Consider the following 72,089-nt stretch of genomic DNA (forward strand, 5'->3'; position numbering starts at 1 on the left):
CTGCCCTGGGCCTCCAAGGAGGGTTCAGCTATCAGAGAAGAGGGTCATTTTTAAAAGGGTCAGAGCACAGGACCCTCCAAGATTGATGGGCTATGAATTATGGATGTCGCATCTGTCAGTCCCGGTGCTCCAGAGCCAGAGAGGGTGTCCCTGCCTTCCGTCCCTGAGTTGGCCTCTTCTCTCCAGCATCCCCGTAGCATGTGCTCACTAAGTGTGTTTCGGTATTGCTTTTTTACGTTTGTCGTCTTTTTGATGATCTTTATTTCTATGCACACACATACACGCTCAAGCACATCCCATCTGGTTGGGAGCTCTCTGAACCCTCCTCCATCACACTGTGCCCTGCTAGAGGGCAAGGACTGAAATGCCCCAGGGGAAGTGTTTGATACACAGGTGTGACTATAACAAAACAAAACACAACAAACACACACACACAACGATTTTTACCCTTTTTTTTTTTTTGAGACCAAGTCTTGCTCTCTCACCCAGGCTGGAGTGCAGTGGTGTGATCTCAGCTCACTGCAACCTCTGCCTCCCAGGTTCAAGTGATTCTCCTGCCTCAGCCTCCTGAGTAGCTGGGACTACAGGTGTGCGCCACCTCGCCCAGCTAACTTTTGTATTTTAGTAGAGATGGGGTTTCACCATGTTTCCCAGGCTGGTCTCAAACTCCTGACCTCAAGTGATCACCCACCTCGGCCTCCCAAAGTGCTGGGATTACAGGTGTGAGCCACCATGCCTGATTGATTTTTACCCATTTTTAAAGTTGTAAGTGCTTTTGTACGCAATACTTTGGAGCAATCTCAGGAGTTGTTTATGTTGATTTGCTAGAAAGAGATACAGAATGCCAGGCTAGATTCAAAACTCCTGAGGATCTCAAGCAATAATAAGTGCACTTACAGAAATTAAAAAGAAATACCGCTGGAAACTCAAGGGCTTTTCTGGTGATCACAAAGATACTGGCAGATTTTTGTTGATAGGTAGGCCAAACTTAATCAGCTAGGGAAAAGAAAGAGGTACTAAAAGTTAATCACCAAAGCCAAAAAGATTAAACTTGTAAAGACTCAACAAGCAAGTAAACACATTAAATTTTCTGAATATGACTGAAAACAAATTATAGTTAACCTCTTAATACTTCACTGGGTATTTGAGCTGTTCTTAGGGATCCACTTTCATTTTGGTAGTACTGTATAATAAATGTTTCCCTAAAACCTACAGTTAATTTAAAAAATATCTTTGTTCCTCAACTTGTAATGACATAAGTACGTTGCATACCACAATTTTCCATTGAACATTTTATTTGTTGAAATTATCTTATATAAGTCAACTTCAGGTGATTTAGAAAATAAATGTGTTTCGAACATTTTTTAAAAATCAATAGCTTTTTTGTTTGTTTGTTTGTTTTTTGAGACAGAGTCTTACTCTGTCGTCCAGGCTGGAGTGCAGTGGTGCAATCTCAGCTCACTGGAACCTCCGCTTCCCGGGTTCATGCAATTCTCTTGTCTCAGCCTCCCAAATAGCTGAGATTACAGGCATGCACCACCACGCCTGGCTAATTTTTGTATTTTTTGGTAGAGATGGGGTTTCAGCATGTTGGCCAGGCCGGTCTTGAACTCCTGACCTCAGGTGATCCACCCACCTCGGCATCCCAAAGTGCTGGGATTACAGGCATGAGCCACCACGCCTGGCCCCAGTTAGTAGCATTTTTATACACAAATAATGACCTAGCTGAAAAAGAAATAACAAACACAATCTTATTTGTGATATCATCAAAAATAAAATAAAATAAAATAGAATAAAATAAAATACTTGGGAGAAATAATCAAGGAGATGAAAGATCTGTACATTGAAAACTATAAAGCATCAATAAAAAAACTAAAAAAGATATAAACAAATGGAAAGATATTCTGTGCTCATGGATCAGAAGAATTAATATTGTTAAAATGTCCCTATTATCCAAAGCAATATACAGACTTGACACAATTCTTATCAAAATCCCAATGACATTCTTCACAGAAATAGAAAAAAAAAATTCCTACAATTCATACAGAACCACAAAAGACCCCAAATAGCCAAAACAATTCTAAGAAAGAAATACAAATAGAAATCTTCCATTTATTATTCAGGGCTGGATTTGTATCTGGTCCTATAGGCACATTTAGGAAAAGAAACTTCTTCCAGTAACTCCTTAATGTGTGCTTCCAAACTACTTTTTGTGTTAAATTCTTACAGTTTCTGAAAGAAAACTGTTAATGATTAGCCATTCTGAAGGCATTCTGAAGCATTACATTTCTTGATTTAACAATTACTTTAAAATATAGTAAAAGTTAAAAATTTAAAAATATAGTGAAAAATTACTATATATTTCAAAACCATAGTAAACAAAACAGTATGGTACTGGCAGAAAAACAGACATATAAGCCAACGGAACAGAAGAGACAGCCTAGAAATAATTTCAAACATATATGGTCAACTCATTTTTGTCAAGGGCTCCAAGAGGACAAAATGGGGCAAGGATGGTCTTCTCAATAAATGATGCCAGGAAAACTGGATTTCCACATGCAAAAGAATGACACTAGACCCTTATCTGACACCATACACAAAAATCAACTCAAAATAGATTTTTTTAAAAAAAACCTAAATGCAAGATCTGAAACTATAAAACTCCTAGAAGAAAACATGGAGGAAAAGCTCCTGGACAGTGGCCTTGGCAATGATTTTTTTCGTTTTCTTTTTTCTTTTTGGTAGAGACAGCGTCTCCTTATGTTGCCCAGGCTGGTCTCGAACCTCTGGACACAAGTGATCCTCCCACCTCACATCCCAAAGTGCTGGGATTATAAGTGTGAGCCACCACATCCAACTGGCAATAATTTTTTGGAGATCACAGCAAAAGCTCACGCTACAAAAGCAAAAATAAATAAATGGGGCTACATCAAATTAAAAAGATTCTGCACAACAAAGGAAACAATCAACAAAACAAAATAGCAACTTATGGACTGGGAAAAAATTTTTGCAAACCATATATCCGATAAGGGGTTAATATCCAAAATTTATAAAGTACACATACAAATCAATTATAGAAAAACAAATAACCTAATTTTAAAATGGGAAAAGGACCTGAATAGACATTTCTCCGAAGAAGACATAAAAATGGCCAACAGATATATGAAAAGGTCCTTGACATCATTAATCATCAGGAAAATGTGAATCAAAACCACTATGAGATATTTTAGACCCTATAGGATGGCTATTATCAAAAAGTCATAGGGGTGTGGGGAAAAGGGAACACTTGTACACTGTTGGTGGGAATGTAGATTTGGTGCAGCCATCGTGGAAAACAGTATGGAGGTTTCTAAAGAAATTAAAAACAGAACTACCAGAAGACCCAGCAATCTCTGTTCTGTGACTATATCCCCCAAAAATGAAATAACCACCTTTTTAAAATACCTGCACTTCTATTTTTACTGCAGCATTCTTCACAATAGTCAAGATATGGAACCACCCAAGTGTCGATGGAGGAATGGATTTAAAAAACTGTGGCATCTGTATACAATGGAATATTATTCAGCCTTTAAAAAGAAGGTCCTGTCGTTTGGCACAACATGGATTAACCTGGAAGACACTATGCTGAGTGAAATGCGTCAGACAGGAAAAAAAAAATAGTGCATGATGTCACTTACATGTGGAATCTAAAAACAAAATCAAATGTGCAGACGCAGATAATAAAACAGCAGTTACTGGGGTGGAAGCAGGCTGGGGAGGAATGGGAGGAAGAAATGGGAAGATGTAGGTCAGAGGATACAATGTAACAGGTGTGTGGAGAGATCTAATGTACACCATGATGGTTGTAGGTCATAAAATTGCACTGTACTTGGGATTCCTACTAAATGACTAGATTGTAGCTGCTCTTGCCACAAAAGCAACAAAAACGGGTAACTGTGGGGAGACGACAGAGATGTTCATTTGCTTTGCTATAGTAAATATTTTACTATCTATGTGTATCCTATAACAGCATGTTGTATACCTTAAATATACACAATAAATTTTAAAATAAATAAATAGGATTGAGCTGGGAAGGAGGAGAAGTTTTTCTGAGAGAAGAACCAGGAGGCTGTAAGGGAGAAGATGTCCTCAACCCAACCCACGGCGCTCTGATGCCCTTTATCCAGCAAACTGCAGGAACTTACTCTTGAGGAGGTTAGTCCTCCTAATTGTCCGATTCAATAGATATTTTTCAGTGCTTACCAGTTTGGACCCCTCTGATGCATTGGACCCTGTTGGTCCCTCTTCTCTGCTGCTGTTGTTGTTGCTTAAAAATAATCTCATTATATAGCTGATGGCAGTAGTTCTCGGTGATGCTGTCATGGTACATTTTAGCAGAGGTGGGCGGTGAGGTAAAAATAGACAATCAGTAAGTAACATGGCTGGCAAGTGGTTATAAATGTTTAAAGGCAAATAAAGCAAGGAAAGGTGATAGAATGTTTTTGGTAATGTGACATTTGAACACAGACCCAAATGAAGTTAGGGAGAAACCCATGGGCACCGCCTAGGGAAGAGTGCCCCAGAGAAAGGGGACGTGCAAATGAACGAGGAAGTGTGCAAGAAGTTCAGGGTGGCGAAATCAGAGTCCTGGGAGGGGTGGAGATTAGGAGATGAAGTCAGAGAATTAGTAGAAGTAACTAATCATGAGTGACCTTTCCAGCCACATCTGGCATCCAATCAAACCTTAACAGGCATACAAAGAGGCAGGAAAATACGACCCAGGGCCGGGCGCAGTGGCTTACACCTGTAGTCCCAACACTTTGAGGGGCCAAAGCGGGCGAACTGCTTGAGCTCAGGAATTCGAGACAAGCCTGGGCAACATGGCAAAACCCCGTCTCTACAAAAAAATACAAAAATTAGCCGGGCGTGGCGGTGCGCACCTGTAGTCCCAGCTACTCGGGACGCTGAGGTGGGAGAATCGCTTGAACCCGGGAGACGGAGGTTTCAGTGAGCCGAGATCGTGCCACTGCACTCCAACCTGGGCGACAGAGCGAGGCCCTGTCTGAAAACAAAACAAAACAAAACAAAAAGAAAATATGACCCAGAATAAGAAGAAAAATAAATTGACTGAAACAGAAATGATACAGATGCTAGAATTATGCGGAGCAGAATATTAAAAAGTGATAATATACTCCATGTGTTCACAAAGGTAGAAGAATGTATGAGCATGTTAAGGAGAGATATGGAGAACATAAAAAAAGACTGAATTAAATTCTACAGATGAAAAAATACTGGCCGAGATGAACAGCATCTTAGACACTCCAGAAGAAAAGCTTAGTAAACTTCAAGATACACCAGTAGAAACAATTCAAAATGCAGCGCCGAGAAGTCTGGAAAAAAGAAACCAACATCAGATTGCCTAATATACGTGCCATCAGAGTCCAGAAGAGGGAGCAGAAAAAATATTTAAAGAAAGAATGACTAAAACTTTTCTGAATGTGACAAAATGATAAACCTGCAGATCTAAGAAGCTCAATGAACCCCCAAGCAGGAAAAAAAAACATGAAGAAAACTATATCAAGGCACATCATAATTGAATTTTAAGAACTAGTGTTAAAGAGAATGTCCAAAAGCAATGAGAGAAAATCAACAGCAGAATTTTAAGAAGCGTTAAAGGAAGGTTTTTTTGCACAAAAGGAAAATGATGCCAAATGGACATTTGGATTTATACCAAAAAAGAAAAGAAATTTCTGGAAATGGTAAATATGTAGATAAATATAAAAAAGGTTAAATTGAAATATCTAAAAGGGATAATTTATTGTTTAAAGCAAAAATAATAGTAATACATTGTGAGGTTTACAACATATATAGAAACAAAATGTAGGGCAACAATAGCATAAAATCTGGGAGAGCAGAAATAGAAATATACTGTTGTAAGGGGCTTATATTTTACACGCAGTGGTAAAATATTACTTGAAAGTAGACTGTATAAATTAAAGGTGTGTACTATAAACTCTAAAGCAACAAACGAAAAAAATGAAACAAGGAGGTATTGCTAATATGCTAATAAAGAAGATAAAGTAGAATCATAGAAATGATTAACCAATAAGAAGACACAAAAAAGGAAAAAGGGAATTAAGAAAAGATGGAACAAACAGGAAACAATTAACAGGATAATAGATTTAAGCCCAACTGTATTAATAATCACATAAAATGTAGTTAGTATTAACACTCTAATCAAAAGGCACAGATTGTCAGATTGGACTTTTTTTTTTTTTTGAGATGGAGTCTCCCTCTGTCTCCCAGGCTGGAGTGCAGTGGTGAGAGCTCAGCCCACTGCAACCTCCGCCTCCCAGGTTCCAGCAATCCTCCCTTCTCAGCCTCCCGAGTAGCTGGGATTACAGGTGTGTGCCACCATATCCGGCTAATTTTTTGTATTTTTAGTAGAGATGGGGTTTCACCATGTTGGTCAGGCTGGTCTTCAACTCCTGACCTCAAGTGATCTGCCCGCCCTGGACTCCCAAAGTGTTAGGATTACAGGCATGAGTCACCACACCTAGCCGACGGGACTTTTTTTTAAAAAAGCAAGACCCAATTATTTTCTCTCTCTAAGATACCCAAGTTACATATAAAGGCAAAGACAAAACTAGGTACAGTGGCTCGAGCCTGCAGTCTCTGCTACTCAGGAGGCTGAGGCAGGAGGATCCCTTAAGCCCAGGAGTTCAAGGCCAGTCTGAGCAACATAGTGAGATCTTCAACTCCTAAATAAATAAAATAAAAGCAAAGGCAGATTAAAAATAAAAGGATAGAAATGATATATCATGCTAATACTAATCAAAGGAAAATTGTAATGACTATGCTAATATCAGACAAAGTAGATTTCAGAACAAGAGATATCACTAGGAATAATGAGCATCATTTCATGACAATAAAGGTGTCAATTCTTCAAGATAATGTAATAATCCAAAAATATTTATGCACCTAATACCATAGCTTCAAAATACATGAAGGAAAATCTGATATAAATATAAGAAAAAATAGACAAATCCACAGTTACCGTTGGAGATTTCATCATTTCTATTTCAATAATTGATAAAACTAATAGACAGAAAATAGCAAGGATATTGTACACTTGAGCAATCCTACTAACCTATTGGACCTGACTGACATTTTGAGAACACTCTTCCATATAGCAACAGGATGCATATTTTTTTCTAGTGCTCATGGAACATTTACCAAGATAGACAATCTGGGCCATAAAGTGAGTCACAATAAATTTTAAATGATTCAAATTACACAAAATATATTCTCTGGTCACAAGAGAATTTAATTAGATAATCATAGAAAGATACCTGAAAACTTCCCAACTATTTGGAAACTAAGCAACACACTTTTTTTTTTAAATTATATTTTAAGTTTTAGGGTACATGTGCACAATGTGCAGGTTAGTTACATACGTATACATGTGACATGCTGGTGCGCTGCACCCACCAACTCATCATCTAGCATTAGGTATATCTCCCAATGCTATCCCTCCCCCCTCCCCCCACCCCACAACAGTCCCCAGAGTGTGATGTTCCCCCTCCTGTGTCCGTGTGTTCCCATTGTTTAATTCTCACTTGTGAGTGAGAATATGCGATGTTTGGTTTTTTGTTCTTGCGATAGTTTACTGAGAATGATGATTTCCAATTTCATCCATGTCCCTACAAAGGACATGAACTCATCATTTTTTATGGCTGCATAGCATTTCATGATGTATATGTGCCACATTTTCTTAATCCAGTCTGTCATTGTTGGACATTTGGGTTGGTTCCAAGTCTTTACTATTGTGAATAGTGCTGCAATAAACATATGTGTGCATGTGTCTTTATAGCAGCATGATTTATAGTCCTTTGGATATATACCCAGTAATGGGATGGCTGGATCAAATGGTATTTCTAGTTCTAGATCCCTGAGGAATCGCCACACTGACTTCCACAATGGTTGAACTAGTTTACAGTCCCACCAACAGTGTAAAAGTGTTCCTATTTCTCCACATCCTCTCCAGCACCTGTTGTTTCCTGACTTTTTAATGATTGCCATTCTAACTGGTGTGAGATGATATCTCATTGTGGTTTTGATTTGCATTTCTCTGATGGCCAGTGATGGTGAGCATTTTTTCATGTGTTTTTTGGCTGCATAAATGTCTTCTTTTGAGAAGTGTCTGTTCATGTCCTTCGCCCACTGTTTGATGGGGTTGTTTGTTTTTTTCTTGTAAATTTCTTTGAGTTCATTGTAGATTCTGGATATTAGCCCTTTGTCAGATGAGTAGGTTGCGAAAATTTTCTCCCATTTTATGGGTTGCCTGTTCACTCTGATGATGGTTTCTTTTGCTTTGCAGAAGCTCTTTAGTTTAATTAGATCCCATTTGTCAATTTTGGCTTTTGTTGCCATTGCTTTTGGTGTTTTAGACATGAAGTCCTTGCCCATGCCTATGTCCTGAATGGTAATGCCTAGGTTTTCTTCTAGGGTTTTTATGGTTTTAGGTCTAACATTTAAGTCTTTAATCCATCTTGAATTGATTTTTGTATAAGGTGTAAGGAAGGGATCCAGTTTCAGCTTTCTGCATATGGGTAGCCAGTTTTCCCAGCACCATTTATTAAATAGGGAATCCTTTCCCCATTGCTTGTTTTTCTCAGGTTTGTCAAAGATCAGATAGTTGTAGATATGCGGCGTTATTTCTGAGGGCTCTGTTCTGTTCCATTGATCTATATCTCTGTTTTGGTACCAGTACCATGCTGTTTTGGTTACTGTAGCCTTGTAGTATAGTTTGAAGCAACACACTTTCAAAAAAGCCATATGTCAAAGAAAAACTCACAGGGGAAATTAGAAAATACTTTAATCTAAACTAAACATGACATATACAATTACATGGGGTGTAGCTAGAGTAGCATCTAGAGGAAAATTTGTAGCATTAAACATTACTATTAGAGAGGTAATATCAGATTTATTTTCAGTGACCTCAGCTTCTACCTTGGAGAATTAGGAAAAAGCACAAATTAAAGCCAAAGAAAGGAAATAAAGATAAGAGCACAAAATAATTAAACTTTTAAAAATAGAAAAAAATTAATGGACCCAAAAGCTAATTCCTGGAGAAAATGAATAAAATAGTTGAATCTCTAGCCAGATTAATTAGGGAAAAAAATAGAGAAGACACAAATGATCAACATCAAGAGTGAGGAAGAAGAAGGCAGCATCATAGAACCTACAGACCTTAAAATGGCAATAAGGGAATATTATGACAACTTTATGGTGATAAATTCAGCAATTTGGTCTTAGCCAATGCAATAAGACTAGAAAAACAAAGAGAGGCATACAAATTGGAAAGAAGGTAGTGGTAGTAAAACTCTCTGTATTTTCAGATTATGTAGAAAATCCTAGGGAATCTACAAAAAAGACTACTAGAACTTTTGTGTGAGTTTAACAAGATTACTTGATAGAAGGTCAAATCAAGTGTATTTGTATATACTAGCAATAAACAACTGGACATTGAAATGTTTTAAGTACCATTTTAACAGCATCAAAAATAGAAAATAGATTAAATTTGACAAAACATGTGCAAGACTTTTACACTGAAAAGTATAAAACATTGCTGAGAGAGCTCAAAGAAGGCCTAAACAAATGGAGAAATATTTCATGTTCCTGGATCCAAAGAGTCAATATTGTTAAGATATCATTTCTTCCCATATTGACCTACGATATTACACAATCCCAATCAAAATCCCAGCAGTCTTTTTGTAGATATTTGTATGTAAAGGGAAAAGACCTAGACTAGTCAAAATAGGAAAAATAAGAACAAAGAAGACTTATACTACCTAATTTCAAGATTAATTATAAAGCTACAATAAGCAAGACAGTGTGGTATTTGCATAAAGATAGGCATATAAATCAATGGAACAGAACCCAGAAATAGAGCCATATATACAGTCAATTGATTTTCAAAAAAGGCACCTAATGACTGAATGAGGAAAAGGAATCTTTTCAACAAATGGTGCTGGACCCATTGGATAACTAAATGCAAAAAGAAAAATTACTTCATATCATATACAGAATTAACTCAAAGTGGGTCATAGACCTAAATATAATAGCTAATATATAAACTTGTAGAAGAAAACAAAGGAGAAAAGCTTAGTGACCTTAGCTTAAGCAAGCAGAAGCAGCACAAACTATAAAGAGGAAAACTTGGGTCGGGCATGGTGGCTCACACCTGTAATCTCAGCATTTTGGGAAACCAAAGTGGGAGAATTGCTTGAGACTACGAGTTCAAGCCTATCCTAGGCAACATGTTGAGACCCCATCTCTACACACACACACACACACACACACACACACACACACACAATTAGCCAGGTGTGATGGTCACACCTATAGTCCTTGTACTTAGGAGGCTGAGGTGGGAGAATCTCTTGAGCCCAGGAGTTTGAGGTCACAGTGAGCTATGATCACACCACTGCACTCCAGCCTGGGTGACAGAGCGAGAACTTGTCTCTAAAAAATAAACGAATAAACATTTAAAAAATTAATTTAAAGATCAATATATTGGACATCATTGAAATTGTATTAGTCGCCTATTGATGTCACAAATTATATAAACGTAGTGGCTTTTAAAAACCTCATAAATCTATTATCTTACAAGTCTGTAGGTCAGAAGTCTGACATATATCTCCTTGGACTAAAAGTCAAGGTGTTAGCAGGGCCAAATTCCTTTCTGGAGGCTGTAGGGGAGAATCTATGTCCTTGCCTTTTCCGGTTTCTATAGGCTTCTTACATTCCTTGGCTGTGACCCTCTTCCTTCCTCTTGAAAGCCAACAATGGCTAGTTGAGCCCTTCTCATATTGCATCATTCTGACCTCCTCTTCCTCCTTCTTCTTTTGTTTTTCAGGACATTTGTGACTACTTTCGGCCCACCCAGATCATCCAGGATAATCTCTCTATTTTAAGGTCAGCAGATTAACAATCTTAATTCCATCTGCAACCTTAATTCCTCTTTGCCATGAAAGGTAATATATTCACAGATCCCAGAGATTAGGTTGTAGAAATCTTTGAGGGTGGGGCATTATTCTGTTAAGAGGAAAATTTAAAACTTCTGCTCTTGGAATGATATTGTAACAAAAATAAAAAGCAAGCTGTAGACTGGGAGAAAAGATTTGCAAAACATATATTAAACAAAAGACTTGTATCTAGAAAGTATAAAGAGCCTTAAAACTCAATAAGAAGACAAACAACTCAATTAAAAGATGGGAAAAGATTTGAAGAGACAGTTCACCAAAGAAGATATATGGATGGCAAATAAGCACATGAGAAGATGCTCAGTATCATCAGCCAATAGGCGAATGCATTTAAAATCACAAAGAGATACTATCACACACCCTAGAACCAGAAATACCATTTGACCCAGCCATCCCATTACTGGCTATATACCCAAAAGATTATAAATCATTCTACTGTAAAGACACATGCACACGTATGTTTATTGCAGCACTATTTACAACAGCAAAGACTTGGAACCAACCCAAATGCCCATCAGTGATAGACTGGAAAAAGAAAACATGGCACATATACACCATGGAATACTATGCAGCCATAAAAAGGATGAGTTCATGTCCTTTGCAGGGACATGGATGAAGCTGGAAGCCATCATTCTCAGCAAACTAACACAGGAACAGAAAACCAAGCACCGCATGTTCTCATTCATAAGTGGGAGTGGAACAATGAGAACACATGGATACAGGGAGGGGAACAACACACACTGGGGCCTGTCGGGGGGTGGGGGCCAAGGGGAGGGAAAGCATTAGGACAAATACCTAATGCATGTCAGCTTAAAACCTAGATGATGGGTTGATGGGTGCAGCAAACCACCATGGCACATGTATACCTATGTAACAAACCTGCACATTCTGCACATGTATCTGGAACGTAAAGTAAAATTAATTTTTTTTAAAAAGTAAATACTGTTTGAGTCCATTTATGTAAAATTCCAGATGATTAAATTATAGTAGCAGAAAACAGACAAGTAGTTGCCTGGAGATGGAGTTGGGGAGGAAAAGGTGTGGTGGATTACAAAGAGGCATAATAAAACTTTTGGGAATAATGGATATTGTACTAGTTTTTTATTGCTGCATAACAGATTACTGCAAATTTGTTTAAAACAACACACAATTGTCATCTCACAATTACTAGGGGTCAGCAATCTAGGCGTGGCTTAGCTGGGTGCTCTCCTCTAGGGTTCCTCACAAGGCTGCAGACCCATCTCAGCGCTTTCCTGGGGAAGGATCTGCTTCTAAGGTCACATGATGATTGGCAGGGTGCAGTTCCTTATGGGTTATTGGACTGAGAGCCTCAGTTTCTCACTGGCTATTGGCCAGGGGCCACGCTCACTTCTTTGCCATGTGGGCATCCCCATAGGGCAGCTCACAGCATGCAGCTTGCTTCATCAAAGGCAGCAAGGGAGAGAGTCTACTGGCAAGATGGAAATTGCACTCTTACATAAAACAATCACAGCAGTGATTTATTCTTTTGGTTAGAAAAAAGCTGTGGGTTCTGCCCACACAATGGGGTTCACAGGGCATGGATACCAGGTGGAGGGGGGACAACTGGGGGCCCTTTTATAGTCTGTCTGCCAGAGGTATGGTCATTTACATGATTGTGCTTATGATTTTATAGATATATATTAATGTCAAAACTTATCAAATTGTGCATGTTAAAATGTGCAGTTTTTGTCCATCAATTATACTTCAACACAGTTGTAAGAAGCTAAGAAACAGGACGGGCGTGTTGGCTCACACCTGTAATCCCAGCACTTTGGGAGGCCCGAGGTGGTTGGATCACTTGAGATCACGAGTTCGAGACCAGCCTGGCGAACATATAGTGAAACTCCATCTCTACTAAAAAATACAAAAATTAGCTGGGCATGGTGGCAGATGCCTGTAGCCCCAGCTACTTGGGAAACTGAAGCAGGAGAATCACGTGAACCAGGGAGGTAGAGGTTGCAGTGAGCTGAGATTGCACCATTGCACTCCAGCCTGGATGACAGCGAGACTCCTAAGAAACAAAAAGCTTGACAAGCTGATTATAGAATAATATGGAAATGCAAACAGCCAAAGCCAGCTATGCCAGAGGGAGGGAGTTTTGCCCTATCAAATATGAAGACTTGTTATAAAACCATTGTAGTTAAGAGTGTGGTATTCATACAGGGATAGACAAACAATCAAGCAGAACAGATTAGAGAACCCAGAAACAGAGCCACACATACATGGAAACCTGATAAACAACAGAGATGGCATTCTTAAACCAACGGGGAAAGGATGGACTTCTAAATAAATGAGGCAGCGACAATTGGGTATCCATATGGAAAAAAATAAAATTAGATATCTACCTCATAACATTCACAAAAATAAATTTCAGGTGGAGTAGACACCTAAATGTTTCAAAAGCAAAACTTTAAAACTTTTAGAAGAAAATATAGATTTATCTTTATGCCTTTTGTGTAGGGAATAAATTTTTAAAAAATATTGAAAATGTAAGCTACAAAAGAGCAATCAATTTGATTGACTTAAAATTATAATCTTCTGTACAACAAATTACCATCTACTAAATGAAAAGACAAGCCACATAAGAGGGAAAATTATTTACAACTGAATAAAAGATTTGTACTCATATTATATAAAATACTATTCAGAATCGGCCAGGCGCGGTGGCTCACACCTGTAATCCCAGCACTTTGGGAGGCTGAGGCAGGCGGATCACGAAGTCAGGAGATCGAGATCATCCTGGCTAACACGGTGAAACCCCATCTCTACTAAAAATACAAAAAAATTAGCTGGGCGTGGTGGCACCTGCCTGTAGTCCCAGCTATTCGGGAGGCTGAGGCAGGAGAATGGCATGAACCCGGGAGGTGGAGGTTGCAGTGAGCCAAGATCATGCCACTGCACTCCAGCCTGGGAAACAGAGCGAGATTCTATCTCAGAAAAAAAAAAAAAAACCTATTCAGAATCAGTAAGAAAAGCATAGACCCAGTAAACAAACTGACAAATTGTATAAACAAGTAATTCACAAAAGAGAAAACCCCAAATCCTGTATATTTGCAAAAAGATTCTTGACTTTACTATTAATCAGGGGCATGTAACTCAGAAAATTAATGAGTATACCCATCATACTGAAAAATTTTAAAAGTCTGACAGTACTGGACACTGGGAAGAAAGTGAAAAAATATGAACTCTTTCACTCCTGGTTGGAATGTAAACTGGTAAAATCATTTTGGAAGAGAAATTTGGCTCTATCTAATAAAGTTGAAGATGCACATAACTTATTCTTCTGTTAGATACATATTTTAAAGAAAATCATACAGTTGCATAAAGAGACAAAAAAAGTTTATTTCAAATGCTTTTAATAGTGAAAAATTGTAAAACTAAAAGTTCACCAATAAGAATATAATTACATTGAGGTATAGTCATACAATATTATACTGTACAGCAATATAAAAGAATAAACTAAAGCTATACATTGAAATATGGACAAAGCTCAAAAAGAATCCATCATGAGTGGTTCCATCACTCATGAACTGTGTGACCTTGGACAAGTCACTAAACTTCTCTGTGCCTCAATTTCCACACCTATGAATAGAGATTATAATTATACAACTTCCTACAGAGGCTGTGAAGATTACACAAGCTCAGTTTAAAGTGTCTACAATGCCTAGTACCTAGTAAGCACCAAGAGCATTAGCAATTATTATTCCTTTAAAAAAATCTGAGTAACTATTTCAAAATATAATTTTTTTTTTTTTGAGATGGAGTCTCGCTCTGTCACCCAGGCTGGAGGGCATTGACGCGATCTTGGCTCACTGCAACCTCCGCCTGCTGGGTTCATGCCATTCTCCTGCCTCAGCCTCCCGAGTAGCTGGGACTACAGGCAGACGCCACCATGCCCAGCTAATTTTTTGTATTTTTAGTAGAGACGGGGTTTCACCATGCTGGCCAGGCTGGTCTCGAACTCCTGACCTCGTGATCTGCCCACCTCGGCCTCCCAGAGTGCTGAGATTACAGGCATGAGCCACCACACCCAGCTAAATTATAAAGATTTTTAAAAGTAGCCTTTCCCTGGCTGGGCGCGGTGGCTCACGCCTGTAATTCCAACACTTTGGGGGGCCGAGGCGGGTGGGTCACAAGGTCAGGAGATCGAGACCATCCTGGCTAACACGGTGAAACCCCGTCTCTACTAAAAATACAAAAAAAAAAATTAGCTGGGTTTGGTGATGGGCACCTGTAGTCCCAGCTACTCGGGAGGCTGAGGCAGGAGAATCGCTTGAACTCAGGAGGCGGAGGTTGCAGTGAGCCAAGATTGCACCACTGCATTCCAGCCTGGGTGACAGAGCTAGACTCTGCCTCAAAAAAAAAAAAAAAAAAGGTAGCCTTCCCCTTCCCGAAGCCATTAGGTAAGGTAGAGGAAAGTTGGCATCCACAGAGAGGGATGGCTTGTGATGGGGAGTCAGAGCCTGAGCAGGGCAGGGCCATTCACACAGGGGAGAGTAGATTGTCATGGGGTGTGAGATGCTGAGGCATCTACATGGATGGAAAAGGGTGGCTTGCACCTTTTACAGAGCCTGCACAGGGAGACAAGATGTCTACATACAAGGGTGGCCCACTGGAGGATATCAGAGCCCAAGCCAGATGAGGGGGCCATCAACATGGCACAGGGGCAGCAACAGGGATGGGAAATTGGTTACTTACAGGGGGAATAGATTGAAGAAGAAAGCATTTTGTCTTTTCTTTTCTTTTTTCTTTCTTTCTTTTTTTTTTTTGAAATGGAGTTTCACCCTTGTTGCCCAGGTTGGAGTGCAATGGCACGATCTCAGCTCACTGCAACCTCTGCCTCCCAGGTTCAAGCAATTCTCCTGCCTCAGCCTCCCAAGTAGCTGGGATTACAGGTGTGCACCAACACTCCTGGCTAATTCCCTTTTTTTTTTTTTTTTTTTGAGATAGTGTCTTGCTCTGTCGCCAGGCTGGAGTGCAGTGGTGCAATCTCGGCTCACTGCAACCTCCACCCCCTGGGTTCAAGTGATTCTCCTGCCTCAGCCTCCCGAGTAGCTGTCACTACAGGCACGCACCACCACGCCCAGCTAATTTTTGTATTTTTAGTAGAGACAGGGTTTCACCATGTTGGCCAGGCTTGTCTTGAACTCCTGAGCTCAAGCAATCCGCCCCATCTCGGCCTCCCAAAGTGCTGGGATCACAGGCGTGAGCCACTGCACCTGGCCAAGAATGGTTTTTATAGGGGAACATTTACAATCAATTTGATAATAGGGAACACTCACTTTGAACCCAAATTAAGTCAAATCTTACCCTCACAAAAGAATTCCTCTCTTATTAGTAGACCTGCATTAAAAAAATTTACTCAATAATTATTACAGTTTTAATTTCATCAATGACAATTTTGCAAAATTTTTTTATTTCTCATTATAAAAGTACCTATATACTATCCTTGATTTTGCCCCCTGGACCACAAAACCTAAAATATTTATTATCTGATCCTTTACACAAAACAGCTGACCCCTGGTCTCAACTAACCTAAATAAATAAATGAGTAAATCCCATGGTTGATGAGAAGTGGGATATCTGAATAGTTTTGAAGTACTGCCCTGCAAGATTCTTTTTAGTTACAAAGGGAAAAGGAAAATGTCACAGTGAGAAGCCCAGCAGACACCAGTTTAAGTAATCAAAGCAAACATCTTCAGTAATGGGACAAACTGGAATTGAGCTCCACCTGCTAGGATGCAGTGGGAACCCAGATCACTCCCGTGATCTTCTTTCCAAAGAGGCAAAACCTGAATCTAATCACAAGAAAACAAACAAACCCACACCAAGAGACATCTATTATGTAAAATAACTGGCCTCTAATCTAAAAGTGTCAAGGTCATGTCAAGGAAAGACTGAGGAACTGTTCCAGACATAAGAGACCAAAGAGACATGGCAACCAAATGCTACACAGAATTCCAAACTGGATACTTTTGCTATAAAGGAGATCCTTGGGACAAATGGCAAAACAGGAATGGGCCCTGGGGATTAACAGGCAATACTATACCAGTGTTAATTTCCTGATTCCCATGGTTGTATTGCAGCTATGCAGCTATGCAGCATGCAGCATGTCCTACAAACAAATCCATTGTTTGTAGGACATACACATTAAATTTTTCAGGAGTGCTGGGGCATTGGTTGGCGACTTACTCTCAGCAGTTCAGGGGGAATAAAGTTTTTGTACTATACTTGCAACTTCACTATACATTTGAGATTATCTCAAAATAAACAAAATGGAAGGCTTTAACAAAGTTAGGGAGTTTTCTATTATTCTCACTTTCCTAGACTCCCTTAGAGCTAGGGATGCACACACAGCTCTGGTGAAAGAAACACAAGCAGAAGAGTGCTGGGAATTTATGGGGGAAGCTTGTGCTTTTCTGACACAGACTCCATCCCTTCCTCTATCTTCCAGAACATGGACGTGATACTCAGAGGAAGAGCATTCTGGATTTTATAACACCAAGATGACATATATGAAGAGTAAAACCCTTACACCAAAGATGGCAGAGAGCATGCTTAAAAGATGCTGGCTGCCCCCAAGCAAGACGACTGCCTACTGCAGAAAGCTCTGAGTGGGACTGCAGGGCGGCTCAGGAGGACAGCAGGGAGAGGTCTGTCATTCCGCTGTGCAGTGTGGCCTCTTCCTCCTGCCATCATCCCTGCACCCACCCTTCATGCTGGCTATTACATAAACAAATCATAAAATAAAATATTAATTAAAAAAAACAGAAGAAGAGAAGAAAAGAAAATTACAATGAAAACTTTAAAGTCAGGAAGAGGGCTGGGGACAGTGGTTCACACCTGTAATCCCAGCACTTAGGAGGCCGAGGCGGGTGGATTGTGTGAGGTCAGGAGTTCAAGACCAGCCAGGCCAACATGGTGAAACCCCATCTCTACTAAAAATACAAAAATTAGCCAGGCGTGATGGTGCACACCTGTAATTCCAGCTACTCAGGAAGCTGAGGCAGGACAATGGCTTGAACCCGGGAGGCAGAGGTTGCAGTGAGCCAAGATCACGCCACTACACTCCAGCCGGGGCTCAATGAGTTAGGGGTGCTGGAGGAGCATTCCTAGAGAGAAGTATTTGGTGAAGAAGCCAACCAAATTTGGGGGTTGTGGAGATAGCCATGGGTGGATATGGATGTGTGAAACAAGATGCTAATACACAACTCTTTCTTCCTCAGTTTTGAAGGAGAGCCCAAAGGCTTGGCGCAAAGTGATAGGTGCAAAATGAGCCCACATTCCAGAGTGAGGGCTAAACCATCTACAAAGGACACACAACTGAGATATCGAAGAACCCACTTTACAACCCTGAGCACATCAAGCACTTACAGGTGTTAAAGATTGAGATGGAAAGTGGGGAGTAAGTGGAGAGAGACAGAACTTGATTTCCTTGGAGAAAGATGGAGAAATGTTCTGAGGAAGAAGCCTGCCCCTCACATGAAAACAAGTGATTGGGGCTTTAAGGAACCACTTGGCGACCATAATAGAAATAAGCGACTGGAGCTGGACCCACGCCTGCAAAGGTAATGAAGGCAAGAACCTGTGGCTGGTTATCTGCCTGGGCATAGCCAAGTAAAGACTGTTGTGTTGGGAAGTAGCCGTAATCCCATGACAGTAGGACCAAAATGCTGATGAGAGCCCAGCAAGGGATGGTGGCCTGGGGATGCTGTTCATATAGCCTGCCTGGAGGAACAATGGGGTCCCAACAAGAGTCTGTATGGTGTGGACTAAGGATGCATAGGCGCTAAGGGAGGGGTGATGAATGGAGAGCTGGAGGAAAGGCAGGGTCTGTATCAAGGAAGCTGCCAGCAGAGAAGCCCAACCACTGTGTAAGAAACCTATGTAAGACCCAAGAGAAGAAAGTCAGCTTTAAACACCGGCCAAGGCCAGAAAATTCTGTGCTATCCTACAACAGTACCAGCCAAGCAAGACCTTTCCTGCTCTTTGCATCTCCTCCCTCCCCCAGAGCAGCAGCCCCAGAGGACAAGAGGCAGCCTAGTGAGAAGGGGAGGAGGAGGAGATGTACACAGCAGGGAAACAGACGAAGTTCATCACCATCCATTATTCCCCACTGCAGCTCCTGGCCTGATGCAGACAAAGGCTGAGAGAGAGCAGAAGTTTAAATGTCATAAGAAATTTGGAGTTTTGATTCAGTAGAAAGGAAATAACTGATGTTTCAAGAGGGAGAGGGGATATCAGCAGGACCAAAGGTCCTAAGTAGACAGGAGATGGGATCGATCCAATGTTTAAGTGGGGATGGGGGTGGGGGAGCTGCCTCAATAGGAGTAAGGGCTGTTGGTCCACTGTAGCTGGGGATTGAGGGTGTGGATTGACTAGGGAAGTGTAGCTGGACTTCCAGGCAGTTCTGAGCCTCGTTAGAGATGCATCATCTTGTATTCAGGGTAGAATCAGTCCACACGGTTGCGGTTTTCCTCTGGCCACGTTTGCTTTCTTGGAATGGTATAGAATGAGCAGAGAGCTGGATCTACATAAGGTTAGGGTTTTGCTGGGAAGGTATGTTGGAGGAAGACCAGGACATGCCCAAAGGGGTGGTTATGAAGGGCCATAGAATCTATACTGGGTTAGGAAGAAAGTGAAGACAGGAGGGGATGAAGGAAAATTTCAGGGCTAGGGTAGCAGAGGTCTTAATGAGTAGGAAGAATTGTGGGCGTGATTGTGACTATAGGCAGCCATTACAGAACAACCCTAAAATGGTAGAAACAAATCTATCAACACCATTCACTCCTACTTTCCCACCCATTGACCTCTTCATTTCTGATTATCTGTTGTTCTGACCCTCTGGTCCCTGGCATGTCCTGTTCATCCTTCAGCAAACTACTAGAGCCGTAAACCCTCCCCCAGTTCTTGGCATTGCAACAACACTGAGGGTTTCCCCTCCAACTTTCATTTCCTATTTTCTTTTGTCTTATAAATTTCCACTTCTGGACCTGTGTGCTTTTGATAAAGCTCAGTGATTTTTCAGAAGCTCAGAGGTCAGGACAGATGTGTAACTTTCCCTGACTCCAGTTGGGTAAAATGTTCTGTCTCTCATGTAAGAATTTTTCCCATGAGAGAGTTCTGGGAGACAAGAAATATCCCAACTCCTCTAGACAAGGTGTAGGAAATAATGGAAAATCTTATGGCCACAGACCCACTAGCACCATCCTGCTAAACTGGTAAAGAGGCTAGAGCTTGAGACCTGGAAAATGCCAGGGAACTGCAGCCAGAGAACTATCCTTAGAGCACAAGGGTCCCAGAGGAATAAAGCTAGATGTTGCCAAGTTGTTTTGACTCTATAAGCTGAAGCATATACAGTCAGGAGCTGCCCAGGCAAGGCAGAACCTGCAACTTGTGTGCTGTGCTTTCTTGGTCAAGTACACATGGTGGGTAGAACCGAAAAAAAAAAAAAAGCCCATACATGGTGTTTTTCAACCTCTGTTCTTTCCCAAGCAGGTGTCTATTCTGCCTTCTGAAGACAAAAATCTCCTTAAGGCAATAGAGCCCTCACTAAATCTCCCATGATACGCCCTGAGCTTCTAAAGGGAGTGATTTTAACACTGGCATATTTATTCTCTGACTCTAAGTAAAAGAGGGACTCCAGCAGCAGTGCTCCGGAGCCAGCCCATCCTGCCTTGCAAGAACTGACAGTGAAATTTTCCAGAACTCTGAGAGCCAGTTGTTAAAGGCATATGTCATTTGAAAATAAATTATATAAACTTAAAATTATATCACATTAAAAATAAAAGTAATAAGTACTCAAAACTCATCACTTGCTAATTATTTTACTGTATTGATTAGTATCTTCACTCTTGAGGTTACATACCCCCTACTGCATCTACATGGTAGAAATACTCTGAAATGGGGTACTCCTGGGCATCTCCTCCTAACCCCACACTCAGTGACTTCACTTTGGTAGTTCCAAACAGGCCATGGAAATCAGCAAACACTGCAAGGCAATGCCCCACCCCTACCTCCCAGACAGCTGATTGTTAAACCTTTACCAGCACATCACTGGACTCCAGGGGCCCAGGAGGGTCAGTGGGAAGAACCACAGCTTCAGCCCACCCCAGGAGCCTGCCATTTGCCCTGTCTGGTGCATGCCCCCTCCCCTGTGCAGGGAGAGGGCAATACTGCATTTACTCACTTGAAGGGCATCTTGGCCAGATGGTTTCCCTCAGACAGTGGTGCTAAGGAGCTGGCTAGGAAAATATTTTCCCAACTCTGCCTGGCTTCCTTTGAACAGGAATAAAACTGGTTCTCAGAAATGCAGCCAGTAGGTAAGTAAATAAGGCAGCTGTGCTCCGAGTTCCAGCTGAAATAAAGAAAACTTATGAGTCTGGTTTGCATAAAGAGAAAGCTTATGGATTCAGATTTTCCTCCCTTCCTGCCCTCTGGTCTCTCTCCTACAACAGGACCCCATGTGTGCCTGCATCGCCCTCCCCGCTTCCCCGGGGATGTGATCACCACCTGGTTGTTCATTGGCTCTAGTACAGGATAAACTTGCAGCTTTCTGGACACTTGTTTCCAATGGTGGAGCTATTTATTTCTCTTTTCATAGTAGACATTGCCTAGCCTCCATGGGCCCTTTCAAGGGTCCATGTTCAAGGATCTCCTGTTCTGAGCTGGAATAACCCCCCAGCCCCTGAGTCCATTTGAAGTTAGGTCATTTCACTTGAGGGCCAAGGACAGAAGAAGGAGATGGGGAACCTAGCAGGTTTAGGAATTCAGCTAGATTTCTGACATGCCCTGAAAATAGGTGATTGCCTTTACTACCCTAAAATCTGATGGTGAATTAACCACACGCAGATGTACTTTGCACATGCACTTCATGTGAGTATATGCCAGGGGCACTGCAGAAATAGCTCTATTTACTAGTTTCTATTTATTCACATTATGTGTTAGAGTGTGGTGTGTATGTGTATGTATGTGTTAGGGTGTGGTCTGTTGTGAACCCAGATGCAGGTATACATGTATGTGTGTAGACGGGCGTATGTGAGTGTCATTTTCTAGATGCCTGGGCATTTAAACGTGTATGGAATTATGTGTGAGTAGCTATGTATGTTTCTCTGTGTCTTTGTATAGGCAGATGTGATTGTGTGCGTGCAGGACTGAGCCTCGTGACTTCTGAAAACCTGGTTGAAATGCTGGGAGAATGTCATCATCTTCTAAAAATAGAGGAGCTGAAATATTTTGAAGAAAGCATTGAACACACACACACATACACACACCCCCAAACACATTTCTGTTTTGAGATTCCCTATGTTCCCTTAAGCCCTGTGTGCAATGGAAAAACACCAAATATTTGCAGTTTTCTGTCACGATAAGGATTGTTGACTTCATCCAGGGACAGAATTTTATCACTCAGTTGTCAGGGGAAGGGTGTGGGAGGGGGCTCTGAAGGGGACAGGTTTAGATGAATCAAGCCTAACCTTGCTTCTCTGCAGCTGATGCCATCTGTCTTTAAAACATCTTGGCCTGCTTCCCACCGTTCAAAGGGAAGGAGCTTGTCTCTAGCTGTGGATCCATTTGGCACACAGGCGAGGGAACAGAGGGGCCGTGGTCATCTTCCTTTTGAGGATAAGAAGACACAAAGACATGAGATCCTGTTGTAGCATAATGGGGTTAGAACCAACAGAAAACGTCTACTTCTTTATGGGTTGTGAGATACAATAAAGGCTTTCTGAAGTGTTTGTGAAGTCTGTTCCAGGTGATTCTGAGAGAAGACTCCTAGGTCTCTGAGATGAATTAGAATCAGAATCACGGAGGTTCATACAATCATCAGAACGACCTCTGGAAGTTTTTGTTTGTTTGTTTGTTTGTTTTTTGAGACAGAGTCTCACTCTGTCACCCAGGCTGGAGTGCAGTGGTGCAGTCTCGGCTCACTGCAATCTCTACCTCCTGGGTTCAAGCGATTCTCCCACCCCAGCCTCCCAAGTAGCTGGGACTACAGGCGTGCACCATCATGCCCAGCTAATTTTTGTATTTTTAGTAGAGATGGGGTTTTGTCATGTTGGCCAGGGTGGTCTTGAACTCCTGACCTGAAGTGATCTACCTGCTTCGGCCTCCCAAAGTGCTGGGATTACAGGTGTGAGCCACTGTGCCCAGCCAACCTCTGGAATTTGTAAGAATCTTATGTTTATTGGGCATTTATTATAATAGCATGGATCACTGGCTTTGTGTATCAACATATTTAATTTCCATCACAATCATGTAAGGATAATTATTACCCTATTCCACAGGTGAGAAAAATAGCACACAGAGGTGGAGACACTTGTCCAAGGCCACAAAGCTAGTAAATGATGAAATAATTTTTGAATTTTAAAACATAATAAAGAGTTTAAGTAGAAGATTAAATATAGCTGAAGAGAAAATTAGTAAACCCGAAGAGAAATCTGAAGAAATTATTAAGACTAACAGTTAGAATACGTAAAGGCATGAAGCAATAATGGAAGATAGAATGAGAAATTGAATAAATATCTAATCAGAATTCCAGAAGGAGAGAAGACAGTGAATATTTGAAGAGAATTTCTCAGAGGAGAAACATGAGTTCATAGATAGAGGATACAACATATACCAAGCAGAATAAGCAAAACTAAATTCGTTACTAGACACATTTCAGAAAAACTGAAAAATAATAGAGTCAAAGAGATCTTATAACCAGTAAGACAGAAAAGAGAAATCACCTGCAAAATAATGGCATAGATTTATTGTATAATCCCCAAGAGTAATAACGGAAGCTCGAAGGAAGTGGAATCATATTGAGAGAAAGAAAAAACAAACCTCTCAACCTGAAATTGTGTACCTAGAAAAATCTGTTCTTCCTAAAAGAGGGTGAAATAAAGATATATTCATAACTCCAGGATTCCAGAACTCATGCTTTTTCCTTTACATTATACTGTTGCTACCAGTTCTCAGATAGTTTTAGATCTGAAGTTTTATAGTCAGTCATACCTCATTTTATTGTACTTTCCTTTATTGTACTTTGCAGACATGACTTTTTAAAAAACTTGAAGGTCGGTGACGACCCTGTGTCAAACAAATCTATTGGTGCCATCTTTCCGACAGCATGTGCCCACTTCCTGTCTCTGTGTCACATCTTGGTAATTCTCACATTATTTCAAACATTTTTATTATTATTATGCCTGTTATGGTGACCTGTGATCAGTGATCTCTGATGCTACTACTGTAATTGTTTTGTAGTATCATGAACCGCACCCACGTAAGATGGCAAACTCAATGGATAAATGTGTGTGTTCTGACTGCTCCCACCAGCTTTCCCCCATCTCTCTTCTTCTCCTTGGGCCTCCCTATTCCCTAAGACACACAACATTGAAATTAAGCCAATTAATAAACTTAGGATAGCCTCTAAGTGTTCAAGTGAAAGAGTCATGCTCTCACTTTACATGAAAAGCTAGAAACTGTTAAGCTTAGTGAGGAAGGTATGTCCAAAGCTGAGATAGGCTGAATGCTAGGCCTCTTGTGCCAAACAGCCAAGTTTTGAATGCAAAGGAAAAGCTCTTGAAGAAAATTAAAGGTGCTATTCCAGTGAACACATGAATGATAAGAAAGAAAACAGCCTTACTCCTGATAGAAAGTTTTAGTGGTCTGGATAGATCAAACCAGCCACAATACTCCCTTGAGCCAAATCGTAATTCAGAGCAAGGCCCTAACTCTCTTCAACCCCATAGAAGAAGGCTGAGAGAGGTCAGGAAGCTGCAGAAGCTAGCAGATGTTGGTTCATTAGGTTTAAGGAAAGAAGTCCTCTCCATAACATAAAAGTACAAGGTGCAGCAACAAATGCTGATGTAGACACTACAGCAAGTTATCTAGAAGATCTAGCTAAGGTAACTTATGAAGGTGACTACACTAAACAACAGCTTTTCAATGTAGATAAAACAGGCTTCTTCTTTAAAGAAGAAGATGCCATCTAAGACTTTCATAGCTAGAGAGGAGAAGTCAATGCCTGGCTTCAAAGTTTCAGAGGATAGGCTGACTCTCATGTTAGGGGCTAATGCAGCTGGTGGCTTTAAGTTGCAGCCAATGCTCATTTACCATTTTGAAAACTCTAAGGAATTATGCGGCTAGGAGCAGTGGCTCATGCCTGTAATCCCAGCTCTTTGAGAAGCTGAGATGGGAGAATCACTTGAGCCCAGGTGTTCAAGACCAGCCTGGGCAACAGAGCGAGACCCCATCTCTCCAAAATTAAAAAAAAAAAAACATTAGCCAGGTGTGATGGTGTGTACCTGTAGCTGCAGCTATTTTGGAGGCTAAAGCAGGAAGATTTCTTGGGACCAAGAGTTCAAGGCCATAGGGAACTATGATTTTGCCACTGCACTCCAGCCTGGGCAGCAGAGTGAGACCCTATATACTCTGCCTATGCTCTATAAATAGGGCAACAAAGCCTGGATGACAGCGCATCTGTTTCCAATATGGTTTATGAACTATTTTAAGTCCACTATTGAGCCATACTGTTCAGAAAAAAAGATTCCTTTCAAAATATTACTGCTTGTTGACAATAATCCTGGCCACCCAAGAGTTCTGATGGAGACGCACAAGGAGATGAATGTTTTCATGCCTGCTAACACAACATCCATTCTGCAGCCCATGGATTAAGGAATAATTTCAACTTTCAAGTCTTATGATGTAAGAAATACATTTTGTAAGGCTATAGCTGCCATAGATAATGATTCCTCTGATGAATCTGGGCAAAGTAAGTTGAAAACCTTCTGGAAGGGATTCACCATTCTAGATGCCATTAAGAACAATCAAGGTCAAAATATCAACATTAATAAGAATTTGAAAGAAGTTTATTCTCACCCTCATGGATTACTTTGAGGGGTTCAAGATTTCAGTTGAGGAAGTCATTGCAGATGTCATGGAAATAGCAAGAGAACTAAAGAGAACTAAAAATAGAGCCTGAAGATGGGACTGAACTGCTGAAATCTCATGATGAGGAGTTGCAGCTTCTGGATGAGCAAAGAAAGTGGCTTCTTAAGATAAAATCTACTCCTGGTGAAGATGCTGTGAACATTGTTGAAGTGACAACAAAAGATTTAGAATATTACATAAACATAGTTGATAAAGCAGTAGTAGAGTTGAAGATTGACTCCAATTTTGAAACAAGTTCCACTCTGGGTAAAATGCTATCAAACAGCATCACATGCTACAGAGAAATCTTTCATGAAAGGAAGAGTCAATCAATGTGGCAAACTTCATTGTCATCTTATTTTAAGAAATTGCCACAGCCACTTCAGTCTTCAGTGACCACCACCCTGATCAGTCAGCAGCCATCAACATGAGTCAAGACCCTCCACTTGCAAAAAGGTTATGACTTGCTGAAGCCTCAGATGTTCATTAGCATTTTTATCAATAAAGCATTTTTAAATTAAGGTGTGTACAATGTTTTTTAGACATAATGCTATTGCACACTTAATAGACCCTAGTATAGTATAGACATAATTTTTATATGCACTAGGGAACCAAAAAATTCATGTGACTCACTTGATTGAGATATTCACTGTTGCAGTGGTCTGGAACGGAACCTGCAATATCTCCGAAGTATGCTTATATTACAATAATTACCTTCCAGGAAATTCTTCTTGCTTCCTCTGTTTCCTCCTGCCTCCACTATTCCTTTTAAGGTCAGGGCATTTCTAGGGGGGAAAAAATGCCATTTTCATTGGCTTGTATTTAAGGGAGCTCCAGGGTCTAATCCTTTGGAAGTTGTCCTTCATAAAAGGTTCTGAGGAATCAAAACAGCACTGCAGACTGTCACTGTACCCAGTGACAGTCTACAGACAAGAGGGGTGGCGGGCGCAAGCACGGAGCATACCATGAAGGCCCTGGAACCCTTTCTAGAAATCTTCTGTGCTCCCTTAGAGACCACAGCTTGGTAAACCCTGCACCTTTAAATATCATTTTATTAGAGTGAACAGAGCCTGCAGGCACAGCATTAATCAACTAAGTGTTCCCTTCAGGCCTGGGAGCTGGCGTAGTTTTGCCTTCCCTTTGTCCCAAGGTCAGAAATTACTTTGCAGTTCACTTGGCTCAATTTCCCTTTGGATTACCACTAAGATAGCTTTTAACTAAAGGTTTTCTCTCCCTTGAAATGCACCAGACTCTCAGCTAAGACTGCTGGCCTCAGATCACAAATTCCTCCTCCTTTCCCTCCCCTGAGAACTAACTCTGAAGGGTGATTGATTTACTTAACCTTTGTTGGTGCAAATATGAAAGGCAGCTGCCTCTCTTCAGCTAACATTTGAACCAGTTTATGTTATTTCTCTCTGTGAGCTGGCATTTCTTAAAGGTCTTCTCTGACCTTACTCCAAAAAAGGGGCAAAGCCCTCCTTACCACTGGCAGAAAATGGGAGGAAATACAGAAGGGAAAAGGGGGCCAAAGTGGAGAGGTTGTGAAGAGGAAGGAGAGTGGTCAGCAGCGTTGGCATTCAGGAGACCGGAGGCGCCAGTAGAAGAGCTGCAGAGTCCCTCCTAGAGTCTGTGCCTCAGCCTCCCCAGGGGTCCCCTTTCCTTCTTCCCTTTCTCCTCCCCACTCTGGGATGGCCTATGCCTCCACTCTGCCCCCAGTCCTCTTCTTTTTTCCTGGACCCCAGGACAAGAGAGGACTTTCCTCCTGGGGTCTAAGACTGCCATATTGTTTCCCCTCCAACCTTAATCAAGGTCTCTCAGCCATGGGCCTCTGCAAGTCCTACCCTTCCACCTTGTGTTAGTTAAGATAACACTAACTGCTATAATAAACCTAAAACTCTCTATGGATCAAATATGACAGTAATCTAGTTTTTGGCCAGGCATGGTGGTTCACGCCTGTAATCCCAGCACTTTGGGAGGCTGAGGTGGGAGGATCACTCGAGCCCAGGAATTTGAAACCAGCCTAGGCAACATAGTGAGTTGAAAGAAGGAAGGAAGGAAGGAAGGAAGGAAGGAAGGAAGGAAGGAGGGAAGGAAGGAGAAAGGAAGGAAGGAGAAAGGAAGGAAGAAAGGAAGGAAAAGAAAGAAAGAGAGAGAGGAAGGAAGGAAGGAGAGAAAAGAAAGAAGGAAGGAAGGAAGGAGGGAAGGAAGGAAGGAAGGTATTTTTTGCTCACATAAAGTCCAAAATGGGTCTTCCTGACTGGCAGGCAGCTCTCCTCTGAACAGTGATCTGTATCTGGGTTCCTTCTATTCTATGGTTCCACCCTGTTCATCCACTGGCTCCCAAAGTGGGAGAGGAAAATCGCAAAGGACTGTGTGGGGTAGACTTACGCACCAGGCCTGGAAGAGGCCTGTGGCTTCTCCTCACATTCCATTGGCTGGAGCCCAGTCAAATGGCCACAAGGGAGGCTGGGAAATGTAGGGTAGCTGTGTTCCCAGGAAGAAGAGGAGCCAGTCTCTGCTCACCCCTGCCTCTTTCTTACTTTCCTATTTTGCCTGTGGTGAAGATATCTTCACCAGATATCCGTTAGGGCTGGTTTTTTACTATGTGGTGAAGCTCAGCTGCTTCACTTATTTTTCTAGACGGGGATGCCCACTAAGTGTTACCTTCACATCAATCCCCAAACATGGTGGTGGCTCCCTCAGGCACTCCATTGAGAAGCATTTGCAGCCTCTCTGGGTCTTGAGTGCCAGGATTGACTGATGCAGAGTGGGTGTGGTGGCAAGGGTACCATTTTTTGGCCATCTTGCTCAAACAGCATTTTGGGGGTTTATTTCCCCAGCGGCTGTGTGATCCCAATGATTGGGGCCATCATCCCAGAGGCCCATCACTTTTTTTTTTTTTTTTTGAGACAGAGTCTTCATTTTGTCACCCAGGCTGGAGTGCAATGGCGTGATCTTGGCTCACCACAACCTCCACCTCCCAGGTTCAAGCGATTCTTCTGCCTCAGCCTCCCGAGTAGCTGGGATTACAGGCACCAGCCACCACACCTGGCTAATTTTTGTATTTTTGGTAGAGATGGGGTTTCACCATGTTGGCCAGGCTGGTCTCGAACTCCTGACCTCAGGTGATCCACCTGCCTTGGCCTCCCAAAGCCCAGCCGGCTCATCATTTTTTTTTTTTTTAAACTTGAGACGGAGTCTTGCTCTGTTGCCCAGGCTGGAGTGCAGTGGTGCAATCTCAGCTCACTACAACCTCCACCTCCTGGGTTCAAGTGATTCTCCTGCCTCAGCCTCCCCAGTAGCTGGGATCTCAGCTCACTGCAACCTCCGCCTCCTGAGTTCAAGAGATTCTCCTGCCTCAGCTTCCCAAGTAGCTGGGATTACAGGCATGCACCACAACATCTGGCTAATTTTTTGTATTTTTAGTAGAGACGAGGGTTCACCATGTTGGCCAGGCTGGTCTCGAACTGCTGACCTTGTGATCCACACACTTTGGTCTCCCAAAGTGCTGGGATTACAGGCATCAGCCACAGCACCTGTCCCCGTCACTTTTATATCACTTCCTTTCAGTGCTCCCAGGATGATACACCCTCCTTTTCATTTCACCACTTTAACCCCTCTGGGCCAGTCTCTGTGTTCTAGTTAACCTCAGCAACTTGCAGAGCAGAACTGACTTGTATAAGGCTAATTGGAGAGGAGGAGCAGATTATGAAAGGCCTACAAAAACAGCCCTGTGGCCCAGGAGACATGAAGCAGTGCAGTGGACAGCATGATGCAGGAAGCGACCTGCTGGGGTGAACAAGGAAGACTGTGGACCTGTGGCAGAGGCTGAGGGCAAAGACGGCAGCCAAAGCCCTGGGCCAGAAGGTGGTGACAAAGAAATTTGGCCTGGAGCTCCCTTCTCTACACCCTGCCCTCCCTCAGTTCCACTGTAGCTAGAGCGCTGGAAGCTGAGTTGCGGTGTCAAGCACATGTGTGCATTTGGGCCTGCCCACCTACTCACACCCCTATGGGGATCTTCATCATTGGCACTGACCCCTTCTCCATTATATCAGATTGTCCACATCCCTTCCTGATGGCTAACAAGATGCAAATACATTCACATCCCTCTCCCAGGTGTGCTTCTCTAAGGTAACAAAGTCCTTCAGTTAATCCAGCCCTGAGGGACAGGAGAGATAGGGCAAGATCTTCAAGTCCCTAAATCTGAGAGGGAAACAAATGGCCCGACACTGCAGTCCTTGGTGTTAATGAGAAAGACCTGGAGAGACTGTTAAAATTACAGACTCCTGGGCCCCTCTGCAGAACCACTGAATGCAAATCTCCAGAGGCAGAGTCTCCTTGGCTGCCTCAGTGGCACCACAGGGAATCCAGATGCACACCAAAGTTTGAGAACTACTGGCTTCAGGAGCCAGTTCTACAGAGTCTGAAATAAGAGATGCTCCAGAGAGAACCCAAGGTATCATAATTCTGTAACATTAGCAATTGAAATGGGATTAGTAAAGATTGCTAGCACTTACTAACCATTTCTGATGTGCAGGTGCTATTCCTATGTGCTGTACACGGCTTATTTCCTTCTCACGGTAACCTTATGAAGTAGGTTCTGCTGCTGTCTTCATTATATAGAATAGGAAACAGAGGCACAGAGAGGGTGTTCTAAGATCACATAGCTAGTAAGTAGCAAAGCCTAATTTGATCTCAGAAAGTCTTACTCCAAAGTCTCTGCTCTTAACCATTATGCCACACTGTCACCCTTTCTCCTCTCTTATTAGGTGTGAGAGTTGAAAGCGGAGAGGTGGTCTAAAGAAGAACTGAGAGGAGGATAAGATAGCTGAGCTCCTTCTTTCCCACCTACCACCAATCCCCTCCACACTAAGAGGAGGATAATGAAGGGTTTCAGAGAAGAGATTATGAGAACGAAAGGCCTCTATCATTTGCATTTCAGTCTGGTCACTTAAGTAATAACATCCCGCGGGTGCCTCCATGCTTCCCAGGAATGGCAAAGTCTGTTCCCTTTGTCTGCCATAATTATTTCTCTTCATTAACACCTGACAAGGTCCTACTGACCCTTCAAGTCTCCCTGGGAAGCCTTAGATAACTCTCCACCCTAACAGAGTCTATCATGACTTTTTATCTTCTTTTGCAATTATAGGTGTTCACATCTTCCTCTAGTCATTGTTCCTTGAAATCAGGGCTCCACAGCCCTGTTTATCATTGTAGTCCCCATGCTTGGCACATAAAAGGCACTCAATAAATCTTGTGGGAAAAAATGAATGAGGGAACGAAACATTTATTGAGCACATACTATGTGCCAGACACTGCAAGACCTTATGGATCTTTGAAGATGTGTGGACATAGTTCCTGCTCACAAAGAATGTACAATCTTGTTAGGAGGAACAGATGTACCCCCAAGAAGAGTGAGACCTGGAAGCATCACTGGCCTCCCATGTCACTGTAGGTCAGTCACTGCCCTGCTTCCTCTTTTCCTCCTGGTACAAAGGGTTTATAAGTTCTCTGAGGACACTCCCTATTCTCTTGTCTATTTCTACATAAAGACATCATTAAATGGACCCTGTGTACTCATGGTTTGGAAGGTGGAGGAGCCAGGGAGAAGGACCTGGAAAGAACACTTCTCGCTGGTACTGGGATAGAATGGTGGTTGCACAGTGAGCAGGAGAGCAAAAATGACAAAGGTCCTGGGACCCTGGGGAAGAAATAAGAGGCTTCTCTGACAGCCAGCCTGGGAAGATGAAATGCTGCTAGGGGGTTGATTTGTATGTCTTGGGCACCAGTCAAAGGCTGCTTTCCATAGTCCTGTTATTTGAGGGGAGTGGGAGGGTGGAAGGAGCTGCCTCCTTATCGCTTCCTCTCCTTAGCCAGTTCTGCTGAGAGCCCAAAAACCCTAAGACCAGATCGTCAACCCCAGCCTGCTGCACAAGATTTGTTTAGGCCTTGCATACTAATTGGCTCCACTCTGGTGCTCCAGAAACTTAATTGTGAGCCCATCACGACCTCTTCTGTCCTCAGATAGGAATGTGCACAGGCTTGTAGCAGAAACTGGGATTGCACAAGGGACAGGATGTTGGAGGGTGGGGTGGGAAATCCTGGGTGTTAAGCTTTGCCTGAGTTGATGCAAGGTCATCTTCTGAAGGATGAGATGAAGCAACAAAGTCAGGAGGCCCAGCCAGGGCCACAGAGGTCAAGGAGGCAGAGGCATCCTATGAATTTCCCTAGTGGAAAATCAGGTGTCAGGACACAGGGTGGAAAAGTTAATGGATCTCCCAGGTCCTTGCTATTTTCTTTTTCTTCTGATTGCAGACACTTCCCAAATGACTTGTCCAGGCCTGGCCAGTCCCTCAGCAGAGGCTGGATAGAAGAGGTTAGGGTGGAGAGGTCAGCACTGCCAACAGGACTCTGGAGCCCCAAGGAACCCAATCTGTGTTCTTTCCAGAATGAGTCAGAATAGGCTGCCACAGCAGGCAGCCTTGCCTGGTCACCATTCCAGGTGACCAGGGGCCACAGCACAGTCCTTGCATCCCCATCCTGGTCCTGTGCAGGTGGGATTGAAGGTGCTCAAGCCCAGTGCTCTGGGACTGTGCGTCACATCCCCTAGCTGTTCATGCCCCTCTGACTTCAAGCCCCAGGCCTGATAACTGGCTTTTTTCTGTTTTGCTCTTGAGCCCCAGTTCCTTATCCCATGAGGACCTAGACTTCTCCACCAGCCTTATAGTGAAGGCTCCATCCATTGAACCCATTTCTGGAAGCTGTTTCATCTCCTGGCCCTCCTGCTCTTGCCCAGGGACAGAAAATCCCAATTAGATATCCACGGTAGCCATTCTTAATCGATCACATCACTCTTTCCTGTTTTTTTTTCTGCTAAAGCAAGACTTAAAATCCCCCTTGACACAGAGCTCCAGACAGCCACTACCAAACCATTACACCCAGCATGGGAACTGGATCCTATTTGCCGTCTCTGCTTTTTCCATTTGGACCCCTCCCAGGCCCTGCAGCTGGGACCTCTAGCAAGGACTGCCCTCATTTTCCCTGCCCCCACCCCCGCGCCTTGCCCCATTTCACCAGGCTATGCCCCAAATATGGCAAGAAGCTCAAAGATGCTAATTATGACTTAAATTCATTTTTCCTTCTAATCTCAAAGACTTGCATTACTCTATCCATTTTAGGAAGAGGGAAATTTTGAGGAGCGAAGAATGTACAGGACTCTTATTTGACTTATGGTCCAAAGTTGGGGAAATAATCCCCTGATAGGCTGAGCAAAGTCCCAGAGTGTAACCAGAATCCCCAGCTACATCTGATTTCTCACCTACTAAAAAAGCAAAGCACATAATCTCCATCTACCTTAGGGGAAATCCCAGTTTTCACTCAGCAATAAACTCTCATTTCACACTTCTTTCCTGCTGCTTGCTGCTAAGTACAGAGATGTCTATATATACATAACTACCCTTGCCCTAAATGGGCCCAAAGCCCACCCCCTGAATACCCCCTGAGTGTATGTTTGGGACACACTGACTTAATGCAGATCAAAGGCACTGGTTTCTTAAACCTTGTGTTTCAGAATCACCTGCAAGCTTGGTAACATATAGATTCCTAGGCTCCATCCAATTCAAACCAAGAATCTCCTGGATAAGGGCCTGAGACTCTGTGTTTATAACTCCCTGGATCAGTAGTCCTTAAAGTGTGAACCCCAGCAGCAGCCACACCTGAGAACTTATTAGAACTGCACTAACAACTCCTCAGGTGATTCTGATGCAATTCCAGTCTGAGAACCCGTTGCCCTGGGTGGTCCTGGGTAGATTCAAGTTTGGGAGCCATTGATCCAAGGGACCCTGTAGAAGTCTGACTCCAGCTGTGGTCCCTTGACCCCATCCAGTGCAGCCCAAATGGTAGGGAGCAAACCCTGGGGCATCTTTAGTCTTCTCTAGGTGACTGGCCTGTTGAAAGGAAAAGGCTGGAATAGACAACTTCTCCAAGGCTGTTGATATACCTGGCAGCAGTTTCTGTTGGCCGCCAGAGAGCCAGCCAAGCAAAGGCCCTTCTGAAAGGCTCTATTCAAAGCTGTTAAATGAGCAAACACCACCGCTTTTTTCCTTTCCCCTGCACCTGGAGCTGTGACCAGAACTGTTGGCAGCTGCAGCTGTGGCCCCACGAAAGGGCCGGGGCAAAAGAAGATCAATCCTTACCTGCTGGAGAGCTAGGCCCCTGAGAAGGGGCTGGCTAGAGGGTTCAGAAGAGGGAATGTACCCCAGATACAGGGCCGATTCCTCAGAGTGGGAAAACCCATTCCTTCTCTGCATCCCTAGCACAGTGCTTACATTCAGACAGTGCCTGGGAGGTGGGCTGTGCTGCATGCCCAGCAGACGGAGTCTCTAGGGGTCTCTCAGACTGTAAAGGACAGGTGGACAGGCTGACCACCCACAGACAATTCAAGATGGGAACCTATTCATGCCCAGTCTGAGTCAAGGCACTGTAGGGTTGCAGCTGTGGACCACTTCAGTTGCAGATAGAGCAAAGATTTGAATCTGCCCTGTCCTTCAAGGTCCACATCACATGTCCAGAGCAGGGCTTTGTGCTGCACTGACCACTGCCCAGAGGGAATGACATAGTCGTGCACCCTGTCTCAGGGCTCTAGCAGTCTAAATCATTTCCCCAAGGTCAGTACAAGTCTTGGTTTCTGGTTTCAACTACAGTTTATTTATTTAATCTCCCATCTTCTGATTCACTTGCGGACCAGGAATCAACCCTCTGGTATTTTATCAAATCATAAGGCTTTTACTATATCAAACTTGAAATCCAGATGGACTGAAGCCCATCACCACTCATGTTCCAGGAAACCATTCTTACCAGCCGTATGCTTGGGTAGGCTTTGTGCCCCTTCCCGGATCAATCTCCTTATCTGTAAAATAGAAAGATACCACCAACTTCACAACACCCTTCCATCACATTGCAGTCACTTAACAAAGCTTAATTACCTACTTACTTTCTCCTTTAAGTTGAGAAGCCAGTACGCAAGGCCACAAAATGGTAGAAGTGGGGTCTGAGTCTGGATTTTCTGTCGCCCTACATAGAATATCATGCTAGTAAGTTGAATTGTGTGCCCCAGAAAGATAGGCCGAAGTCCTAGCCCCCTGTGAATGTGACCATAATTGGAAATAGGGCCTTTGCAGATGCAATCAAGTTAAGATGAAGTCATACCGGATTGGAGTGTGGTGTCTATAAAGAAAAAAGAGGCAGGTTTGGGTACAAAGATACACAAAGAAGGCTATGTGAAGACAGAGGCAGAGGTTGGAGTGATGCAGCCACAGGCCCAGGAACTCCAAGGATTGTTGGGAGCCACCGGACGCTAGGAAGAAGCAAGAAAGGATTCCTCTCTGAAGGTTTAGAGAAAGTGGCCCCGCCCGTATCTTGATTTCAGACTTCTAGCCTCTAGAACAGTGAGAAAATAGATTTTTGCTTTAAACTACCCAGTTTGTGGTAATTTGTTCCAGCAGCTCTAGGAAATGAACACTAACATTCTCCCCCAGACCTGAAGCACCACTGCTGACCTTTCTGTGGCTGGCCCAATTCCCATCGGCAGCCTTTACCCTCCTGCTGATCCCCAACTTTATCTGGCTCTCCATAAAATAACACCATATTTCACATGTGAACCATTCTTTTGTTTGTTTTTTAGAGACAAAGTCTTGCTCTGTCGCCCAGGCTGGAGTGTAGTGGCACCATCATACCTCCCTGCGACGTTGAACTCCTGAGCTCAAGCGAGCCTCCTACTTCAGCCTCCCAAAGCGCTAGGATTACAGGCATAAGCCACCACACGTGATCAGAGTTTAAAGGCTTTTTGATCTCATTTTATAGATGTGAAAACTGAAGATCAGGGAGATTAAGGTGATTATCCTGTGATACCATGACAAATAAGTGGAAGAGCAAAGACTGAACCCAAATATCCTAACTCTTAAGCCAAAGTTCTTTTTCTTTAAATTTTTTATTGTGAAGTGTAATAACACACATATAGCAATGCACAAACACAAATGTATAGCTCAAGCAAAGCAGCACAACCCACATAAACACCATCTAGGTCAAGGAATAGAATACTGCCTGCCTCCCAGTTGCCCCCTGGCAATCACTCTCCATTTCCTCCTCCCCAAGGTAACCACTGCCCCATGCCAGGCCAGTGATTGGACCACGCATCCCATTTCAACCTCTGTGTCACTAAGAATCATTGGAGGCAGCAGTAAAAAGATGGAAGCCTGTATATGTACTGGGGGAACCCCCTGCTCTCCTTCCTTTAAGGCTCAGGATTTCCCTGAAGCTAAGCCTCTCTAGGGCTCTTCCCCATCGCTTTCTTTAGAGACGTCAAAACAAAACACAACACACAACTCTTCACTGGTCTTGACACTTTCAGAATTGTAAAAGCTGGGAGTGGCTGACACTTTTTTTTTTTTTTTTTTAAGCAGTAAAACCATAGACTTTGAACAAGAAGGGAGGGAGGAGATCAGAAGGTAGACCCCAGGGCTGGGATCATGGATGGTTAAGGAAACAAAGCAATAATTATCAAGTCCCTGAGAATAGCCTGTCCACCACATCCCCCTCCCTTCCTCCTACCAGAGACATCTCTGCTATACCAGCAGGGGTAAGCAAGACCCACAGGAGTTTAGTCTAATCTTGCCTAGAGGCAGGCGCAAGCCACATGGCTTCTTGTCGCGCCTTCCTGTCTGAGTTTGTGATCCCTCTCTTCGCCAGGAGTCTGCGCGCCTGCTGTCAGTATCAGAGGATAGATAGGGCAGGAACAGGGGAGAGTAAGAAAACAGGGGCTAGTCAGAAACCTTCAGCCAGGAAATTGAGCCATCATTCCCTTGCCTGACTTCTGGAAAGTCACTTAACGCCTCTGGGCTGCAGATCCTGCCCTCTGAAGCGAGGGTAACGGGTCAAGTCCCTGTGGCAACACTGATGCAGACATAAGATGCTCCCCAGGTTCCCAGATGAAGAGAGACAAACAGAAGGATCCTTCTGTAGTGGCAAGCCTCCAGCTCACACCGCCCCTGGCTGCCTCAGTGGAGACTCAATGCAGCTACTTCTGCAGATGCACCCACAAGGCAGGAAAGTAAGGGTCTCTGGAGGGAGGACAGGAGCTGGGGGAAGTGACAGCTCAACAGCTGTCGATTACGATCAATGCCACTCTCTATCTGCTGGCAGGCCTGCAGCAGCCAAGGCACTGGAAAAAGGCGAGATCATTACAGGACTGGATGCAAAAGCTATCTCTGCTCAGTTGTCCTGTCTGTTTTCCTTAAGCCAGAGTGGGTTAGATCTCTAAGCCCATGGGGAAATTCATACTACTAGGGCTGTTTTCTGGAAAAAAAAAACAAAACAAACAAACTATGGCCTGAGTTCCAAGAAGACTGGCCTTATGGGCTAGAAATTGGAAGCTTTCCATTTAGTTCTGATATCTGCTACTTAGAGTGTGCTTGAGCAAGTCACTTCCATTCTTAGTCTCAGTTTCTGCACCTGACAATAGTAACAATTTTTAATTTATTGAGCACATATTATGTGCTAGGTGATGAGCTTGATGCTTAATATGCATTCTCTTTAATATCTGTCCTTTCTACCTCACGGAGACGCTGTGAGGATCAAATAAAAAATATATTTCCTCAAAAACTTAACAGAATTACCAACGAACCAACAATGCTACTCTGAGGTATACACCCTCAAATAATTGAAACAAAACAAGCCACTCAAACACTTGTTCATGAATGCTCATAGCAACTTGACTCAAATAGCCAAAAGGTGGAAACAACCCAAATGTCCATGACTGTATAAACAAGCCATAGTATATACAGACAATGGAATATTACTCAGCCATAAAAAGGAATGGAGTACTGATACATGCTACAACCTGCATGTCCCTTAAAGACATTATGCTAAGTGAAAGAAGCCAGACACGGAATCCCATGTTTTATGACTTATTTTATATAAGATATTCAGAATAGGTAAATCCATAGAGACAGAATAGATTAATGATTGCCAGAGAATCATAGGGTGTACTTCTGGAGTTACAAAAAAGACTTGAAAATAGAGAGTGGTGGTGGCTGCACAACATTGGGAATACACTAAATACCACTGAATTGTACACTCTAAAACTGCTAATTGTATGTTATGTGGATTTCACCTCAATAAAAAATAGAAACATCTGTCTCTGTGGAAGTTTGTGCACTGTTTAAAGTCATGGCTCAGGAGCACAGTTTCCATGTGGAGCACCCTCTGCAGCTTGTCTGGCTTTTTTGGTTTTTGATTATTTACAAATAAATAACTGCCGGCTAACTCATTCCTCTAAAATGAGAAGGAACGGGGGCAGCTTGCCTTAACTTTCCCACACAAGCATATTGCAGCCATGCTCCACTACATATGGTTGAATTCAGCCTCCTGGGTCAGTGTTGTTGCCAAACTGCACAGGCATATGTTACCCATGCATACACTGATGTGCCCACAGACTGTGGTGCTCAGGAGCACACAGTTCCCACAGGGAGGCCCCTCTGCAGTAAGCAAATGTGCCTGAGAGCTCCTAATTGGCCCATCTTAGGCAATGGAGGATTATCAGTGAATATGATGAGTTTCTATTAACACCGAGCCACTTCATACACAGCAGTGCTTCATCAGGGCTCCAATAAAGGCGAGACAGGCTCCAGAGACAATAGCAAGCAGCAGGCCAGTGGAGAGTGGGAGGCTGCAGAGGCAGCAGCCATAATGCATTATGCAGGTGGCATTTGCTTTTAGCTAATTAATAGTGTGCCACACTCCCTGGCTCCTTCTCCCTAGCTGATCTCCACTCCTGCCTCTCTTCAGGAGAGTCCCTGGAGAAGCAGGGATAAGGAGGGGAGCCAGGGCCTTGTAGGGATGGATATGCACCATGGGAAGGAGGGGTGGCTGAATCATTGCTGCTTTCAGCACTCTGGGACTGGTATCCTCCTCCGCTGATTGCACTGGGTTTTATACTTTACATAAAGATCCCAGCAGGGCTGAGCAGACAGGGCAGTGTAGTGCTGTTCCTGACTCATCAGGCAAAGGCTACTTTTTTAGACTGCCAAGGAGGAGGAGTCATCAGCTCTCCTATATTCATCCCCCTGTCCCTCCTCAGGACACAGAGGTCTAGAAGGCATCTGGTTACCAACCTCTGGATCAGCTGCCTTGTTGATTCTGAGGTCACAGACCCTAATGAACCTAGATAAATTGAACCAGGTGACCCCTTTGAATTGCAAAGCTGAAAGAGGAAGTGAGTGCATGCCATTGGGCTCTTTTGCCCTGGGTTGGCGCTGCAGTTACCACACGAACTGCCAGAGGCCCTGCCAGCAGCACTCAAGGTTCCCTCGACCTGGTGGCCAAGCCCACTCAATTCCCGGATGCCATGGGCCTTAGACGATGGCTCCTTCGTGTCTCCTTGCATTTTCCCCAGCCCTGGGAGGTACTGAGGCTTCATGAGAAGCTCCTGGCAGCTGACGGCTGTGCCAAACTCAATGGCTGCCATGTGGTTGCCTCAATCATGGCACAGACAGGGGTCTGGATGAGGTTTTGTGGAAAAGGAGAGGGAGCCAGTACAAGCCATTCAAACTGCTTGACCCATCGCCCTCTCCTACACATGTAAAAGGACACACATGTGCACACACACACACTCATCTCTGCATACAGAATACAGAAGAGAGGAGAGAGTTTGTCAGAGGTGGTCCTCTGTAGTTGGAGTGGCATCCAGCTTAAAGCTGGGAGAGAGAAGAAGACAGGAGGAAAAAAAAAAGAAAGAAAGAGAAGGAGGGAGATGAGGGAGGGAAGGGAAGTAAACATGAAAGAAACAAGAAAGAATAGGAACACAATCTGACTTGCCTTTACCTACAGCCAGCAGGTGCTCCTTCCCATCCCTTCCTCTATGTTACATTAGAAGAGGGTCTCACACAGCAGAGAGGACACTAGTTAAAGCATCAACTTTGTCCCTGCATCCCAGTCACTTCTTCCACTTACTTAAAATGCTGGCTGATGATATCCCCACACATCTCTGAGCCTCCACGGGGCTCCCAGTCTAGGGTTGCAGACACAGGTCTCTAAGGATAACAGTATGATTAGGCAAGCACATATCCCAGCTACTAACCTTTCAATTCTTTATTTCCTTCCAAATAAAAGCACTTGCTCATGTCAAATCCCACTAATTGGTGATGCTAGCTCCTCTCCTACAAATCCACAGTAGCCAGCTGCAGACCACGGCCTTTCCGACTTAGAGGACCGCCTCCTGCTCCCCGCTCCCTCCCACTCCTCACTGCCTCCTCCTCGGCTCCCTTCCTAGTCATGCCTGCGGCTCTCTTCCCTCCTGTTGAGGCAAGATGGTGTGTCTGGCAGCTGTTAACTCAATGCAGTTTATCAAACTGCTATCTACAATATCCTAGGCATGGGTGCAGAGCTGGGGGAGCTGTTCCTTCAGTAATGTCAGTACAAATCAGGGCCAAAGTCAAAGAATTAGGCAAGAATACAGAAAGAAAAAAAGGATAAAAAGGAAAAGCCCTCCTCTTATGTACCCTCCAGGTTTGGTTTTCATGGAAACCTGGTTCTGGTGGACAGAGAGGATAGGGTAAGACAGGCCTGTTGCAGTAGGTAGGGTGGGTCCTGCTATGACCCACCACGATCCAGCGGGAAGCTGGATGCCACATGGAGACCCCAGGAGCAGATCTGTTGGAGTTGAGGCTTTCTGGGAGAGCTCTTTTTCAACTCGCATTCCCAGGTGGGGAGAGCTGACTCTTTCAGACAAGTACGGGTTGTAATGCAGGTCTCAGGGCAAATGCTGAGTGCCTCAGGGGCCACCTCTTTCCGCCATTGGTGAGGAGGGATCCTTGGCAGCAAGAGAAGCATGGATGGTGAGGGATTGGCAACGGCTGTGAGAAGCCCGGGAGAACCTTTCTGTATATTTCCCTGAGAAGGATCACTGACAACAGCTCCTGGTGGCCCTCAGGCAGGTGTTGTAGTCGAAAGAACCCTGACTTTGGTCCCAATTTACTCTATCCATTAATTTATTCATCCATTCATTCATTGGTACTATATGCCAGGTACTGGGCTTGTGTTTAAATCTCAGTTCATCAAAGATTCAAATGATTAATTGAGGCTGGGCACAGTGGCTCACACCTATAATCCCAGCACTGTGGGAGGCCAAGGCCGGTGAATCCCTAGGTCAAGAGATTGAGACCATCCTGGCCAACATGGTGAAACCCCATCTCTACTAAAAATACAAAAAATTAGCTGGGTGTGGTGGCTCGCACCTGTAGTCCCAGCTACTCCAGAGGCTGAGGCAGGAGGATCACTTGAACCCGGGAGGTGGAGGTTGCAGTGAGCCAAGATTGTGCCACTGTACTCCATCCTGGCGACAGAGCAAGACTCCGCCTCAAAAAAACAAAACAAAACAAAAACAAATGATGAATTGATTTAAAAGATTGAAATGAGGTAGGTAGAGGACTTAGTCTAGAGCCTTAAAAAATATTCATTCCCTCTTCTAGTTCTCCAGAAAGAAGTCACCTCCTTCTAATCCTACACCCCACACCCCAGTGATCTCCTTAAACCGAACACTCTTGCTCCTAGAAGATGCTATTTCATTGAAGTTAATGAAATGGGGAGCTGGAGAAAGAGGGGCCAATGGAGAGAGGGGTAGGTCTGAAAAAAATGTAGCAGGCCAGATAGAAATGCCTTAAGGTGGTGAAGTTTGAGAACTTTGAGGCTGGCTGCTGGCAGCCAGATGGGGGAGAAGCAAATTCTCCCACAGGGTGTGTTTCTTAAAGTGATTGGAAATTTAAGAAGTAGGAGATGGGGGAGGGAGTGAATCTTTCTGTATCTTGATTGAAGATCAAAACAATTTCTATTCTTGCAAATTCCCTTAGAAATACAGCCTCATAGGGATTGGGAAAGGAATTTATTTCTTCACAAAGCTTACCAAACAGCCTGGCTGGGAGCCATTTGGCAGTTTTCTCAGCAGGAAAGTTATGGAAGAAGCAACAGTGCCCCCCAAGAAGCTGCAGCAAAAGACATAGGGAGATGGGTATGCCAGTTCCTGCCCCAGGGAACCCTACAACCAAGGTGCTTTCCCAAGATGCAAACAGACAGCTCTCTGAGCTCTCCCTCCAGTGGCTGAGGACCTGACCAGCCAAGAAGAATAGCCTAAAACTGTGCAACTCAAGTTGGGACAGCTAGAAGTTCATAAAACCCCAGAGAAGCATGATGGGTCTAGAGCACCATTTTTATTCAAGGATCTCTGGGGAGGCAAGGAAATTCTGTTGAAATAAACACTAATATTTGGTAAGATAAAATGCAAACTTTGCATGATTTGTTAACGTCAAATGTGAGATTTTGTCTTGAGCGGGCTGCTTTAGATTATGCCCCTTGATCACCTGGAGGTACACAATCATCCTTCTATCCCTTTCTGGTTATTTCTTAAAGAAAAGTTTGAACAACCCCTCTTTTCGGAGCTAGATGTTTAAAGATTATTTTAGAGGTCATTGTGTCCATCCCTCACTTCTGGAGAGCACTCTCAAACCTGGCTACATACTAAAATCATCAATCAATCAATAAAAAGGATGCCAGGCACCATCTGCAGAGATTCTGACCTGGAGAGGAGCCTGGGTGTGGGTGTTTTCCAAAGCTCCCTGGTGGTTCTGATGTGTGGCCGGGGCTAAGAACCATTCCTCCTTTATTTAGCTGAGTGTGGTGGCATGCACCCGTAGTCCTAGCTACTTGGGAGGCTGAGGTGGGAGGATCACCTGAGTCTTGGAGGTTGAGGCTACAGTGAGCCATGATTGTGCTACTGCACTCCAACCTGGGAGACAGAGTGAGACCCTTTCTCAAAAAAAAAAAAAAAAAAAAGAGGGGGGTGAGAGAACCATCCCTCTTAAATGGAGGGCTGTACTGTCAGAAGCTTAGACGCTTTGGGTCTGTTAAATCCCTACTTCTGTTTTGTCTCACAAATGTCAGGTATGTCCTCTCTTTTTTTTCCAAGCTGCCACCACCTACATTCCTACTAAAATAATCTTCCCTTCGATTTTTTGATAGATTAGGACATAGGGTCCTCCTTTCTACCCACCAACTAGTCTCTGGACAAACACCCAAGGCGAGCATTTTCTAAGCATCTAGCCTAAGCCAGATGTATGCTGGATACTTACAATTGTTTCACAACTACCCACTGAGATAGGTGTTAGTCATCCCTACTCTACACATAAGGAAACTGAGGACCAAAAAAATTTAGGAAATGTTCTAGATTTCCAGAATTCAAAACCTTTCTGTCTGACCCCAAATCCACTCCCTTTCCAAGACAACAATGATACATTGGCTTTCCTAAATAGATCCCTCTTTTTAAGAGGTTTTCTTTATTTTAAAAAATTGTCTAACTGTTGCTTTACCATAAGGACTATACACAGGCAAACAGACAATGGAAGAAACCAGAGTTAAAGAAATCTCACACATTACTAGGGGTCATTATTCTGGGTTTTCACTGAACTCCAATGGAACTAGAATCCAAGTTCTTAGACCTTTGGATGGGCACATGGGATATGTCACGCTTCTCACCTTGAAGAAATGTCCCCACCCATTCCAGGTAGGAGCTACCCTGTCTCTTTAGCTCAAGGGAATTCATAATGATGCTACTGCTTAAGTGGTATTCTTGGTCAACTCTTCCCCCAACTCCAAACTTGATTTTTAAACTGCTAAGACTCAGGACATCTCTTCTGGGATGCTCTGTACTTGGCTCTCGGATGCTGACCTTTTCCATGACCCATTGTGATATGGTCTGGCTCTGTGTCCCCACCCAAATCTTATTTTGAATTGTAGTTCCCATAATCCCCATGTGTTGTGGGAGGTATTTCATGGGAGGTGATTAAATCATAGGGGCAGTCCCCCCATGCTGTTCTTGTGACAGTGAGGCAGTGAGTGAGTTCTCACGAGATCTGATAGTTTTATAAGGGCTTTTCCCCTTTTACTCGGGACTTCTCTCTCCTGCTGCCACATGAAGAAGGACATGTTTGCTCCCTCTTTTGCCATGATTATAAGTTTCCTGAGGCCTTCCCAGCCATGTGGAACTGTGAGGTAATTAAACTGTGAGTCTTTTCTTTATAAATTACCCAGTCTCAGGTATTTCTTCATAGCAGCATGAGAATGGACTAATATACCCTGTGTAAGTAAGATATTTTCCTATATATCCCCTGAAGATATTTTTCCGTAGCTGTAGACAGTTCTGCACCAACCCTGCCCTGCTCTCTTGCTCTTGTCGGGGGTTTGATGATTCCAGTCATCAAAAGTCCTGCTCTACCCTTGGCTAGCTTCTCTCTGGTTTAAGTTAGCAAAGTAGATTTACTAGCCTCTAGTGAAAGCTAACTTCTTCACCTTTCATTTATTCAACTAAGGGTTAGAATGGTCCTTCTACAGGCCAGCACTCGGCCAAGCACTGTGCTAACTTTTGAAGGCACAATGACATTGCCTCTTTCCTCAGGGATCTTCCAATCTATTAAAATAACCAAGAGGGGCTGCTGCTGAAGGGCCATCACATGGCAGCCCCTCTGCTAGGAGCCTTTATTCTTCATCTCATTTCATCCTCCCGATGGCTAACGAGGTTACGGTTATTGTCCCCATTTTATGAATGAGGACACTGAGTCTCATTGATACTTAAGCAATTAGCCCAAAGTCACAGAGCTAATCAGTGGTAGGGCTGGAATTTGAGCATATAACTACGTTCCAAGCCCATGCTTTTTCCTCTACACTGGAGATTCTATATAGCATAGTGGTTAGAAACTCAAACTCTGGGAACAGCCAGGCTTAAGTTTAGAATCCCAACTTGGCTATTTAATTACTATCTCATATTGAACAAATTAATTAGCTTTTCTGAACTTCAATTTCCTCATCTGTAAAAATAAGGTATGATAATACCTATCTCAGGGTTGTGGTGAGAATCTCAGAAATGATAGCTGGTATTTCAGCTAACTTAGAGCTAAATTATTTTAGAGCTAATATCTAGGACTGGCATTTTAGAGCTAATATCTGGGTCTGTTCTCCCCTGCAGTCATGTAATTTCCTTAATAGCATCCTGGGAGCTGGTCTGTCTCATGTTGGTTTCTTCCAACAGCCCTCAGCACAGTCTGAGGGACACCATTAGTTCTTGGCTCATTTGCAGAACAAAGGTGAACATCATGTACAGAGTCACTGAATGGCCAAATCCTCTAGCCTTCAGGTTTTAGTTTATCCCCTCTGCCTCTTTCCTTATTCAGATATCTCTCCCTGAACGGCCCCCCTTTCCTGACTCAAATACACTCATACCTTCTAGAAAGTGGTCTTCTGGGATCCATCATGTCATCATCATGTTAACAATATCAAGCATGCAGTAAACACACAGTAAAGAGATGCTATCCATTAAAAGAGAAAGGTTGTTCTCTATCTTCTTTTTAAACAGCTTATTGCTAAAAGGAAATTCTAAAGCCCTCAGGCATCTTCTAGAACTTGGAAGTTGAGGTCTTTCTCCTATTGCAGTTCAAAGAAAACAAGTCTTTCTCCAGCTCCAACATCTTCATGGCTCTCATCCTTCTGGAAAGAGGACACTCTCCATGATGAGGACTTCTAATGGCCCTTTGGTGCCAAGGGAATAGGAGAAAATATCTCTCTTGGAAGCTTTGGGACACCATTGTTGGGTGCCAATGTAGCCAAGAATTTCCATTGAAACATCAGACTAGGAAAAACTCTCTCGCTGGCGTCAAGAGTTTTCAGGATGGGCCAGCAGCGGGGTCTGGATTATATAATATCGCCATGGTCATCTTTCTGCTGACCTCTGTATATTCAATTCAGAAATCTGGTTGGGTGGATTTTCAGTCACACCCTCTTGCCCTCCACCTTCCCTGAGTTATCTGGGATCAGAGGCTGGATCATAAAAACAAGGGTTGTTGAGTCTTGTGGGGGATGAAGAGGAAGGAAAGGGTTGGTGGCCAGGTGGCCACAAGAACGTCACTGTGTCTTTGCTGGTGGGAACTTGAGTCAGAAGGGACTTCATTTCTCCCAGACAGGGTGGGTCCAGCATCAGAGGCAATGAGCTTTGCCTAGTGATTGTGGCTTAACCTGTACTTTTCTGGGTAGGGAGGAAATAGCAGTGGCCTGAACCCCTGGAAAGTCTAAAGGTTTTCCTGGCCTGGTTGGTGGTGGTTTTTCCACCCAGCATTGAGTACTGAAGACAGACAGACTCTGTGGGGAGCCAAAAATACAATTCCTTTCATAACCCTTTACTGATTGCCTACTAAGTGCCAACGCATTGTGTGCCCAGCTGGGACAGGGGCTACAGAAATGCATGACATTGCCTCTCTCTTTAGTTTATTTGCAGTCTAGTGACTGCATAGTGCTGGCTAGACACCCCCTAGAAGATACTGGTGTCCTCCTTCACATGTGGACTCCCTCAGCAAGCAATCTGGTGGACATCAATATTTGCTTCCCATGTTGAAGGCAAGCTCTGAGGGCCTAGATCCGGGAACCAGGCAAACAAAGCAGCAGTGGCCAAAATGGAGGTAGAAACCTCCACTAAAGGTTAGAGAAAAGAACTTTTGAACAGTGGGTGGTTCCCTGAAACTCTGCCTTCTGACCTGGTCCCAATCATCCCTTCCATCCTTCCTTCATCCCAGGCATGCCTTGGAACAGGATGGATAGCTAAAGACCTGGTGCACATCTCACCACTTTAGAAATGGCCAAAAAACCCCATGGAGATACTGTCTTTTTGGTGGTGCCCAGTTGGGAAGAATCCAGTCACTATTTGGTTCCCAGACTTTAGTAACTTTCATTGTTAGTAAATGCAGAATTAGTCAGCATGCTGGAATTTAAAAAAATAAACATCTGTACCCAATGGTGATTCTGTCCAGGCTATCTAGGCTCATTTAAAAGTGTTTCCCAGGCTCAGTTGCCAAGATCAGTGTCCTCCACTGAAAGGTGACTGCTTTCTGGACTCAAAAATGACTAGAAAGTTATCTGTGCATTATTCATAAGCATTTTCACAGTAAGGCCATTCTGCTTCACTCATGAGGTCAGAGTTTGCTACATTCAGATCTTCTTTATTATAATCAGGCATTATACTGAAGCCTTCTTTGTGTCTCCAACACTTAGGATCATGCCCAACACATAGTAGATGCTCAAATTTATTAAATGGAAATGAAATATGGGTGAGATGAGGAAGAGAACCCCTATACCCCAGCCCCATCTCACTTTAAAACTCCCCTGCCCCCAGATTCAGGCAGATTGGGCAATCGTAATTAATTAAGCTTCATCTTAGTCGAGGCCAGCCTGACAGCAGGGTAGTCATTGCCCCTCCACTTTGCCAATCCTCTGTGCTAGAGTTAGAGAAAAGTGTGTGGGCTTTCAAGTCATGTAGACCAAGGTTCAGATCCTTGTTTTGCCACTTACCAGCTAGTCACTTTATATCACTAAAACCCTAATTCCTTGGCTGAATGCAGGGTCAAAAATTAAAAAAAAAAAAAAAAAATCCTGACAGAATGAGGTGAGATAACAGAGGCAGGTCGGAGCCACTGCTGTCACCATGACCTGCAGTAACCAGCATGAGCTTACTGGCTAGAAAAATAGGAAAAAGCAGAGTGACTCAGTTAAGGGAAAACGTCGAGATGACGGGCTTTCTGCTGCTGTGGCAAGCAGAGGAGCTCAGAGACCAAGCAGCAGAAGCAGAAGAAGGCAAAAGAGAAGAAGGAGGAACCCGAGTAGCTTTGTGGCTTCATGTCCAACCCTCCTGCCCTTCGCCTATGTGACTGGAGCCAGTCCCACCACCCTCACGTTTCCTCCTGCAGTGCCCGCAGGTCCCAGCACCCATGGCCTCCTTTTGCCCTGAGTCTGCAGCGGGTCCCTTTTGTGCTTCCTTCCCCTCAGGTAGCCTCTCTCCCCCTGGCCCCTCCTGGAAGTGGCGGGTGGGGGGTTACCCCTTCCCAGTGTTTTTTTATTCCTGTGGGGCTCACCCCAAAGTATTAAAAGTAGCTTTGAAAAAAAAAACACTAATTCCAATGCAAAATATCTACTGTTATCATTGATAACATAAGTAAACCACCTAGTCTATAGTAGGTGGTCAGAAAAGGCTCATTCATTAGGTTTCATCTTTTTGAAATCTCTTCTTAAATTCTGAGAATGGGTCCCTGACAAGGCCCTTTCTGACAGCCCACATGCTAAGTCAAAAGCTCAAACCTATTGGAGAAACCAAAAGGACCATCTGCCTCGACACTTCTAAATTCTTCAAATTCAAGTCATCTCAGGGTTTCTCAGTTGGTATTTTTTTAAGATAAAGGTGTTTCTTTGATGTTGGCATAAGCCAGTTAACATACTTGAGGAGAGAACATTTAGGACACATGAGTTTATCTAAGTTATTGAGATTCTGTGTGACCCACATTATAATGGTTCTCAAATGTTTTCTTCTAGCCCCTAAACTCCAGATTCAGATTCATATGTCCAACGGTCTACGTGCATCTCCAGGGGAATGCCTAGCAGGCATCTCTAACAGCATATCCAAAATGTAACTTTGGTTTTCTACCCAACTCAGTCCCACGTCACCTTTCCCATGTCAAGAAATGTTACCACCACCTACCCAGTTGCTCAAACTAAAATTCTAGGAATCATCCTTGACTTTTCCTAACTCTGCAAGACTTGTCAGTTCTCTGTCTAAAATATAAGATCTTCTCTTCCATTGCACCAGTCCAATCTGCCATTACCTCTCCTTGAGGCTGGGTTGGAGCCTCCCTGCTTCCACCCTGGCCTCCCCTTCTCCATACAGCAGCCCCTCCTACATGCTTTTAAAATGTAAATTAGATCCCATGCAAATCAGATCCCATGGCTTCTCCTGCTTGAAACATGTTTTTTTTTTAAACATTTAGAATAGGCCAGACCGGATGACTCACGCCTGTAATCCCAGCACTTTGGGGCACTGAGGTGGGTGGATCACCTGTGTTTAGGAGTTCAAGACCAGCCTGACCAATATGATGAAACCCTGTCTCTACTAAAAATACAAAAAATTAGCTGGATGTGGTGGCGTGTGCCTGTAGTCCCAGCTACCCAGGAGGCTGAGGCAGGAGAACGGCTTGAACCTGGGAGGCGGAGGTTGCAGAAAGCAGAGATTGTGCCACTGCACTCCAGCCTGGGCGACACAGCGAGACTCCTTTTCGATCTCCTGACCTCATGATACTCCTGCCTCAGCCTCCCAAAGTGCTGGGATTACAGGCATGAGCCACCAAGCCCGGCTGAGACTCCTTCTCAAACAAACAACAACAACAACAACAACAAAAACATTTAGAATAAAAACCAAATCATTTCCATCGCCCAAAAGTCCTTTCATGGTACAGCTCCTGCCCAGCTTTCTGATCTTGTCTTTCCCTGGCTGAGGAATTCTGTGGCTGTGAAATGGGTAGGACACAGTGAACCTCAGCTATGTGCCAGGTCAGGAGCCTCCCACACATCACCTGATACAGTCCTTGCTACAACCCAGCAAGGTAAGTGTTATTAACTCTGAATTTGTTGTGAGCATTAAGTGGAAGTGGATGATGCTAGTGCATAAGCAGTGATCAGCAAATGCTGGAGTCCCTGCCTTTCCTTTTGTTCCAGTGGTGGAGGTGGGCAGGACCTGTAGCCCAGAAAAGTCTACACTGCTTAGGGATAGAACTGGAACCAGAGCCGGCTGTCCCTTGTCATGCATGCTTCCTTATCCACTAGCCTGATGACCTGTCTATAGGGGGAGCTGAGAAGCGTGAGTTCTCGCTCTCTGGAGGGACATGTGGGTTGCTGAAGGAGTTAAGATGTCTCTTACCAAACCCTGGCCCTCCCCATCCCTGCATCTGCCTTTGTGGCTTTAATGAGAAATCCAGGCGCTTCATAAGAGACTGTGCAAATAACTTCTAGGGCGCCACTAACTCATTCAGCAGAAAGAGACCCAGTGCTGCCAATGTTTCAGGGAAGATAAGTGAGTGGAAAAAAGGTGGTTTTTATAGTGTCAGGCGGACAGAAGGATTTGCGTGGTTGAGCGTGAGCTCCGCCCCTGCAGCAGAGCTGAAAAAAACCAGGATCCGGGTTCCTCAGCCCCTCTTCACAATATTTGATTAGGAATTTGGGGCGGGACCCTGGTCTGGCACAGGCACGCACACTCTCAGTAGACTCTTTCACTCCTCTCTCTCTTCCTCTCTCACACGTTCTCCAACCCAAGGAGGCCAGACAGAGGGACGTGGTCACTCTCTGAAAAGTTCAACTCGAGGTAAGTATAGTCGTTTTACTTCGGGTTTGTCCCTAGCAGTTCCTTAAAAGAAATAAAGGAAAAGTGGTAGGGGATAGGGGAGATGGGGAGGCAGGGAGGGTTCATTCCTCCTTCTCCACATCTGGGCCATGACCCCAGGGATGCTGGAGAGTGGCAGAGAGGGTGTATAAGGGAGGGGTTCCAGCCCTGTACCTTTCTCTTACAGTTCCTTTATGGGTGCTGAGGGGACCTCCAATTCTCAGGCATGAAAAAGTGAAGGACCCTCTGTCTAGGGAAGCTTCTTCCCTGCTACTCATAAATCCCATCATGCTGGGAGTGTGGGCATTTTGAAGGGTATTCCAAGACCTGGATGTCCCTGCAATCTCTCTTATAGAGGGGTTTGGTACATAAATGCTATTATGGGAGAGGGGGAAAGTTTTGTGTAGAGTGTGTGTGTGTGTGTGTGTGTGTGTTTGGAGTGGAAGGGAGAGAATAAAAAGAAGCATTGAGAACTGGCCATGTCCAGGGAGCTGTGGATTGGGGTGGGGATGCAATCCAGGTGAGGGGATGGCCTCTGGCTTGACCTTCTCCACTGATAGGAGGGAGAGATCTTTCTCTAGAGTGGAGAAATGAAAGAACAGCAGTAGCTCCTGAGTAAACTTCCCCCAACTGATAGAGTGGCAGTCCTGGAAACTTTCGACCTTACAGAAACTCTGAGCACAGGAGGGCCTCTAGCATTATGGGAAACAATGTAAGAGTATGCAACCCTGAAGCAACATTGCTAAGAGATGGGATGGGGTAAGGAGAGGCATAAGCTCCCCATCAAACCCTTTCAGCACCCATGGCTCTAAGAAGAGGCTGAAGTGGGCAGGGTGCACAGCCCCTAGAAAGCTGAGTCTGAAGGGGAAGGTGGCTCTTGTCTGCCAAGGTGCCCAGTCTGAAAGAAGGAGAAACGGAGACAGAGGCTCACTGTGCCAGCCCTCCAGACAGCCACCTTGGTCCTGCAACAGCCCAGGGCTGTGCATGGAAAAACGCTCTGTTGGCAGTGGGCCGCTCCATTCGTCTTCTCTCCTGGCCAGAGCCAGGAACCAGCCAGCTTGCCCAGGCAGTGGGCAGTTGGGTCAGCTTCTCCAAAACACTGTGGCTCTTTGTCTGAGGCCTGAGGCTGCCTGTGGATGAGCCAGGGTGCCTGCTCCTCTGCAACCTAGGAACTGATGGGATGAAGTGGGCCCAAGGAAACTGTTTTGAGGGGACAGAGAGGTCTGGGATGGATGGTGGTCAGGAGGTAACTCTGTTGAGTGTCATAGTTGGGGTCTTTCCCATCAGTTCACTGGATCTGATGATGTTGGCTTTTATACTCCTTTCTTTCTTCTGTTTACAGTTGCCAACCCCAGTAGGCCCAACAGCAATGTGAGGGCTGTATGTGACTCTTCCAGGCCAAGAAAGGTTCTAAGGTTTCTCTGTCCAAGGGTGACACTCAGGAAGATGCCCACTGCTCACAGGAGTATGTCATGCATTGGCTATAGGTAACCAGGGTAGGGTACCCAGGCCACCCCTAGTCTCTTACCTTCCATACCTTTAGTTTCCCTCTCAGATGACATCAGACCCACATTTCCTCTTCAGTCTGCCCTGTTCCTATCTCATTAGCACAACAGGTTCAAAAGCAACAGGTTTCCAGCAATGTGGGGACCTAGACACAGAGCTTGGTCATCTAGGTGTCATCGCTGGGAGCAGGTAGCTTGGGAAAGGAGAGGAGAATGTCAGGGTCCTACCTCAAGCTGCTTTCCCTTGAGCATACACAAGAGTTTCCAATCTCTAGCTATTCTTTTGCTGTCCCTCATTCATTTCTCTTGGCCCCACATGGCTCTTGCATGATGCCCATGGTGGAGCATAAGGAGTGCTAACACCTTACTAGGCACCATGGAAGACAGAAGCAGATTAACTCAGACTCCACACACTGAGTACCTGCTTTAGAAGGCAAGTGCCACACCCAGTGCCAGGGTCCTCAGTCTGGAAAGGATTTGTAACTGCTGTATGAAGACCCTGTCCCAGCCAAGTTGCATGTGTAGCCACAAACTGCTAACCAGTGAGTTTCCTCACTCAGCAGACTGTTACAGATGATGGCACTTTGGAGGGCAACCTGAGCCTTGTGGTGGCTGCAGAGGGACCACACTCCTCCCCAAACACTCAAGACCAAAAACTCCCAGCCTGCCCAAGAGACCAAAAGATTTTCCAGACATAGTTCAGCTCTTCCCCTTTGATGCGTCAAGCGGCTTCTGGAGGTCTCCCATCCTAGGGCTTTCTCCTTGGACTCTTAGAAAAATACTACTTCCCTGGAACATCCAAACTGGATTTGGGTTCAGATCTGAAGAGCATCCCACTACCATCCTTACCACCACACCACAAACACAGGGATTGCTGTGGGCTTTTCAGCTTTCCCACAGGACTTTCAGAGTGCTAGAGGCTCCTAAGAATCTGCCCCTCCAAAAAAAAATGCAGCCGTTCCCATTCAAAGACATTCTGTCTGTGACTCTATGACCAGGGGAAAATGCACTTAGCTCACCCCAAATAGCCATGGTCCGGCTGGACCAAGTGCAGAACCAGACTGGGAGGAGGCACCGAAGAAATGAGAGCAAGGCTCCTGCTCTCAGATGTTTGACATAGAAGTCAGCTCTGCATAGCTCAAAGCCTAAGGCTTGCCTACTCTGCCTCACTGCCTCTGTGGAGTCTCACTCATGCTGGCTTGCTCTGTTCTCTCCCGCTTCTTGCAGAGACAAAATGCAGTGGACCTCCCTCCTGCTGCTGGCAGGGCTCTTCTCCCTCTCCCAGGCCCAGTATGAAGATGACCCTCATTGGTGGTTCCACTACCTCCGCAGCCAGCAGTCCACCTACTACGATCCTTATGACCCTTACCCGTATGAGACCTACGAGCCTTACCCCTATGGGGTGGATGAAGGGCCAGCCTACACCTACGGCTCTCCATCCCCTCCAGATCCCCGCGACTGCCCCCAGGAGTGCGACTGCCCACCCAACTTCCCCACGGCCATGTACTGTGACAATCGCAACCTCAAGTACCTGCCCTTCGTTCCCTCCCGCATGAAGTATGTGTACTTCCAGAACAACCAGATCACCTCCATCCAGGAAGGCGTCTTTGACAATGCCACAGGGCTGCTCTGGATTGCACTCCACGGCAACCAGATCACCAGTGATAAGGTGGGCAGGAAGGTCTTCTCCAAGCTGAGGCACCTGGAGAGGCTGTACCTGGACCACAACAACCTGACCCGGATGCCCGGTCCCCTGCCTCGATCCCTGAGAGAGCTCCATCTCGACCACAACCAGATCTCACGGGTCCCCAACAATGCTCTGGAGGGGCTGGAGAACCTCACGGCCTTGTACCTCCAACACAATGAGATCCAGGAGGTGGGCAGTTCCATGAGGGGCCTCCGGTCACTGATCTTGCTGGACCTGAGTTATAACCACCTTCGGAAGGTGCCTGATGGGCTGCCCTCAGCTCTTGAGCAGCTGTACATGGAGCACAACAATGTCTACACCGTCCCCGATAGCTACTTCCGGGGGGCGCCCAAGCTGCTGTATGTGCGGCTGTCCCACAACAGTCTAACCAACAATGGCCTGGCCTCCAACACCTTCAATTCCAGCAGCCTCCTTGAGCTAGACCTCTCCTACAACCAGCTGCAGAAGATCCCCCCAGTCAACACCAACCTGGAGAACCTCTACCTCCAAGGCAATAGGATCAATGGTGAGACCTTGGCAAAGGGAGGCGGGGACTGGCTGTCCATTTCACTTGAAAGACACTATTCTGAGTGCTAGTGGCAAAACAAAAGAAATAGAAATAGGGGAACCAGACAGCACAAATGAAGCAACCTGACAACCAAGCCATACCCCTGTACAAAAGAGAATACACTTATACTAAATAGCAGTGCTAAGACAATTCAGTGGGGAGTGGGTTGGTACAGAAGAAGACTTTCCAGGAGAGGTAAGTTTCATTCCAGGTCTTGAGAGATAAGTGGGCATGGGTTGGAGGTATGCAGGATGGAGACATTCTGGGACAGAGGCTTGCCACAAAGGAGCCAGTCATTTTCACAGGTCACCTGTCGATGTAGGGGACAGCTGGGAAATGTCACGTGTCTGAGATGAAGGGGTCATGTGTCAGGGAGCAGTAAGAGATGAGTTCGGAGAAGTTTAGGAGGGAATACTTCAAAGGGAGGGAGATTTAAGTTTAGCTTCTAAAGTCTGTTTCAGGAGAATGGTGGGTTGAAGCCCTGTACTTACTCACTGTCCCAGAAGAGGATGAGCTCTCTTTTTCCACTTGAACTACTCTTGCGTCTACAGCCTGGTCTTGTGTTTTGGTGTTTATTCTCAGAGCTGAATGCGGCACTTGTTCTGGTCAGTTCTTCCTGGAGTACAAGGACCCCCTGGTGGCAGGGCAGATATCCTTCCTAGGGTAACATGAGCCTGACTACCACCAAGCCTAGGACACTGGGCTTCCTGTTTCATAAGCACTTCCTTGCAATGCCCAAAGGAAAAAAAAAAAAAAGGCTGCCTCCCTGACTCTAAGAAATATTCATTTCAGATGGAATTATCTAGCTGATTTTCAGCTCCCTTTCGTCTTAGGATCTAGTATTCAGAACATGCTTACATTACCCCAGGGCCTCTGATGTCTTAATCCCAGCTGGAAGGTACTGAGCCAGCACTTGACCTCCCTTCCTGTCAGCAAAGTCCTCTTCCATCTGGAGAAGGGAGGACTCATTAACGACCACTGGCAAAGGGCTTTGAAGTGGAGCCTGCTGAGATAGAACCGCACCATCAAAGCGCTGAGAAGGACAGAGTCGTCACCCTCTCCTTCTCATTCCTTTCTCCCCTGTGCTCAGGGAACAGATCAGTCATTGAGCAAGATGTTAACAAGCTGGGCAGCCCTCTGAGTGAGAGAGGCACCAGCCCCAGAGGGCAATTTGGGAGTTGACAGTCGGGTGGGCAAGGCAAAGAGGCATCTGTCTGGCACCTTTAGTTTGAAGTGCCTGACACCATCATGTACGGCCTAAACTCTTTTTTATTAAAATCTCTCTTTCTTTGGGGTCTTTTTATTCCCAAGGTGGGGATTGAGGGGTCCTCTAAGACATCTTTTTTTTTTTTTTTTCTTTGAGACAGTCTCGCTCTGTCACCCAGGCCGGAGTGCAGTGGCATGATCTCAGCTCACTGCAAACTCCGCCTCCTGGGTTCACGCCATTCTCCTGCCTCAGCCTCTTGAGTAGCTGCGACTACAGGCGCCTGCCACCACGCTCGGCCAACTTTTTATATTTTTAGTAGAGACAGGGTTTCACCATGTTAGCCAGGACGGTCTTGATCTCCTGACCTCGTGATCTGCCTGCCTCAGCCTCCCAAAGTGCTGGGATTACAGGCGTGAGCCACTGCGCCCAGCCAAGACATCTTGAAGATGTTGCAAGCTGCAGACGTTTGACATTTCCTTGTGGCTGTCTATCATCACACCAGCAGTTACCACTACTTACCTGCCACACACTCTGAATCCAGGAGCAGTCACATCAGAAATGCCACACGTATGCTGTGCTTCATCCAAGTTTGACCCTGAAACTGTGACAGCAAAGAACAGCTGTCATGGGAAAGAATCTATTAGCACCTACCCATACAATCAGAGAAAGTTAGGATGGAAAAGGCTTCATCACAACCTCTTATCATCGTTCTGCCTTCATGCAGAACCACATCTGCCACTCAAATGGGAGGTGGACCACCTCTTCCAGACGCTTGTCAGAAAATAAAATTAGTGCAGTTTCCTAAGGTCCCTCAAACAAATTCTCTGTTCAGTCAAACAACCCCCAAATTTTCGGTGTCTACTCCCAAATCAATTCTTGTGCAATTTAAGTCCAAGCCCCGTGACTAGGTATCACTTAGTCTCTCTCAGCCTTCTTTTTAGACAAAATAATGCTTTATTTTCCTTAAAGTAGTGAATTAATATATGTAAAGTGCTTTGTCTAGGGCCTGGCATAGAATTTAAAAACCAATGATAGCTATTATTATTAGCCTTTCTTCTCATTGCCGCTTTAAAGTTGACAGGCAGTTTTTGTTGTTGTTTTGGGGAAAAAGAGACACAGAGAAGGTAAAGCCATCTCTCAAAGTCCTCCAGATGATGTAGATTAGAATCCTGACCTAAAGGACCTAGAGCCAGGCATCTCCGACTGAGAATGGTGAGGAATATCTCTCTGATGCAGACCACTAGCAGGAAAACAGCTCCCCAAGCTCAGCCCCCTCTCCTACAGCAAACGTGAGGGACATCTCCCTGCAAACCAGTCAGGGACTTGGGGATGGGGGGTATTGGAGGTGGGATTGAAACAAGCTTCTGAGAGAGGAGCTTAAAGAAGAACAGGAGCTCAGGGGCGCACAGGGGAATCAGATGTGGTCCTCTCCTCGCCACTTCCCTCTTCCATCGGTATCTCCCTCAGTTTTTCCAGCCTGGCAAGAACACAGCTCAGAATGTTATTCAGAAGCTTTGGGATTCAGTGGAGCAGGGCGGGTACACCAGTAGGAATTTGGAAAGACTTATGTCAGTATTTAATTTGGGCTAGTAAAATGTCCTCCAGTGCCTCCACGCAGAAGCCTGTCCTATTCATGGGCTTGGGGAAGACGGCGGGGGGGGGTGCTCACAGTACCCAGTATGTGGCTAGAGTCCGTATACACTGTGTGTCTAGCTCCCCACAGGTATGTCCCACATTTACCTATCGACAGCTGGGATCCGGAATTTTAGCAGGCAGTCTGAGGGCTCCAGGCTGGGAAAGAATCTATCACGGAGCCTGCAGCTCCATCCTAAATAGGGCTGGAAATGATACTTAAGCTGAGCCACTTTGCTTCTTCTCCTCACCCCACTGCTCTGCTTGTACACAGATAACATAGACCCAGCCCCGGTCTAGGCTCTGCCCCCAACCTGCTCACTCAGAGGCCACTTAATCTAGTCCTTGGGACCAGAAAGGAAACATCCAAAAGTATTCCAGAAATTCTACCCCACCAGGAGTGTTTTCCAAAGACGGGTATTTCCCAGTTTCCGCTACTTTTCTCAGTGTCTAATTTTCTTTGGGCCTAGATTTTCTGTGTTATGTCTGCAATACAAGTTAATTTGCTGCAACCTCACCTCATCTTATCTTGGTCAGTGCTTAACAGAGACTGAAAACCATTGAAAATGCTAATTTAAAAACACTTTTTTCATCAGCCTCTTTAAGCTCTCCATGCTGTCTTTCTTGGAACTGTCTTCTTCATACCTATAACCTCTCCCAAGGGGAGCCCTCATGGTCACACCTAAGAATAGAGTTAGAAAAGCACCCCCTGCCCCCGCTCCTCCTGCCTGGCCCCAGACTGACACACCTCCTGACCACTGCTGCAAGCCGATGGATGCCTCTGGTACAACAGCAAGCCCCAGCTCTGGGTCTACCCAAGTATTACAGCTGCTAGGGATGTGTCCATGGACAATCCTACCCTCAAGACCCAATGGGTAACTTCATTCAAACCGCCTTTGCAGAGAATGACAACAGTAGCAAGTTTCCTGAAAGCCTCATTCACCATGGTAAAGACAGCCCTACGAGGCTTCCTCAGCTTTCAATGGTGACTTTTGCCGTCTTTCCTGAAGTTTTAGCTGAGTTCTTGGCTTTTCCTTTCAAGTTACTGACCCAGTAGACTGGAGACAGAGTGGTTGATTTGTCAAAGAGGACAACCAGAGGGACAACAGGGTTAATAGCAACAGAAAGATTTATGCTAATACCATCCAAGCAGAACTATTGTCTCTATTAGAATTCTGCGGTTTAGGGGAAAATCTTAGGAGACTTCTTTTCAGGTTTAAAAAAGGGAGTAGATTGTAATCATATTAAATGCAGGAGGCAGGGAAATTATTTATTTGACTTTTGAGGTCCCTAGCAACCCCAGTGCTCTATGAGTCCCCAGCTTCCTTTAAACTCAGAGCCTTGCTCACTGCTCTGGCAGTATTTAGAATGGAGACGTGCAACCCACTCAAAGCCCTGGCACACAAAGACACTTGTCTCTCGGCCCAGGCTTTCTCTCTTTAATTTCCTGCCACTTTTTCTATCTGTAAAGTATTAAGTCCCTCCATTTCCCCAGTCTTCTTTCTCACAGCAATTCAGCAAAGCCCTCCCTCTCCAAAAACAATCATCAAGTACTTCAAGGTGTCTACGGTTGGTCTTTGGCTACCCTCTGCTTCCCACTGCTGCCCACAGCTGCCCACAGCTTCCCACCTGCCCCCCTACCCTGCTAAAAAAAAAAAAAAAATGTCCCAGAGGGAAGGACGCTTAAGAACATTCCTGGGCCTGCAGAGTAAAGTTCAGGTTGGTGGTTAGGAGGTGAGCTGCAGACGCAGGCACAGTCCTCACTCTGTCCCTAGTTCTGCCCCTAGTGGCGCCAGTAAGTATGACTCCAATCCTGGAAAACATCTGCCCTCCATCCCCAACTTCCACCCCTTTATCTAAGCTGCTTCACAAAGGCAAATCTCACTGTGGCTTCAGGTTCGTAATCTGGGCTTCTCTCCCTGACCCGTGCTCCTCTTGTCCCCACAGAGTTCTCCATCAGCAGCTTCTGCACCGTGGTGGACGTCGTGAACTTCTCCAAGCTGCAGGTGCTGCGCCTGGACGGGAACGAGATCAAGCGCAGCGCCATGCCTGCCGACGCGCCCCTCTGCCTGCGCCTTGCCAGCCTCATCGAGATCTGAGCAGCCCTGGCACCGGGTACTGGGCGGAGAGCCCCCGTGGCATTTGGCTTGATGGTTTGGTTTGGCTTTTGCTGGAAGGTCCAGGATGGACCATGTGACAGAAGTCCACGGGCACCCTCTGTAGTCTTCTTTCCTGTAGGTGGGGTTAGCGGGGGCGATCAGGGACAGGCAGCCTTCTGCTGAGAACATAGGCAGAAGCTCACTCTTTTCCAGGGACAGAAGTGGTGGTAGATGGAAGGATCCCTGGATGTTCCGACCCCATAAATCTCACGGCTCTTAAGTTCTTCCCAATGATCTGAGGTCATGGAACTTCAAAAGTGGCATGGGCAATAGTATATAACCGTACTTTTCTAACAATCCCTGGCTGTCTGTGAGCAGCGCTTGACAGCTCTCCCTCTGTGCTGGGCTGGTCGTGCAGTTACTCTGGGCTCCCATTTGTTGCTTCTCAAAATATACCTCTTGCCCAGCTGCCTCTTCTGAAATCCACTTCACCCACTCCACTTTCCTCCACAGATGCCTCTTCTGTGCCTTAAGCAGAGTCAGGAGACCCCAAGGCATGTGAGCATCTGCCCAGCAACCTGTGGAGACAACCCACACTGTGTCTGAGGGTGAAAGGACACCAGGAGTCACTTCTATACCTCCCTAACCTCACCCCTGGAAAGCCACCAGATTGGAGGTCACCAGCATGATGATAATATTCATGACCTGATGTGGGAGGAGACAGCCAACCTCAGGCTTAGATCAATGTATAGGGCTATATTTTGGCAGCTGGGTAGCTCTTTGAAGGTGGATAAGACTTCAGAAGAGGAAAGGCCAGACTTTGCTTACCATCAGCATCTGCAATGGGCCAAACACACCTCAAATTGGCTGAGTTGAGAAAGCAGCCCCAGTAGTTCCATTCTTGCCCAGCACTTTCTGCATTCCAAACAGCATCCTACCTGGGTTTTTATCCACAAAGGTAGCGGCCACATGGTTTTTAAAGTATGAGAAACACAGTTTGTCCTCTCCTTTTATCCAAGCAGGAAGATTCTATATCCTGATGGTAGAGACAGACTCCAGGCAGCCCTGGACTTGCTAGCCCAAAGAAGGAGGATGTGGTTAATCTGTATCACCTGGTTTGTCCTAAGGCCATAGTTAAAAAGTACCAGCTCTGGCTGGGGTCCATGAAGCCCAGGCCAGGCAGCCAAATCTTGCCTGTGCTGGGCATACAACCCTCTGCTTTCACATCTCTGAGCTATATCCTCATTAGTGAAGATGGCTTTTGCTTTATAGTTTGGCTGGGGAGCACTTAATTCTTCCCATTTCAAAAGGTAATGTTGCCTGGGGCTTAACCCACCTGCCCTTTGGGCAAGGTTGGGACAAAGCCATCTGGGCAGTCAGGGGCAAGGACTGTTGGAGGAGAGTTAGCCCACGTATGGGCTCTGCCCAGATGCCATCACATCCCTGATACCGTGTATGCTTTGAAGCACCTTCCCTGAGAAGGGAAGAGGGGATCTTTGGACTAGGTTCTTGGCTCCAGACCTGGAATCCACAAAAGCCAAACCAGCTCATTTCAACAAAGGAGCTCTGATGTGAGGGGCAAGGCTGCCCCCTGCCCCAGGGCTCTTCAGAAAGCATCTGCATGTGAACACCATCATGCCTTTATAAAGGATCCTTATTACAGGAAAAGCATGAGTGGTGGCTAACCTGACCAATAAAGTTATTTTATGATTGCATCTGCAAGAGTGGAGTCATTTAAAGCAGACTGCAGGAGGGTTACTTTAGGAGGACCTGGTGAGGTCGCAGGTCACACAGGCCTTGGACTGATGAGCCCTCTTTCTCATCTATTCTGTTCGGGCAGATGAAGCTAAGAGGAAAAAAAATGAAAAAAAAAAAGTCACTTGTATAAAAGCTGTAGTTAGCAAACTGTGTTCTGGAAGTTCTTCTTTAAGTCTAACTTCAATCCTCTCTACACATTCCCTTCCATATGGTCCCCAAGAGATATAGAATAACTGGGGGTTTTTTTTCAACCCTTTCCATCATCCTCTCTTGCAAAGCCGGTAATTCGGGATCTGGCTAGTCCTGGGTATTGTTGTCTTAACTGCTTCTGCCCTCTAGTGGCAACTGTGCAGATCTGAGGGCAGCCAAGCCTGCCAAAGCCCGTTGGCCCTGGAAGAGGAAAACAAACCTTTACCCCCCATTTGTTTTCTCATTCATCCTGTGTTCATATCGTGAAAGCCTTTAAGTGCCAGATGTTGTGATAGGTGCTTAGCAAATGTCGCATAAGTTAGGAGGGCAGACTAGGCTTGTGCCTTCAGAACAATCCACTATTTTCTGATAGGGAAATAACAACTGATAGTTATTGGGCACTAAATTCTGTACCAAGCATGTTGCAAATGTTACAACTCCATCTTAAGCCAAAGTAAACTAATTTGACTATACTTCTCTGACGTGAGAGTTAGGCAGGAAGGCTAGTGTGTGAAACTACCAGAAAGAAATCATAGCTCTAATCACAGTCCTCTCTTCAAGGACAGCAGATAAGGCCCCTCTGCCTTGGATCTCCAGTACAGGAAGATGCCATGTGGAGGAGACAGAGATGTGGCACATAGGGCAGGAATTATCTAACTATAAGGAGGAATCCTCTGCCTCTCCGTTTTTGCTTCTTTGCAGCTCCCATGAGCATCCCAACCAAGACAGAGCAGGGAGAGGAATGGGAGCCAGCCCTGCTGCAAGGCTTCCCTTGTTTCTAAACCCAGTGCTTTGCAAGAAACAGAGTAGCAAGAATAGACTGTCCCTCAGGCTCAGTTGACTCTTTTTCTTTCAGCTGCTATTTGATCAGTCTTATTATGTGCTAAGGGCTTTACTTATTTAGTAGTCTTCACCATTCTCTACCACGGAGATTATTATTTTCACTATTTTACAGAGGAGGAAACTGGAAACAAAGACACAGAGGTCACCCAGGAAGGACGCATCAAGGCCAGGATCTGACCCTGGCCGTCTGTCTCCCCAGCCTGTCAGTTGTGCAATATTATTTCCACTGTGCTGTCCTAAGGATCCTTGTATTGTTGGATTATTAGGTGTATGCGGGAGGCTTGTGGGTCACTGGCTGTCATAAATAGAGAAAGATCATCTTACTTTTTTTGGAGATGGACCCAAATCCATTCTGCTAGCATTCACAGTTCCTTTATGAATTTCCAATTCAAAATTCACTTTTCATCAGTAAATGTTTAGTGAGTGCCACTGAGCAGGAACTGGGGATACTGCAGAGAACAAAAGCAAACAGCCCCTGCCCTTGGGGGCTTGTAGTCCAGTGCAGTGACAGTCCTTGAACAACAGCAAAAAAATCACACTGAGAATCATGTAGTTAGACTGAGAAAGAGCTGTGACGATGAGCATAGGTCTACACCAGGATTATCAAGGAGCCTGGCCTAGATACTCTGAGATACAGAGTGAGAGCATAGTAATCCAGACGAAGAGATGGAAGGGCAGGTCCAGGCAAAGATAGCAGCATGCATACACACCCTAATGCACAAGGAAGCTTCTGAGGCTCTAGACAGCGAAAATGGCTGCAGCATAGAGAGAAAGGGAGAGAGTTTCAGTTGATCACGCTGATGCAGTAGGCAGGGGTCAAAGGCAGTAGGCTTTGTTCTCTTATTTCAGACCCAAGTACAAAGAAACTTAATTACCACCGTCCCAAACCCCATGTCCCAGGGCCTGCCCTACATGCAGGCTCACAGTTCTGCCTTCTAGCCACTAGTGGGCAGCATCTCATCTCGCACCACCAGCCTTTTCTGAAACCTTTAAATCGCAGCCCACTTTTTCCCAACTTCCTTTTTTTTTTTTTTTTTGAGAAGGAATCTCGCTCTGTCGCCCAGGCTGGAGTGCAGTGCCACAATCTCGGCTCACTGCAACCTCCACCTCCCGGGTTCAAGCGATTCTCCTGTCTCAGCCTCCTGAGTAGCTGGGATTACAGGCGCGCGCCACCACGCCCGGCTAATTTTTATATTTTTAGTAGAGACAGTGTTTCACTATGTTGGTCAGGCTGGTCTCGAACTTCTGACCTCGTGATCCGCCCACCTCGACCTCCTAAAGTGCTGGAATTACAGGCGTGATCCACCACTCCCAGCCTTTTTTTTTTTTTTTTGAAACAGGGTCTCACTCTCACCCAGGCTGGAGTGCAGTGGCGCGATCTCAGGTCATTGCAACCTCCACCTCCTGGGTTCAAACAACCCTCCTGCCTCAGCCTCCCAAGTAGCTGGGACTGCAGGCATGTACCACCATACCTAACTTTTGGCTTTTTCATAGAGATGGGGTTTCATCATGTTGCCCAAGCTGGTCTCCGACTCCTGGACATAAGCGATCTGCCCGCCTAGGCCACATGCCAAGGATTACAAAGGAAACCAATTACATTGAAGTACAGTTACCAAAATATAAAACATATACATTTTTGATATAATAATATATATGTTTCTTTATTAAGTCGATGAATAACAAGATTTAGCAACAGGTCTAGTTAATTATAGTCATTTCAAAGTATTGATGCATGTAAATGGCATATCAAACTATTTTAACAACTGTAATGTGATATAAAAATATCTTGTCCGGGCGCGGTGGCTGGCCGGGCGCGGTGGCTCATGCCTGTAATCACAGCACTTTGGGAGGCCGAAGTGGGCGGATCACGAGGTCAGGAAATAGAGAACATCCTGGCTAACACGGTGAAACCCCGTCTCTACTAAAAAATACAAAAAAAGTAGCTGGGCGTGGTGGTGGGTGCCTGTAGGCCCAGCTACTCGGGAGGCTGAGGCAGGAGAATGGCGTGAACCCGGGAGGCGGAGCTTGCAGTGAGCGGTCTGCACTCCAGCCTGGGCAACACAGCAAGACTCCGTCTCAAAAAAAAAAAAAAAATCTGTGGGCCGGGTGCTCTGGCTCACACCTGTAATTCCAACACTTTGGGAGGCTCAGGCGGATGGATCACTTGAGGTCAAGAGTTCAAGACCAGCCTGGCCAACATGATAAAACCCTGTCTCCATTAAAAATACAAAGATTAGCTGGACATGGTGGCGCATGCCTGTAGTCCCAGCTACTCAGGAGGCTGAGGCAGGAGAATTGCTTGAACCTAGGAGGCGGAGGCTGCAGTGAGCCAAGATAGAGCCACTGTACTCCAGCCTGGGCAACAGCGAGACTTCATCTCAAAAAATAAAAAATAAATAAAAATATATGTGATTTCAGCTGGTGACAAAGCCTCAGGTACTGCTAATAAGGCAGTGGTTTGTTACCTTCATAATTGAAAGGAATGCTACATTTCTGTTAGATGTATGAAAAACAAAGATAGGATTTCCCATTTCTCTCTAAGTCAAGCCAAGGAAAGACAGGCAGAAACATGGATCATAGAGGGAAGGCAAGAAAAATAGGCAAATCATCGTCTTTTCTCTCTATGAACATAGCTTAATCACTCAACAAATTTTTACTGAATGCAAACCTTGAGCTAGATAATGTGTCAGTAGTTGCTGCATTTAGTATGTGAAAGTTGAATGTAAAGTTCTCAAGGTTCTTGCCATGGCATGTGATAGAAATAATAATAACTAACATTTGTTTTACCTTAACAACTTAAAAGACACCTAGTTCATTCAAGAACCCATGAGGTAGTTTGCTATAAGTGCCAATTAAGGCATAGGGACAAAATGTTCATTTTTTTTTTCCAAGGGTGGGGAATGATGAGGGGCAGGGTAGCCAGGAATGCTGCAGAACAGCCCCAAGCTCCCTCTCACTGGGGGCTTGCAATGCACTTCTTTGTTAGCTTTGTTTGCTAGCTTAGCCATTTATTCTACTAAGCACTCAGATGCAGGGTCCACAGTTGCTGTATATCATCAGGAGACTCAGTATCCTGTGTAGACCTCAAACTCTCCCAGAAATTCTTCTGCCTCAGACAGATGGGAGCTAGTAGACATGACCGCTGTTGCCAGCTGAGCCTCTGGGTACCTAGGCTAGAAAGTTGTGCCCAGATGGAGCAAACACATTGCTCAATCTTGTAGCAGCCCAGGTTTCCAGAGTAGGAAACTTTTCTGGAAACTAGGCCATGCTCATATGTGCTGCATGAAATGGCACAATAAACTGGACCTAATCCTTTCCTGGACCATGTGGTCCAGGGAGCAGAAGAAGGGGGAAATGAGTCCAGAAAGACTGGAATGGACAAAAGGACCAAGCAGACCATGCCCAGCCATGCTGGGCTCCAAAAGAAACTGCAAACACTAAAGATAAATGAGCTGTTTCCATCTATGTGTCCAGATTGTGAGCTACACGTAGGGGAGAAAGAACAGAAGTACATTTGACCCAGTTTAAGAAATAAAAACAGGAAATGGGTCAGAGTTCCAAGAGGCAATAAGAAGACCTACCTACATAAGCAAGAGTATTGGAAATCAGAGGGGTCAGTCTTGAACTTTCTTACAACCCACCAGAAATAGAGAATCGGCAGCTTTGTCCTTGTATTCTACCCCAATAATCCCCACATTTTCTCCACAAGTGTTCATCAAAGCCATGAGTCTTGGCAAAATAGGACTCTGGAGGCAGGCAGGGACAATAACAGAAGCATGCCATCGGTGCCAGGCTTAGCTGGCAGTCCCAGAGGTAGATCTGAGTCAGATAACAAGACCAACAATGGCAGTTTGCACAAGAAGGTGTGCGGAAAGCTATTCCAAGGAAGGAGCCAGAAAACTCAAGTCCCAAAGTAGAAACAGATATATACAATCAAGGTATACACACGGTCAAGGCGTCAGGGACATAAGCAGTTCCAAGCCCTGTAGCAAGGGTAAGCCAGGAGCAGAGGGGATGTCCTTATGGCAGCAGGGGAGTGGACCCAGAACAGCCCTGAGGGCTTTGGCCCAGAGCAAGTGTCAGGTGGTGTTTCCTGGCCCGTCCTCCCCTAAGGGGACTCTCAGCCCATAGGCACCTTAAAATTATGAAAAGCATCTCTCATTGGCCTCACTGATTATGTTTTCTGAGCCAAAAATTATGACACATTTTAATAAATACCTATGTTTTCATAGGACAATAAAACAGACTTTTTCTTTTTCTTTTTTTTTTTTTTTGAGACAGAGTCTCGCTCTGCAACCTCCGCCTCCTGGGTTCACGCCATTCTCTTTCCTCAGCCTCCTGAGTAGCTGGGACTAGAGGCGCCCGCCACTGCACCCAGCTAATTTTTCGTTTTCGTATTTTTAGTAGGGATGGGGTTTCACCGTGTTAGCCAGGATGGTCTCGATCTCCTAACCTCTTGATCCTCCTGCCTCAGCCTCCCAAAGTGCTGGGATTACAGGCGTGAGCCACTGCGCCCGGCCAAAACAGAATATTTTTAAACATTCATGTCCTAGAAGTCCAAGAAATAATCATCAAGGACCATTTGGGGCCAGACCACCAGCTAGAGGCTGGGTTGTGTCAGTCCCAGTTCTTAGTTTGCAAACAACAGAAACTGAAGTTAGCTGATTTAAACCGAACGAGAATTCATTCGTTTGTTCGTTTAAAGGGGGATGGCATATCAGGTAGTTCTGGGAGGGCTCCAGACCAAGCTTGAGGGCATGCAATCAGAAACAACACCCAAGGACCCAAGTTCATGTCCATAAAGACCCCCCACCCCGCCCTGGCACAGACTCGGGAGCTCCATTTATGAGAACTGCTGCTGTTCCTGCCTATGGAACCTGGAGGCCACTGCCATCACTGCCCTACCGTCACCAGGGTGGGTTCCACAGGGCCTTTGCTTTATCATGTCATTAACTTTCAATTCCAAGTCAAACTGGCAGAACCAAGTCAGGTGCTAGTGCCCTACCAGCAAGTGAGACTGGGAGGTGAGTATCTGGCAATCTCATATTTAATAATAGGAGTCAGGCTCTGTCTCACATAGCGGGGAATTTCCCAAAATAAATAAAGGGCTCAGATGCCGAACAGCCAAAAAATAGAAGATTTTCCTTTCAAGAAATCTGTGGAAGGGGTTTGTGAGGTGTATGCATCTTTTTTTTTCCCCCTTGATACAGGGTCTTGCTCTGTTACCCAGTCCGGAGTGCAGTGGTTCAATCGTGGCTCACTGCAGCTTTGACTTCCAGACTCAAGCAATCCTTCCACCTCAGCCTCCCAAGTAGCTAGGACCATGAGTGCCCGCCACCATGCCCAGCTAATTTGGTTTTCAATTTTTGTAGAGACAGGGTCTTGCTATGTTGCCCAGGCTGGTCTTAAGCTCTTGAGCTCAAGCCATCTTCCTGCCTCAGCCCTTCAAAGTGCTGGGATTACAGACGTGAACCACCATGCCTGGCCTTGCATTCATCCATATACCAGCCACCAAGACAGCTCTGTGGAACTGGGTAAGAGAGACACCAACAGGGGTATAGAATGACCTTATATAAATTAGGACTGCCACATACAAACACCTCCTTCTTAATCCAGAAACATTACATCCTGGTGAAAGCTAACACTGCTTTGAATCTGGTTTCAGATCCACAGAACCCATTTCCATTTGTTCCCTAGGGCTGCCGTAACTAAGTACCCACAAACTGAGTAGCTTAAAACAATTTTAAAGATGTATTTATTTTCTCATAGTTCCAGAGGCCAGAAGTTCCAAGTCAAGGGTTGGAAGAGTCATGCTTCTTCCAAAGGCTCTAGGAATCCTTCCTTGCCTCATTCAGCTTCCGGTGGCTCCTGGTGTGCCTTGGCTTGTGCTAGTATAACTCCAGTCTTCACCTGCCTGTGTCTTCACATGGCCATCTTCTCCCTGTCTCTGTGTCTTCTGCTTCTTATAAAGACACCAGTCATAGCCGGAAGCGGTGGCTCACACCTGTAATCCCAGCACTTTGGGAGGCCCAGCTGGGTGGATCACCTGAGGTCAGGAGTTCGAGACCAGCCTGGCCAACATAGTGAAACCCCATCTCTACTAAAAATACAAAATTAGCCAGCTGTCATGGCAGGTGCCTGTAATCCCAGCTACTCGGGAGGCTGAGGCAGGAGAATTGCTTGAACCCAGGAGGTGGAGGTTGCAGTGAGCTGAGATTGCGCCATTGTACTCCAGCCTGGGCAATAAGAGTGAAACTCTGTCTCAAAAACAAAAAAAAAGACACCAGTCATCAGATTTCAGGCCCGCCCTAATTTATTAGGATCTCATCTTTTAAATTATTTTTATTTTTATTTATTATGGACACGTAATATTTGTACATATTTATCTTACGATCTCATCTTGACCCTTAATTAATTATAACTGCAAAGACCTTGTTTCCAAATAAGTCATATTGTAAGGTTCCGGGTGGACATGGATCCTGGGGGGACACTATTCAATGCACTGTGCCATCTAACAGGGACTTCCATAAGGCAGACAAAAGAGCTTCATCTAGGATGTCAGACAGATGTTTCCAGGGCCTTGGGAATGGAATACCAGCCAAGCACTAAGTCCCAGGCACCTGAAACCCAGGCCTTGGTGTATGATACCCTGACAACAGCAGAAGCAGCCCAAGGAAGGCATCGTCTATTCACCAAACTAAAAAGCAGAGAAAAAGAAAAGGGGACATCCTGGGTTGGTGTATACAGATGACAACTCACATTTATCCTTTTCTTTTCTTTTCTTTTCTTTTCTTTTCTTTTCTTTTCCTTTCTTTTCCTTTTCTTTCTTTTCTTTTCTAATAGAGATGGGGTCTTGCCATGCTGACCAGGCTGGTCTCGAACTCCTGGCCTCAAGCCTTCCTCCCATCTTGACCTCCCAAGGTGCTGGGATTACAGGTGTGAGCCACCACGCCCAGCTCACTTTTATTCTTGAGTCTGTATCTTTCCTTACTTTGTTAATTATGAAACTTTTAAAAACCTACAATGGGCCGGGTGCAGTGGCTCATGCTATAATCCCAGCACTGTGGGAAGCCGAGGCAGGCGGACCATGAGGTCAGGAGTTCCAGATCAGCCTGTCCAGTATGACGAAACCCTGTCTCTGCTAAAAAAATACATAAATTAGCCAGGTGTGGTGGAGCCTGCCTGTAGTCCCAGCCACTCAGGAGGCTAAGGCAGGAGAACCACTTAAACCCCAGAGGCAGAGGTTGCAATGAGCCAAGAACTCACCACTGCACTCCAGCCTGGGTGACAGAGTGAGACTGTCTCAAAAAAAAAAAAAATTAATTAATTAAAAACCTACAGTGAAGCACAGAAAGCAATATAACAAAGACCAATGTATTTACCATCTATTTGTTTACCAGAGTTAACAAATGTTAACATTCTCTCATATTTGCTTTAGGTAAATTTTTAAGAAAAAAAAAGAACATTGGAACTATATTTTAAGTCTCCTTTTACCTCTTCCCATTCATCTCCCTTCCCCTGCAGAGGTAAACTCTCTTCTGAGATTGGTGTATTTTTATACTTTTATTACATATTTATGTAGCCATAGAGAGTTGTTTGTTTCTTTAGATTCTACACGTGGCATCATACATTATGTATCACTCTGGTTTCTTCCCCGAACATTGTGTGTCTAAGATCTATCCATATTGATTCTCATAATTCCAGTTCATTCATTCTAGCTCCTGTAAATTTACTTCTCTCTTCTCCTTTTGAAGGATATTTAGATAGTTTTCCAATATTTTACTGTTAAAAACATAACGCAGTGAACATCCTTTCACTTCTCTTTTGGGCTTGCATTTGAGAGCGTTTCTAGGATATATACCAGGGCTTCTCAACAGTGGTAGTTTTTGGCATGTGGTGCTGAATAATTCTTTGCTGGTGGAGTGGGGGCTGCTTGTGTATTGTAGGATGTTTAGCAGCATCCCTGGACTCTATCCACTGGATGCCAGTAGCACCCACCCTCTAACTACACCCCAGTGGGAACAATCAGAAATGTCTTCAGAGTTGCCACATGTTCTCTGGAAGGCAAAATCACCACCAGTTAAGAACCACTGGCATATATGCCAAGAGGGAACTGCTGAGCCATGAAGTATGACCAATTTACCTTTACTCGATACTGTCAAACTGCTCTCCAAAGTGGTTGTACAAATGTTCACTCACACCATCGGTATACCAGGGTCCTCATGTCCCTACATCCTCCCAATGCCAAATATTGCTTCAGACTTCAGAAATTGTGTGACACTGATAAGTGGGACTTGGTATTGCTTTTAATTTTAACTGGCATGTTCCATCTTTTGTTTTCAAAGATGGTAGCAATTACACTGATCTATTCCTTCCCAGAAGTTATACTGAAACTTTGTTGGCAATCCTCAAAAAAAGGAAAGGAGCTGGCCGGGCGCGGTGGCTCACACCTGTAATCCCAGCACTTTGGGAGGCCAAGGCAGGTGGATTACAAGGTCAGGAGATCAAGACCATCCTGGCCAACATGGTGAAACCCTGTCTCCACTAAAATACAAAAAATTAGCAGGGCATGGTGGCGAGCACCTGTAGTCCCAGCTACTCAAGAGGCTGAGGCAGGGGAATCACTTGAACCCGGGAGGCGGAGGTTGCAGTGAGCCAAGATCACACTACTGCACTCCAGCCTGGCGACACAGCGAGACTCCGTCTCAAAAAAAAAAAAAAAAAAAGGAAAGGAGCAGAGTCTGCTGGCCCAGCACTGGGAATCCGGAACCGGGACCTGGGAGCTGCCTGCTGAGCATGCAGCAACAGAACCGGTCCTCTTGCCAACCCAGTCTAACACCCTCCACCAAGGAGGTGTGCTGTGGGAAAAGATGAGCTCCTTGCACTTTTTTTTTTTTTTGAGACAAGGTCTCACTCTGTTGCCCAGGCTGGAGTGCAGTGGCACAATCATGGCTCAGTGCAGCTCAGCTAGTTTTAAAATTTTTTGGTATAGAAAAGTTTTCCCTATATTGCCCAAGCTGGTCTCGAACTCCTAGGGCTCAAGCAATCTTCTCACTTTAGCCTCCCAAAGTTCTGGGATTACAGATGTGTGCCACTGCACCTGGCTACCTTGCATCTTTTCTTGGTTACCTGGCCTCAGGAGCAAATGCAGAGATTAGAGGGCTACACTAGCACTCTTCTTCCTCTTGTAGAAGGGGGAAGGGAGATGGCCCTTTTATCCCAGGGTGGAAGAGGCAGGGACAACAGCACCCCCAATGTCCCATCCAGGGTCTACCCCAGAGTAGCAGCTGCAGCTACAATGGCTGTATTGGCATTTGTGAACAGTGGCAGTGGCAGGTGCAGGCAGGAAAGCATCAGGAACAGGTACTGTGTGACTGCAGGTGAAGGGCAGCATCAAGGGTGAGAAGGAGAGAAGGCCGCAGTGAATGCACTATCATCCCAAGCCCAGGACTCAAGGCATCAGGCCATGGCTCATGAACACTGAGGGCAGCAGCAAGGATGGTTTGTAACACTGCCAAGGACAGAAAGGGAGAGGTAAGGGGCCAGCACTTGTGCTGGTTGGGGTGAGGCACATCTGCTGATCGGCTCCACTGTCACATCACCAGATGATCCTTTCATTGCAGAACAGAACTGGATAGGTTGAGGAACCATTGTTATAAACCACAGTAGGGCCACACATCAATGTTTCATGTGTTAGCTGAGCAACATGGTTAGATTGTAAATTCTTTAAAGGTAGGGATCATATCATATGATTCCTGCTAATACTCCCCAAGAGTTAACACAGAGCTGCATTCATAAGTTTTTAATGACACTTGTGGAATCATATTCTTTGGGGCCCAATAAAAAGAGTGGCATGAAATGGATTTAATAGCCCATTACACACCCACCCCTACCACACACACACCTTTTTTTTTTTTTTTTTTTTAAGTTGGAGTCTCGCTCTGTCACCCAGGCTGGAGTGCAGTGGCGCGATCTTGGCTGACTGCAAGATCCGCCTCCTGGGTTCACGCCATATTCCTGCCTCAGCCTCCCGAGTAGCTGGGACTACAGGCGCACGCCGCCACGCCCAGCCAATTTTTTGTATTTTTAGTAGAAACGGGGTTTCACCGTGTTAGCCAGGATGGTCTCGATCTCCTGACCTCGTGATCTGCCCGCCTCGGCCCCCAAAGTGCTGGGATTACAGGCGTGAGCCACCGTGCCCGGCGCCACACCTTTTTTTTAACCCAGAAAATATAAAGTGCTTTCACTTCTATGACATTTCTTTCCCTGACACATCTATGCAGTAAGGATACAGGTATGATACAGCCTACTTTACAGACAGGGTAACTGGGACCTAGTACGTTTAATTGACTTG

General features: G+C 44.9%; 1 protein-coding gene, 1 long non-coding RNA gene and 1 pseudogene across 2 annotated transcripts; 2 read left to right on the plus strand and 1 right to left on the minus strand.

The window, feature by feature from the left end:
• Nucleotides 1–21,237: 21,237 nt before the first annotated feature.
• On the minus strand, nucleotides 21,238–40,205 carry LOC104004544 (uncharacterized). The gene is made up of 3 exons (XR_677519.3): nucleotides 40,096–40,205; nucleotides 22,523–22,661; nucleotides 21,238–21,405 (listed from the first exon to the last, which is right to left on the minus strand). It is a non-coding gene; the product is annotated as an uncharacterized LOC104004544 (long non-coding RNA).
• Nucleotides 40,206–47,529: 7,324 nt separating this feature from the next.
• On the plus strand, nucleotides 47,530–47,708 carry LOC100610532 (small EDRK-rich factor 2-like; annotated as a pseudogene).
• Nucleotides 47,709–49,880: 2,172 nt separating this feature from the next.
• Nucleotides 49,881–60,660, plus strand: FMOD (fibromodulin). The gene is made up of 3 exons (XM_514114.8): nucleotides 49,881–50,229; nucleotides 52,980–53,965; nucleotides 58,794–60,660. The coding sequence occupies exons 2-3, from the start codon at nucleotides 52,987–52,989 to the stop codon at nucleotides 58,943–58,945; spliced, it is 1,131 nt and encodes a 376-aa protein (XP_514114.1). The 5' UTR covers nucleotides 49,881–50,229; nucleotides 52,980–52,986; the 3' UTR covers nucleotides 58,946–60,660.
• Nucleotides 60,661–72,089: the final 11,429 nt, after the last annotated feature.

Source organism: Pan troglodytes, chromosome 1, assembly GCF_028858775.2.
Source record: "Pan troglodytes isolate AG18354 chromosome 1, NHGRI_mPanTro3-v2.0_pri, whole genome shotgun sequence".
Classification (NCBI taxonomy): Eukaryota; Metazoa; Chordata; class Mammalia; order Primates; family Hominidae; genus Pan; species Pan troglodytes.

Excerpts from the sequence above, each read along its gene's own strand:
- FMOD (XM_514114.8), top strand. The coding sequence starts at position 52,987 with ATGCAGTGGACCTCCCTCCTGCTGCTGGCAGGGCTCTTCTCCCTCTCC. Across the intron at positions 53,966-58,793 it reads CCAAGGCAATAGGATCAATG|AGTTCTCCATCAGCAGCTTC; the intron begins GTGAGACCTTGG and ends TTGTCCCCACAG.